Source organism: Salarias fasciatus, chromosome 12, assembly GCF_902148845.1.
Source record: "Salarias fasciatus chromosome 12, fSalaFa1.1, whole genome shotgun sequence".
Taxonomy (NCBI): domain Eukaryota; kingdom Metazoa; phylum Chordata; class Actinopteri; order Blenniiformes; family Blenniidae; genus Salarias; species Salarias fasciatus.
The window spans coordinates 10,858,287-10,919,234 of record NC_043756.1 but is presented as its reverse complement, the minus strand read 5'-3'; the positions used below and the strand labels follow the sequence as shown (position 1 = coordinate 10,919,234).

Sequence of the window (60,948 nt, the reverse complement as noted above, 5' to 3'; positions counted from 1 at the left end):
AAGCTTAATACTAACGCTTACTTGTCTAAATTGGAAGAATCAAAAAGCTGTGCTATTAATTATTGTGTATCGACCTCCTGGTCCTTACTCTGACTTTTTAACTGAGTTCTCAGAGTTTTTAAGCAATATAGTATTGGCTCATAACAAGATTCTTATAATAGGTGACTTTAACATGATTCTGGTGACAGTTTGAGTAATGCGTTTATTGCAGTATTAGATAGTATCGGTTTAACTCAAAATGTTGATGAATCCACTCATAGTCACAAGCACACACTGGGTCTGGTCTTAACATATGGGATAGAGGTCAGTGACCTAAATGTTCTCCCTCAGAACCCCATACTCTCAGACCGTTTTTTGATTACTTTTCACGTTTTGATTGAAGACTACTTTGCTCAAAAAGATAAAATTCAGCTGATACGGACATTATCTGAAAAATCTGTGGCTCGGTACAAAGAATTGATCCAGCCTGCATTTGCTGCATTATCTTGTGAACTCACAAAAATGAGCTTACTGACTAGTGGTGATAACAGTGATCAGTTTGTTGACAGTGCTATGCACTCACTAAAATCTGCCCTTGACATAGTGACTCCGTTGAAGCAGAAAACTAATCGACCCAGGTGCGTTGCTCCATGGTTTAATTCTGAAACCCGTGTTCTCAAACAAAAAACTCGGCAATTAGAAAGACTGGCATAAATCTAAATCGGAAGAATCTCTGAAGGCTTGGAAATGTAGCTTGTTAAGCTATAAACAAACTCTTTTCAAAGCCAAGACATTATATTACTCTTGTTTAATAGAAATAAACAAAAAAAACCCTCGGTTTCTGTTCAACACTGTAGCCAGACTGACAAACAGTCATACTGCAGTGGAACCAGTAATCCCAGAATCTTTAAGCTGCCATGACTTTCTTAAAGCAACACTAAGGAACTTTCAGTTTTCGTTGATTTTGGCGGCGCCAGTGGACAAAAGCGGTTGTGTTTTGCTTGAAGGAATACTATAGTTCCCATGAGGCCTAGCGCGTGGCGTCGTAAAATGCTGCTCCTGATGGCATGCTGTTGGACTGAACTCGCCTTCATTTGTTTCCAGTGGCTGTGTGAAGGACGGATAGCGACGAGGTAATGGATCTAATGGTGGCTAAACAATGTTATATCATGATGTGACGCATGCCGTAAAGCAATCCGCACATTTGGAGTTTTTTAGTGTGCAGGGTTCCTACCACCCTCCTCACAGTTGCTTAGTCCAAGTGAAAGCAATACTGACGCCCTCAGCCCGTGACAGAGGGGTCATTCAACCAGTTGTAAGTCGATGTATCATCACAAAAGATATTAAAATGTTTTATTAAGGTTGAAAAGTTCCTTAGTGTCGGTTTAAATTCTTTAATGATAAAATCATAACCATCAGAGGTAAAATCAGTGAAGAGCTTTCCTCAGATCAAGCTCAGGGAATCCAGCCACTGCCTCCACCTGAAATACTAGATAGTTTCTCATCAGTAGATGGGGCTGACATTACTTCGATTGTAATGTTTTCTAAAACTTCGACCTGTCTCCTAGATCCAATTCCAACTAATCTTTTCAAAGATATTCTTCCAGTTATTTTAAATACGATCATAATGATAATAAATACGCCTCTAGAAAATGGCTATGTGCCACAGTCATTTAAATTTGCAGTAATCAAACCACTGCTGAAAAAACCTAATCTTGATCCTGATATTCTAGCCAACTACAGACCGATATCAAATCTGCCTTTTATTTCAAAAGTTCTGGAAAAAGTCGTGGTTAAACAGCTTCGCCGCCACCTACAGGACAATATTTTATTTGAGAAATTTCAGTCAGGATATAGAGCTTATCACAGCACTGAGACTGCATTAGTTAAAGTCACTAATGACTTGCTATTGGCGGCTGACGCAGGTCTAGTCTCAATCCTGGTTCTCTTAGACCTCAGTGCAGCTTTTGATACAATCGACCACAATATTCTCCTGCAGAGGTGAGAATGTGAGGGCATCAGAGGAAAAGCCCTCTGCTGGTTCAAATCCTATTTATCTAATAGGTACCAATTTCTTCACGTTAACCAACAGTCCTCACCGTGCTCGCAGGTCAGTTATGGAGTTCCTCAAGGGTCCGTGCTCGGGCCAATTTTATTTCTGTTGTATATGCTTCCTTTAGGGAACATAATTAGAAGTCACGATATCAATTTTCATTGCGATGCAGATGACACACAAATGTATTTATCTATGAAACCTGATCAAACTAATCAAATAGACAGACTCAGTGACTGTATCAGAGAAATTAAAACCTGGATGACTACCAACTATCTCCGTCTTAATCCTGGCAAAACAGAGGTCTATTATACTAGGCCCCCATAAACTGAGAGAGTGCCTATCTGAACAGATTATCACCTTAGATGACGTCAGTGTATCCTCCTCTATACTGTCAGGAACCTCGGGGTCTTATTTGACCAGGATATCTCCTTTAAAGTACATATCAACCTGGCTTGTAAAACAGCATATTTCCACTTGCGCAACATAGCTAAAATAAGAAACATTCTACCTAAAAGCGATGCAGAAAAACTCATCCATGCATTTGTTTCTACAAGACTGGACTACTGCAACTCCCTTCTTGCAGCCTGCCCAAAAAGTGCATTAAAAAACTTTCAGTTGGTTCAAAATGTGGCCGCCAGATTATTAACTGGAACTAGAAGAGGCAAACACATTACTCCTGTTCTAAAATCTCTTCACTGGCTTCCTTTCGAGTTTAGAGTTAGATTTAAAATCCTTCTCCTCACTTACAAAATCCTAAATGGGATGGCTCCGACCTATCTCCAAGATGCTTTAACGCCTTATCAACCAATCAGAGCACTTCGCTCACAAAATGCAGGGTTACTGGTGACTCCTAGGGTTTCTAAATGGACATTAGGTGGAAGAGCCTTTAGCTATCAGGCACCGTTTTTATGGAACCAGCTTCCAAGTGGTGTCAAAAAGGCAGACACAGTCTCCACATTTAAGGCTCAAGATGTTTCTCTTCGATGCAGCCTAAGATCAGGTCAGCTAGGGACTCTAAACCATCATTATTAAAAGCTGCCCTAGGAGCTAGAATGCTGTGGGAAGTACGGTGCACTGAGCCCTAACCTTCTGGTTCTTTCCACTACCTTCTAATGTCTGAATGTTATTTGGTTCAGTCTGTGTTTTCACTTTAGTCCATTCATTGCTTTTCACCTGTTGCCCCCCCCTTCCAGGGGGAGTCTTCTTGAGTTTCAGCTGCTGACTCCATTATTACGAGGGCCTACGAACAAGCTCTGGATGGACCAGGAGGACACTCCTGTCGGTGCTGTGCCCGTGGACTGGCTTCGGTTCTACTTCTGGGATCCGTGGTTCTTGTGCTGGACTGTACTCAACATAGTCCTAAGCTTTACTTCTTATTGTCTCATGCTAGCTGTTGCCAAAGCTGTCCGTCCCTGGGAGTGGGATCCCTCCATACTGTGGTTCTCCCCAAGATTTCTTCTTTTCCCACTGGATTTTTGGAGTTTTTTCTTGCCGGATGTGAGGGTCTAAGGCGGTGGTTGCTTCGGTTTGTCTCGTTACAGTGAATTTGACATATTAACATTATGCTTATTCACTGTTTTTATTGTTTTAACATTATAACATTACTTAGTTCAGTCATTGACGAGCTATTGTGGACTGTTCATGCCGCTATGTTTATTGGTCTGATGTCAACGTTCTCACTCTGTTCTGTCTGTGGACTGTTTATATAGACACGACGCTGTGATTCATTGTTATTATCAAAGTCATTTTCAATCTTTGAAATTTTTACCAATCAATGTAACATCTTGAAGCCCTCTGAGGCAACTGTTGTTGTGATACTGGGCTATACAAAAATAAATTGATTGATTGATTGATGATGTTTATTACAAGAATCTGCAGAGCAAAGCCACCAGCTGTAATAGTGAACATTGAAACAATTGTAGCATCTTCAGTTTGAAGATTTTAAACAAGCAACTCACATCATGTGACTGATCAAAAGCCAATTTAATATGAATTTAATTTGATAAAACCCACTGACTTGAAAAATTAAGGAATTATCTCATGATGCACTCATGAGCAACTGAGAGGAGGGAAAGTTCCCACTTCTTACTGGGATAAATATAGTAATGCCACATTAGGGAGATCAAATTGGAAACTTCATTTGAAAAGATGGAACAGGTTCACTTTAGTAGTATTTTCTTAATCCTCCAAGCGTCTGTATTGTTTTTGTGCTGCAGTTAGATGTTCATTGCATGGTTTCTATATCTTTGTTTTATACATTTGTCCTATTGTACGTAAGTCACTTTAGTAAAAGACATTAAAAAAAAAAGTTTTTGGAGAGGCTCAATTTCATTCAACATGGAAAGATGAGAAGTGTAAAGTTGGCAGCACAGACATGTGAAACTCATCCTGTGTTTGCTTGTAGTTATTGACATAGCATTCGAGACCACAAAAAAATCCCACCTCAGGGCAGGAAACAGTTTGTGGTTCTTTCCGTTTTGACACAACAGCATGTGGGAGGCATCAACACTCCATGAAGCTTCTGTTTTGACCATCCATCATAGAGACACATGAACAGAGGGATGGAGAATTCCTTCTTTAAGAATAGAAATCCACTTTTCTGTACTTGTAACTGTACTTTTGCCACTGAAACAGTGCTTTGATCATTTATGACAGGTTCTCAGCTTCACAGGGGACCACCAATTTATCCCAAAGCAAACACAGAGACTTGCAAGCTTGCATGAACAAAAAACAAACTGTGAAGAAGTGGAAGTTCAAAAGCAATAACCATTCAGAGTTTGTCACCATCGATTACAAAAAACACCCCACTTAATATGATATATGATTGAATGCTGAGTGGGATCTGTGACTGGGTACAGAGGGCTTGAAGTTGCTGTCACTTGGAGCTCCTGCAGGATCAGATGTGCCCCACTTCCTCATTGAGCTGAGCATGGACAAGGTTCGACGGAACAACAAGGAGCGGAAACACCACCTCTGGATCAAAAGCAAAGCTGACGTCCAAATACACCTGAGTAACAGAGATAGAATGAGAAAAAAAAGGCAGTCAGAATCCACATACATTAATGAAGCCATAAACTTATTTTGTTACATGATTATTTTAATGAATAAAGATGATTTCTAACAGTCATTACTCTAAGTGAAAAGCCATTTCATTGCGTTATTTATCGACATCTATTGATTGATTTTGTACATTCCATCATGCAATTTAGGGGCTGGAGCCAATCATAGTTGAGAGTGAGTCAAAGAAAAGGTATAACAAATCAAAGATGGTGAGATTCAAACAAATAGCAATGTTTCAAAACAGGAATGTATTCATTATATGTCTCACTACATACCTTGAGGTAATATTCAACCGAGATGATTTGACAGTTATGGAGAGTGTAGACAGCATCAACAGGAATCTTCACTGCACAGGGAACCGTCACCTCTGACCTTGGAGTGATTGGGTCTCCAACCATTTTAAATATGACTTTATCACTGGTCTTGGTGTGCTTTTTGACTCTGTACACAATCTTGCGGTGCAAACTGAATTTGGGCTTCACGTTTTTTGAAGAAGAGTTGCAGATTCTGGCATACGCAGACAACGTTTCACCTGATGGAGACAAAACATGAAGCCCAGATGTGCAAATAAGTTGCTGTTTATTTTGAATAATTATGAAATGCCTTTATGCATTTTCATGGGTAACCGTTGAACATCCTCTCATACAGCAAAGAAATAATGTATAAGGCAGTAAAGGCAGGTTCTTCTCTGTTTAAGGCAGTTTGTCACACTCTCTGTACCTGGAAAGCAAACTCCTCGGTTAACCGAAGCAGTCATTTGGAGCTGTCCTTTGGAGAAAGTTCCCAACTCTTTATCCACAGAACCATTTAATGGACGCTGTATGACATAATCAAAACAGACATTTTCCCCAGTCAACTTACAGCCTCCAATCATCAGAAATCAAATTCTGGAAGAAAATTACTGTATATTTTGTTCCAGTTGAGCTTTGAGTTACGAAATATTGTGAAGGTGAAAAACATAAAAGTGAAATTTAAAAGCTTGACTTTTATATTTAGATACATTTTACTGCTGTGATGCTGGGATTTCTTCAATGAATTATTAATTTTGATGAACAAATGTGTTCATTAACTGTTTTCAAGTGTTTTCAAATTCTTAACACGATTTTGGGATATTCACCATGGCTTGTTGAATTGGTGGAAAAGACTTTGAATCAAACTTGATCTCTGTTGTTACTGATGAAGGCCATCGCCAGCTTCTGGAAATTTTTGCTTCAACCATGTACACAATTTTTCCATTTTTCTTTTTGAAGGAGGATGGCATTTTCCTGCAACACAGAACCAGAACAGAGTAGTGAATTAAACAATTCTCTCTCTCTCTCTCTCTCTCGGTGCATGCTGGGAGTGGACGGCGGCTGGAGTGTGTGAGAGCGTGTTGTGTGTCGTGTGGCATTTAGCTTGTTTTTTCTGTTTGTTTAAATTGTTAATGTTCACATTCACCGTAGTTTATTAATCACAGAGCACATTTATTAGTTTATATCGTTTATTTGGGTTCTTGGTGGGTTTTGCGGTCTGTTTGGGGGAGGTCTGGCTGCTGCCATGACCAACCTCAGACAGCTCACCCGCAAACACGGGGTCCGGGTGGTGGCCCAGTTCCCCTGCAGCGTGGAGGACGTGGCCCTGGCTGTGGGGGAGAAAGTGGGCTACTACAATGTTAGGTCGGTCGCGAGGATGAACAGCGCCGTGGTGATCTTCCTGGACCGGGTGGAGCAGGCTAACGCTGTGGTGGAGTCGGGCATTACCGTCGCGTACAGGTTCGTCCCGGTCCAGCCGCTGTCTCAGCCTGCTGTCCGGGTCGTCCTGTCCAACGTCCCTCCCTTCGTGCCAGATGAGCTTCTGATCCGCGAGCTGTCCAGATTTGGAAAGGTGGTGTCCTCAGTGAAGGACATCCTGTCTGGATGTAAGTCTCAGCTGCTGAAGAACGCCGTGTGCCACAGAAGACACGTATTTATGATACTCAACAACCGGAGCGAGGAGCTGAATCTCCGATTCCGCGTGAGAGTAAATGATTATGATTACGTTGTTTTCGCGAGCTCAGCTGGCATGAAGTGCTTCGGCTGTGGACAGGAGGGACACACCATCAGGGCCTGGCCGGCCGCGTCTGCTCCATCTGGTTCAGCAGGATCCAGCTCTGCGGGGTCCGGCTCTGCTCAGTCCGGCTCGGCGGAGGCGGGCCTGGCGGGACCGGATTCCGCGGAGCCCGGCGCTGCCGCCCCGGCCCCGGCGCCGCGGGCCAACGCCTGGGGGGTTCCCCCCCCCCAGCGGCGGCTCCGCACTCCGGGCTCCCGGGGGACGCGGCGGCCCCGGCTCAGTCCGAGCGGCCGACTGCGGCTCCTCGGACCTTCCCAAGGAGGCGATCTGTCGTGGCCCCACAGGAGAGCACCGAGCACGGGGTGAGTAGTGTAAATACACCGGGTGAAGCAGCGGGTGGCGGCAGGGGAGAGGAGAGCGAGTCTGCCGGGTGGAGGGACACCGACAATAATGTAAATAACACTGCGGAGGTGGAGGGGAAAAAAGATAAAAGACAAGAAAAAAAAGTAGGTGAGGGAGGGGAGGAGAAGCAAGGTGAGGTGGAGGGACAGGTGGAGCGGGATCAGGGTGGGACAGTGGTAGAGGAACAGTTGGAGGAGGGACAGGTGGAGGAGGATCAGGGGGAGAAAGTAGTGGAGGAGGAGCAGGTGGAAAGGGAGAAAGGAGGAGAAGCAGGCAGGAGCGCCTCCTGGGCTGAACAGGTGGAGGAGGAGGAGATGGAGGAGGACAGAGTGGACAGGGTGAAACCAGGGAAAAGAAAGAAAAAAGGCAACAATGCAGAAGCAAAGAAAAGCTGTGTGGAGGGGCGAGTGTCAGACAGTGACAGTGAGTGTGTGTCAGACAGCAGCGATATTTCTTTTAGCAGCTCACAGAGAAACAGGTCTTCATACAGCGCAGACAAAATAAAAATGTTCTTACACCAGACCAAAAACCAGCACAGGGTGAAGGTGGGGGATCATTTCCCTGATTTGAATGGTTTTATTTTATCGGCCAGGCTCCATATGAGTAACAGATTGGAGTCTGGCCTCACTGAGCAAGAATGTTATCGTTTAAAAAAACTGGTACCAAAAGCCAAAAAACAATTAAATGATGAAGGTGGCAGCCAAGTGTTTTTTAATTAATTTATTTGTTCTTATCCTGGTTTTAGACATCTCATTTACTATGGATGTTTTTAAGCTGGGTGTTTTAAACATAAATGGAGCCAGACATCTGAGAAAGAGACAGTCAGTTTATGAGACAGCCACACTTAAGAAGATCGACGTCTTGTTCCTTCAGGAAACTCATAAGTGATTTTAACATTGAAGCTGAATGGAGGAGGGAATGGAGGGGGGAGGCCATCTTAAGCCACCTTACTCCTCTCAGTGGAGGAGTGGGCCTCCTCTTCTCCAGGGCTTTTAATCCCAACTCCCTGGAGGTCCAGCATTGTGTACAGGGGAGGCTGCTTTTAGTCAAAGCTCAGTTCCACCATTTTAAACTTGTATTTATTAACATTTATGCTCCAACAGCCGGTGCAGAGGGGAAGCAGTTTTTCGTCAAACTGTCTGAGGTGGTAAGTGGGTGTGGGTCGGAGGACTATTTGTTTGTGGGTGGGGATTTTAACTGCACGGAAGACGCGACTTTGGATGCAGAGCCTCATCCAGCCTCTCAGCATGTCTTGAAGCAGCTGGTCCACTCTCAGGGCGTTGTGGACGTTTGGAGAAGGATGCATCCTGACTGTCGGCAGTACACCTGGTCCCACTGTAGAGAGAGCAGGGTCTCCTCAGCCAGGCTGGATCGTATTTATTGTTTTAAGCATCATTTTAATGTTTTTAGAAGGTGTGATATTTTACCGATGGTTTTTGGTTTTACTGATCATTGTCTACTTTTAAGCAGTATTTTTATCAGGGATGTGTGGCCAGGGAGCGCTTACTGGCATTTTAACTCTGTTTTAACATTTGATAGAAGTTTTAGGGAGGCTTTAATGTTTTTTTGGGAGGGTTTTAGACAGAGGAAGGGAGATTTTAGCAGTCTTAGGCAGTGGTGGGACCACGGTAAGACGCAGATCAAACTCCTGTGTCAGCAGCACACCCTCAATGTCACAAGTGATATCACCAGATCTATGAAGGATCTAGAGACCGAGATAGTGGAACTGGAACATTTAAGTGAGTCCACAGGAAATCGAGGTGATTTTGAAAACCTCAAAAGGAAAAAAATGGCTTTAGCCGACCTGCTGAACGTTAAAGTGCAGGGCGCACTGGTTCGGTCCCGGTACCAGACCATCACAGGGATGGATGCTCCCTCTAGCTTCTTCTTTAGCCTGGAGAAAAAGGCCGGACAGGGGAGAGTGATCCACACACTGCTCTCGGACACGGGGGAGGAGATCACCGAACCATGCCAGATACGGAGGACGGCGGTGGGCTTCTACTCCTCCCTGTACGGGAGTGAGTTCACGGAGGAGCAGGAGCTCCTGGAGGGGTTCCTGAGGGGACTGCCTCATGTCTCTGAGGAGACCAACACAGAACTGGAGGCCTGCCTGGACATGCAGGAGCTGCGGGCAGCGCTGCAGGCGATGCCAACGGGCAGATCTCCTGGGATCGACGGGCTCACCGCCGAGTTCTACAAGGCGTTCTGGGACATCCTGGGTAGGGATGTCCTGGACGTCCACAACGAGTGTCTGGCCTCTGGTTCCTTGCCAGTGTCCTGCAGGAGAGCAGTCCTCACGCTGCTTCCCAAGAAGGGGAACCTGCAGGACATCAAGAACTGGCGCCCCGTGTCCTTGCTCTGTGTGGATTACAAACTCCTGTCCAAGGTCTTGGCCTCCAGGCTGGGGAGGGCTATGGAGCAGGTCATCCACCGGGATCAGACCTACTGTGTCCCCGGCAGGTCCATGGTGGACAACGTCCACCTGATTCGGGACGTTTTGGAAGTCTCTAGTTCTTTGGACATCGATGCTGGTCTGATTTCAGTAGACCAGGAAAAGGCTTTTGACCGAGTTGAACACAGCTTCCTTTGGAGGGTCATGGAAAGTTTTGGGTTCAGCGCTGGTTTCATAGCTAAGATCCAGGTGCTGTACAGGGACATTGAGAGTGTGCTGAAGATCAACGGCAGTCTGTGTGCTCCTTTTAGGGTGTGCAGAGGTGTCAGGCAGGGCTGTGCTCTGTCTGGGGTGCTCTATGCGCTCTCCCTGGAGCCCCTCCTCTCTAAGCTACGTTCCAGTCTGCAGGGTCTGCTTTTACCGGGTTTTAGTGAAAGCATGATTTTATCGGCCTATGCAGACGATCTTATTGTTTTTGTAAGGAATCAAGGGGACGTAGATATTTTAGTTAATATTATTAAAGATTTTAATGTGGCATCCGCAGCAAGGGTCAACTGGGGGAAGAGCGAGGCCCTTGCTGTCGGCAATTGGCATGGCGGTCTTCCAGTTCTTCCCCAAAATTTAACATGGAGGAGGGAGGGCCTCAAATATCTGGGCATTTATGTCGGCAAGGAACATTTTGTTCAGAAGAACTGGGAGACCGTCATGGAAAAGGTGGAGGCTAAGCTCTCCAAGTGGAGGTGGCTCCTCCTGAAAATGTCACTTCGGGGCAGAGTCTTGGTTTTAAATAATCTGGTTGCATCCCAGCTGTGGCATCGGCTCACCAGTGCGGACCCTCCTCCAGGTCTCCTGGCTCAAATTCAAAGGAAAATGATAGATTTCTTCTGGGATGGTCTGCACTGGGTGCAACAGGGGGTGCTGTTTTTAGACAGAGAGGAGGGGGGCCAGGGCCTGGTCCACTTGGCCAGCCGGACCGCCACTTTTAGACTCCAGTTCCTGCAGAGGTACCTCGCAGGACCGGCGGATCTGGTGTGGAGAGGCGTGGCCAGCTGCATCCTGAGGCGTGCCAATAAGTTGGGGTTGGATAATGTTCTGTTTTTGACTGATCCCAAATTTCTAAATCTCAAGGGGCTGCCTCCGTTTTACCAGAGTTTATTTAAATGCTGGGCCTTGTTTTCACGCAGAAGGTGCCTGAAAGCCGACTCTCTGCACTGGCTGTTGAAAGAACCCCTGATCCACGGATCCAGACTGGACATCAGCGGAGCCTCGACCCCCGGCCTGACCGGAAGGCTGATCCAGTCTGGGACCCTCACCGTGGGTCAGCTTGTGGATGCTGTGGGGCCGGACCTGAGTGATGCCCAGGCTCTGGGCTCGCTGCTGGGGATGCAGTCCATCCGGGTGTCCCAGGGGCTCCTGGAGAAGTGGAGGAGTGCGCTAACGCCCAGGGACAGGAGCCTGCTGAGGAGGTACAGCCGAAGAGAACTCTCCCCGGATGCTGACGACCCCTTCCCCGAGGTCCTGCTGAGCCTGGAGCTGGGGGACCTGTCCGGCCCCCTCCTGAAGACCACACAGCCTGAGAGACTTTCTTTGCACAGAGCAGACAAAAAGATTTTTTACAGGAACTGTGTGAAGAGCATCCACAAGGGTGGACTGAGCAACAGGCCCCCCACTGTGTGGTCACAGAGACTGGGACAGGCTGGACCTGGACCCGGCCCACAGTGGAGGATTTTATATAAGCCCCCCTTAAGAAAACGGACTGGAGACCTCCAGTGGAGGATTTTACATGGTGCCATCGCCTCCAATGCTTTTATCTCTGTCCTCAACCCTGCTGTTTTAAACACGTGCCCTTACTGCCATCAGAGAGAGACTGTCTACCACGTTTTTACCGAGTGCAAGAGGCTCGCAGGCTTCTTCACTCTTTTAACGGCGGTTTTTAGTCTTTTTAGTGTTGCTTTTACTGAGAGAACTTTTATCATGGGAGCTGGCTACAGACAAAAAGAGAAAAACAAGTGGCAGCTCCTCAATTTTATTTCAGGGGAAGCCAAGATGGCGATTTACATCAGCAGGAGGAACAAGGTTGAGGGCAGAGAAGGACAGGACGTCAGAGAAGTGTGGCAGGTCAACGTCAAATCCAGACTCTGGCTCGAATACCGGTTTTTTTAAGCATAACAATGATTTAAACGCTTTTAAAGAGGTCTGGTGTTTTAAGGACATTCTGTGCTGTTTGGAAAACAATCAACTTCATTTTGCACATTTTTTAATTTGAAATTATGAATTGTTTTTAAGAGTCTGACACACACTATCACTGTACACTGTGTAAATAAAAGTGTGGTTTAAAAATCAAATCTCTCTCTCTCTCTCTCTCTCTCTGCTGCAGTCCAACCCCTGTCGTCCCCACCCTGTTCCTTTAGAAGAAAGAGGTTTTGTTTTTTTTCTCCATTTAAAGGGAGTCACTTAAGATTGCTCATGTGGAACTATTGTATCTGTAAAAGTTCCTCGAAATGACTGTGTTGTACTGAACTGAACTGAATGCTGAGTTGTGTTTTACATGTTACAATATCATAATTATTTCAATGAAAGTGCATAATGTGAAATAATGACAATTTTTACTTTAAATGCTTAAGAATTCAATTGAGTATGATGCACCATATTGTGTTTTGTAAAATAAAAATTTCACTTTAAATCTGATGCATTGTTGCCAACCAAGGAAAGTTCTAAATGATGACATCATCTAATTTGCATGGCTGCTCATTTGCATATCTCGGTCAAATTAGATGATGATGTCACTTAAAATTGAAACATTGTTTCCAACTCCTCTGTTTTGGTGCAAAGTGTGTCACGTGATGTGACAGTCATAGAGAGCCCTCAGAGTACAGTATGATCATTCAAAGGCAGCTTTTAAATGGAAGTACAGACATCTACTGACATAGAAACGCTATCTGCAGTTACAAATCACATTTTATTGGTGTCTTGTATTATTTTACCACACAGCCATATTTAAATAATTTAGATTATTGTGTAATTCAGTGTTTGCCTTTTATTCTGTTGAGTGTTCATTTATTATCATTAATCACATACTCAATGTTATAATAAATAATTGAAAATGCATCTTAAAGTTTCATTAAGAGGGAATACAATTTTTTTAACATATTTGAACACACTTTTTTAAAGTCATCCAATAGTTACTTTGCCTACTAATTAGTTACTTTTGAAATATTGAAAAACAGTTCTTTTTTTTAAAGATGAAAATAGTGACTACAACTAATTACTTTTTAAAAGTAACTTGCCCAACACTGGTTTGAAGGCTAAAACCTTCCAATTATGATAAGAAAAGCAATGCATGGCAAGGTGGCTTTATTCACATAACACATTTCAGCAGTGAGACAGTTCAAGTGCTGTACATTCAGAAAAATGTACAGCTGGCAGTGGAAAGGAGGATGACAATCAGTAAAAGCGTAAGGAAATCTAAAATATTAAAACAATTAAAAGAACAAAAGTAAACATAGCAGTGTAACACTGAAATCAGCTTCTGCTTGCTTACTTGCAAAACATAACATTACAGAAGATCTTAGATGTATATATACCTAAACCTTTCAGGATTTTGAAGACCAGCAGTAATATTTTAAAACCCTTTCTTTCAATGACAGCAATTCAGAGCAAAGGTCTAAGAACTGGACTGATGTGATTTACTTGTTGACAAACTTGATGTTTGTCATGATTGGAGCAGCAGCGTTTTGAATCAGCTGTAAAACAGAGTTTTTAGGAAGACCAGTGATGACAGTGTGACAGTCGTGAAGTCGACTGAAGACAAATGAGTGACAGATTAACCTCTCTAAATCCCGCTGAGATATCAGTCTTTTAAACCCTGCAATATTTTACATCTGACAATGAGCTGCTCTTATGAGAGGAGTTGTGTCAAAAACACCAGCAGGGGTCACAAGAGCATAACTTCTTCTGTCTCATCAGGAGTATCAGTGGAGTTTCTGCAGTTGGTGAAAACACTCTTTTGTTTTACTGTGCATGTGGATGATTCAAACACAAAAAGAAGAGTTATCAAATAAAGTTGAAAAGCTCTGTGTTATTTATGTTTGATTATGAGTTTAAGGTTAAATTCACTCTCAGATGAAGGATGACTTTGTTGCACAGAAAATAACAACCCGAATAAGGACACAGAAATAAAGGTCAAAGTTTCTCACTTACCCCTGAGGGATTTTAAGTGTGAAATTGATATTATGGGCCCCTCGGGGAAGAACAGTGCCTGGAAAAAAAAAAAAGAGAATGATGAACATTTCTTGTGATATTACATGTATGCACACATGTACATATTAACCCATTTGTTTTTTAACCTTGAACTTGATATTTCTTGTTTTTGTTTTGAAAAAAGATGAAAAATAATGAAAAAGTGAATGACAAAAGAACTTGGTATTGACCCTTTTGTGTGTATGTGTGTGTATTTTGTCTCTGTGTTTCATCATTTCAAGAATTTTTCTTCAGGCAATGAGCTGAATCTGGTCGTGACTGTGGGTGGAGGAAACCAAATTTTTCATTCAGAAGAACCCGAAAGCTCTCAATAAGTGATATGCAATATTTTTAACCTTAAATTAAAAGTCATCACGTCAAGGATTGAAATCTTTCATATTATCATGAGTATTTTGAACAATTACTCTCGACAAAAACGGTGCAGTCAAGATACTGTGACGCTTTATTCCTGGAACTGCAAGAATAATGCAAATATGCACAAAAGTGCACGTTCAAACTACTGTGACTTCCTAAAACAACAGTACCTATGTCCAAATTACGTGTCTTCAGTCTGTTCAATCACAGTCACACAGTTTAAACTTGAACACTTACCTCCAGGATTTTTTGCAACCAAGTCCTCTTTGATTTTAAAATATCTCTCGTGCGCAGAGTAGGTCTCATCATCTTCCGTCCAAAGCACGTTGGCATCCCCTTTGGCCTTCACTGAAATGCTCTTCACTTTGGTGTCACTCTTCAGAGAGAAAGAAAGAGTGCCTATAACAGTATCTCCTTCGGAATAAGTGCCCTCTTGGTTCAGCACTTCCAAAGCCAATTTCAAGTCCTTAAAGGGAGACATGCTGTCTTTAAGCCTTTGTTCACTTCACAGAAGGAGCTGAAAGGGAAGTTGCTTCTCTGTCAATAGGATATCCTATTTGACAAGCCTCCAGGAAATATTTCATCATATTGTAGAGACTTGCCTCAGTAACACACAGCCAGTCATTGAGAACATGTTGTAAACATTGGAGGCAGGAAATCTGGAAGAGGTGTGGTCGGGATTGTGTAAACTATCAGAAATTTCCTTAAAGGGATGGTCGGTTGTCACTTCCTACAACACTGTGTTGAAAGTCCTCTTGCTGTCCTTCACACACACACAAAAAAAAGGATTCTGAATCATTGGCGTTTGCTCATATATTTGCCAAGATATCACGTGACCCGCTTCTAACATCCTATCAGAGAGAGAAAGTTTCTGAGAGAAATCTTTGGTTTGCCGACAACAGGCGGTCATCCCTTTAACATAGAAAGCCACAGCTGTTGCCGCCTGTCAAATGTGGGCAAAATAAGATTCTTTTTTTTTTTTTTTTTTCCCTGTTATGCTGATCACTCGGCCTGGTTGTCAAGAGATTGTCAGTGCATTACATTGTATCCATTCCTTAATTTTCTGTAATTTATCTCAGCATTCAATGCCCCATAAAGACAGAGGCTGTGAGGCAACTTAAGGCCGTGAACCCCTAACCAAGGTCAAGCTCAGCGTCACATGGCTGAAAGCATTTGAATCATTTCACCTGCACAGCAAGCCTTTCTTTTAATCACAACAGACATTTCCACCAGCAACAGAAAGTACCCAAATTCCTCTTCACTGTTCTGGACTGTTGACTCTACAAGCAAAATAAATTAGGATCTGGATAAAATCACAGTCCTGTTCACTTTTGGATTTGACAACTCTTCCTTAGGTGAAAATCATGAAAACAAGTCATCTATGTTATATTTACACAACATACTACTGTAATACACAAACACAATATTAGCTTAGTTTCACATGCATGTTGAATTTTACTCAAACTTACTTCGATCTCTGAAGAGCTCAGTTTTTGAGCTGCGCAACAAAATATTCATTTAATCCTTATTTGTCCTTGTAAAAAGTACAACAAAAAAAAATAAATTGTAATTCAATCTGTACACCATTCATTAAAACCACTAATAGTACTTAAAAGAAACACCAGCAGACACCCATCAATCACAGTCAAGCATGCATTCTGTCATTATGTCACTGCAGTGATCGCTTATAAAACATACTGAACGTCAAATGTCTTTTTTGATTTAGGAAGAGGATTAGAGCCATTGAAAAAAGTCAGAACTCCAGATTTTTCTTTTTTTCCAGTTTCCCTAATCCTCTTCCATACTTATAATACCATACAAAAATATATTTTTTTGATACTTTAGTTTTCTCACTTATTCCTTTATTCCATTTATTGTTGTCTAACACTGTATAACAGAAGTCATCTTGACTCTGATCCTGACCCTTTGCAAGAAGCTCTGAGCTGAAAGGTCCAACCTTGATCATACTGTACATCTCTCATCCCCTCCAGCTGTTCCTAGTCCTCATTTTCCCTCTCAGCCCTCACTATAGATGAGCTCTCTCAGCGCTTACTAATGTGTCATTCCGCTGTTCTCCTCTCTGATCAGACGATAAGGAGACCATTGCTGGTGTTGCCAATACCACAGGCCTTCATGTAGGTTTGACTATAAAAAGTAATAAACAGTAATGACTCACTGGCTCAGGATATTGGGTATTGTGCAAAGTCTCCAGCTGTAATAGTGGAACAGCCACTGTTGCTTAATTCAAAGTATGATGGTGATGTTTATTACAAGAATCTGCAGAGCAAAGTCATAAAAACTCGAGTTTTGTGTCCCTTTCCCTGTATCTAGAAACAAAGTGTCTAGGAATAATTCTTGATAACAATTTGAAATTTCAAAGTCAGGTATCTTCTGTGTGTAAGAAAGTCAAATCTAATTTGAATTGTTTTCGTTTTATCAGAAGGGAGCTGTCCCATCAGGCTGCCCTGGTGTATATGCATGCAATGATATTTTCGCATCTGTCCTATTGTATCACATCTTGGTCACAAACCTGAAACTCTGTACTCCAACCAGTCATTTCATTGTATAAGCAGGCAATTAAGGTATTCGACAGAAAGCCAGTGAGATGGCATCATCGTAAAATCATTCAAAAGCATGATCTTTTTACATTTGAGAATTTTGTTAATTTTAGCACATTGAAACTGGTTTTTAAGTGTCTGAACAATCATGTGTCGCCACCCTTTTCTGCTCTTGTCAGAAGACAGGCCTCTCTAAGAGCAAACACCAGAGCAGCCGACAGTGGAGACTGTGCACTTCCATATCTTAAATCGAAGTTTGGAAGGTCTTGCTTCTTCCATAACGGAACAACACTGTGGCTCTGCCCACTGGCTTAAAACTTCAGACTGACTTGAACACCTTCAACAGAGGTTTGAAACAGTGGCTGAAGTCAGGCCAAAGCTGCACACATGACAATGTATGAAATGCACATGATTTTTATTCAACGTGGACTTATTCTTATGTATGTAATTATGTTTAATTTGTCAAAAGCCTCCAATGGACTGGTGCTGACAATTAGCAGTCCTGCTATAACACTGAAAGCAATGCATCTGGTCTGTCCAATGCCTTTGTGAAGTCCATATCAAATAAATAAATAAATAAATAAAAATTTGCTATGACAACACCACCCCTGTCAAGCCGGTACTATGTATGATGGAAAACGACCGGGGCCAAGGCTGGCCAAAGCGAACCGTGCAGAGTTGGGCCAAGCGAGGAGATGTCGTGTTCAGCACTGTCAGTGTGCTGCAAAAACACCTGAAATTGAAATTTGGCCTAAATCATCTTAGTGTGGAGTTTGCACATTCTTGTGGTTCTTGTGTGACTTTAGGCTGATTAATTATTTCAACTGTTTCTGTAAATCAGTGTTTTTCATTCCTGGTCCTGGAGAGATGCTGCACTGGATGTTTGTTGGTATCAGCACACCTGATGGAAGGATTATCATGCTTTCCAAACCACTGGTGTAGTATAATTCAGGGGTGTGAATAGCAAACCATGCACCATACCTTAGAGCCCAGCTGACATCGGGTGAACATGCACACACTCAAACCCAGATCGTCTCGTTGTGATCAGTGCCATCCCGCCAGAATGAATATATTTAAAAATATGTCTTTGAATGGCTAAATGAGATTATAAAAGTGAAACTGGCCAAGAGTTGTGTGACAAGAGTGGGTGTAACACGTTCCACATACATGCAATAATTCAGAGAGATATTCAGCAGATCTTTAATGAAGTCTGTTAGTCACAAAGCATCAGGAAATTGAAATTTCTTTTTTTTTAGTGGAAGAGATTCAAACATATTGAGTATATACGCACTTAAAGAAAAAATGTATAAGTAAAGAAAGTAAAACTCATCAGTCTTTGTATATTTTTTAGATGCATCCAAAGCTTTTTGACAGGGTAAATCACAAAAAGCTGTTTATAAATTACATGCAAAAGGTGTACCCAGCTATATAGTACGCTTGCTGGTATATTGGTACGAGCAACAAACAATCCAAGTAAAATGGGGAAACAATCTGTCTACCCTCTTCAATGTTAGCAATGGTATCGGACAGGGGGGGAATTCTGTCCCCAGTGCTATTCATTTTATATCTCCATGAACTGTCATCTAAGCTAAGAGCTTGCATTACTGGCTGTGTTACTGGAAACATTGTTATGAATCATTTAATGTATGCAGACAATATAGTATTATTTTGTCCGAGTACAGCTGGTCTACAGCAGCTACTCAATATATGTTCCGCCTGTGGCCTGGTACATGATATCAAATTTAATACTGCCAAGAGTGTAGTTATGATTTGTAAAACTAAGGAGGACAAGTATATGCTGTTTCCTGAATTTCATCTGTCTGATGATGTTTTGACTGTTGTTGAAAAATTCAAGTACCTTGGGCACATCATCACTGAGGATTTGTCAGATGATGAGGACATTTACAGACAATGCAGAGTATTATATGCTCAGGCTAATACTCTGGCGAGGAAGTTTAGCTTGTGCACTGAACTCTGATGTATAATTTTATTTGTAGACTCAACAGGTCTGAGAATGAAATAATTGTTTGTCGGACAAATGTCACTTTGAGCCTTACACGTTTCCAGTCTGACTTTCGGAGACACTGGTATGCATGTCTTTTTAACATGCCAATTTAATTGTTTGGGGTTTTTTTTGTTTTTTTTGTTTTTTTTTTACATTGTCCATTTTTTGTTTCTTTTTTATTGGACTGAGAGTCCAGAATTAAGATGAATTGAAATTGAATGACCAATTTGCCCATCTCTTCTCCATTGGTGATTCTTTTAATCTCAGTCTGTGAGTCATTTTCTCCATTAGAAAAATATGTTCAATTGTAGCTGTCCATTGATCTTCTGTTGATACGCTGGCCTTCCCTCATTTCCTTGTTATACATTTTTTTAGCTGCAATTAACAAAATCTTTAACAAATACTCATCAGTCTTTTGATTAGCGCCATCTCGGAAATTACATAGGTCAAGGAGTTCAGGTTTCAAAGGAACTGCGCAACCCAAAATTTTACACAGGACATTGTAGCTATGTGTTTTTCCAAAATTCTTCAAGTTTTGAACATTTCCAAAATATATGAGAATGGTCTACATCTACTTTCCCACATTCACGCCAACATATCTGTTGTATCTGTAATTGCTTACTTTTAACTTTGGGTGTAACAAAAAAATCTGCTTAAATTTTTCCAGGCAAATTCCCTCCATACTCGAGAACCAGTGGTTGTCTGGTGACATTTCCACATCTTGCCAATCATCATCATCAATTTCAATATTCAATTCCTTTTCACATTTTTCCTTAACTTTTTGAGTTATATGCGTTATCACACCAGTTTGACCTTCATAAAGCTTTGAAGTTATTCTGATATCACTGCCTTTATGTGCTTTAACTATCGTTTGAATGAGTGAATTCTCTTCTGTGGGGGGATTTGCCTGGATTTCACTTTTATAATAATCTCTTATTTGAAGGTACAGGGAAAAAATAAATCATAATTTTCAAAATGGTATTTTTGTTTCAGTTTTTGGAAACTCTCCAGCTGGCCATTATTTTCCAGAAGACACTAATGCTGTAACTCCTTTTGTTGCCTAATGTTTGTAAGTTTTGCTAAATTTAGCTAGCAAAAAAATTCACATTATAGGCAACCCATTTTCATTTTGTAGCATGTTTTTGAGCTTTACAAGTCCATAGTATCTTGTGCCAAATAATAGGTGTATGTTTAGTGTATTTAAAGAATTTTTATTTTGCTCGTAGATACCATTGTCTCCCAAGGTTTTTTTCTTCAGTCAGCTGGAGAGTTCCATATTTTACCATTGGTCTTTTGCCATCCTAAATAAACCTTGAAATTATTTTGTCCCATAATTGGAATTGAATTTGTGTAACCTCTATCAGCAGGGCTTGAAATAAATACAGAAATCTAGGTAGAATGTTCTTTTTTTATGACATTAACCCTGGAACTAAAATCTAAAGCTAGAATGGCCCATCTTTCCATATCTCTCTGTATATTCTCTTGAACTTGTCAATAATTTCTTTTGAGATCTACCAAATCGTGTGTTACCTCTACTCCCAAATATTTGATTGATTTTGATGACCCGTTAAATTTATAAGCTTTTCAAATATTTTTAGATGACGTACAGTTACATTTTGAAATTTGGGTTTTTGTGATGTTTATTTTGTGTCCCGATACATACATACAGAAACTTTTCCAATAGCTCCATGAGTTTAGGTAGTGATGTATGAGGTTGTTCGAGGAATGCTATAACATCAGCAAAAAGGCCAATATTATATTCAGCCCCCTTTATTGTTACTCCTTTAATTTGCTGATGTTGTCTTACTGCTTGCACTAGAGGTTCTAATATTGAGAAAAACATGGGTGAAAGCCCACATCCTTGATCTTTGTAAGCTAATTTTATCTGTAAGACTTCCATTTATTTTTATTCTGACTGTTAATTGACTGTACAGTGTTTTTATAATTCCTACTGCTTTACTGTTGAAGCCCATTTTACCCAAAATCAAATACAAAAAATTCCAATTAACGCAATCGAAGACCTTTTCGGCATCTATACTTAACAGAACTATGCTTCTTTTTTCTCTCTGTGCCCCCTGTGTTACATGTAGAGTTTTTCTAATGTGAATGAAACCTGATCTTCGTCTATAAGTTCTGACACAAAAGTATTTGTTCTTCTGAAAATATGGATGTGTATATCACATAATCAATATTTAGTTCTGATATTGGTTTATAATTGCAACAGTATTCTTCGATTTTTCCTGGTTTAGGGAGGACTCAAATTATTGCTTCAGACCATGAAGCTGGCATTTTTTTCTCTCTTAAGGTCCAATTTAGACATTTGTGGAGGATTGTTATTAATTCGTGTTTAAAGGTTTTGCACCATTCGGCTGGGAAGTCATCACTTCCTGGCGATTTACCATTTTTAAGTGAAGTAATAGCTTTTAATATCTCTTCTTTTCAGATTTCAGCTGTTAGTGCATCGTTTTGTATAGTACCAATAGTTGGGAGGTCTCGCCGTTGTAAAAAATGTTCCCGCTCCTCTTCGGTTGCAGAGGGAGGTTGTGTGTTCAGTTTTTAATAGAAATTTTTAAAGATCTTTTCAATTTCTTCTGGATTGTCTGTTACTTCATTGGAGCATGGATTATTAATATTTTCAATTGTATTTAATGCTTGTTGCTTCCTTAACCTTATAGCTGAAAGCTTTGTTGATCTTGGTCCCATCTAGTAATAACTCGTCTAAAATAAACATACTTTTTTTCAATTTCTTGCTCCCAAAATGTTATTGACACATTTTTTTTTTTTTTAAGTGTCTAAAATCTGCTGATGAAGTCCAACAGTTTTGGCTTTTTGGTACTGTTGTTCTAAATTTCTAAGTTTGTCAGAACAATCCTCATAGGCTTTCATTTTTATTTTTTTCAACCACGCCGATTTCGAAATTAATTTTCCTTCTCATCACGGCCTTAAGGGGATCGCAGACCACCGAAGGGTTTACCTCATTATTATCATTTTGCACAATATTATGTTTGATTTCTTCTCTTATTTCTTGCACTATTCCTTCGTTGTTCAAAATACCAACATTTAATTTCCACGTTGTCTGTCTTTTCCTGCTGGACATCTTCATTTTTATATGAAAAGCATTATGGTCCAATATATGGTCCGATTCTCTCTTATGGCCATCTGACTCGTTTATAAAGATTAATAGTCAATCCTTGAGAGTACCTTATGACTGGGGGAATAATGAGTGTACCGTAATCTATCTTGACGGGATTTAGAGTTCTCCATATACTGACCATTCCCAATTCTTACAAGGACAGTTTTACAAAACTGGCCAAAGCCATTTTATTTTTGTTCGTGCTTGAAGTATCTAGTTTGTGGTTCAGAATTATATTTAGGTCTCCTCCACATATTAATGTGCCCTCTGCATCAATCGCAATTGTATTAAACATTGACTTGAAGAAATGTTTGTTGATTTCAGGAGGAGCGTAAACATTCATTACAGTAATAGGTTCATTCTCTATTCTTCCCTTTACTATAATGTATCGGCCTTCTTTTTCTTTGATTTCTTTATCCAAAACAAACTTTGTAGAGTTTTGATACAAGAATTGCCACTCCACGTTTACGGCCCTGCTTATATGAACTGTAATATGTAGATCTAAAACCAAGTTTTTTTGTTTTTGTTTTTCATTTTTTCATCTTCCTCCTCCGGTAAATGTGTTTCTTACAATAAAACAAATGGTATTTTTCCTTTTTTATTTTTTTGTAGTACCGTCTCTCTCTTCTTTGGTGTTGTCTCTGATGAGTCTCTGAAATCCTCGTAGCTTATCTCTAGCGCGCTGTGCTGTATCCGGCGTCAGTCCGATTCCTCCCTCGCTGACGCACTGCCATCCTTCCGCGGTTTGGACCCAGTCAGCTCCTTCACTGCGCTCCTCTGGTAGATCCACGTTGAGGCCCCTGGCTCTCAGATCCTGCGCAGCTTCTAAGGGGTTGTTCTAAAGCCAGGTTTACACTTGCACGATTCTGTGGCACGCATTGCCACGAATCGAGTCGCAAACGGTCGCAAACCACTCGTAAAGTGGTGTGAAGTGTGCGTAAAACCGTCGGGACTGCGTGCCATGTCGGGAAGACAATTTTGAAAAGTTCAAAATTTTGGTCACGACAAAATATTGCGAACCGGCCGTGAACTATGCGCAAACTGTCCGTGAATTCCTTGTGAACGCGTCGGGACAATGCGGGAGAATGCGTGCCAGTCGTGGCCACCGGCGAGTACCCGGAAAAGGGCCCCATGCGGGGGATTTTCGACCCAATGTCGTTGCAGCATCAAGTGTAGCTCCTTGAATTTGTCATTGAAATTGACTGATGTCAGCCGTCCGTCGGGGCCCCCTTCACCTCGGGGCCCGAGGCGGCGCCTTTTCTGCTGCTCTTCAACACAGAGCAGCTGCAGGTACAGGATCTTCTCTTCTCCGCAGTGATGGAGTCTCTGGCATTCAGCATGTTGTCTGTTCCACAGCAAATCCAAAAATGACCCGGGGTTGGGGAAGCCCCCTTTACTCGTATATGACGCGCGTAATTGCGCGCGCAACCACGTCGTGCCGGTGCGGGAAGCTCGTAAACTATGCGCAAACTATGCGTGAATTTGCCGTGAATGCGTCGTGTCAGTTCGCGACACTGACGGGCGCATTCGTGAACTGTCCGTGAACTGTGCGCCAACTGTCCGTGAACTGTTCATGAACTGTGCGTGAACTCGTCGTGAATAGTGCGGGAGTCTGCCGGTTCGTGACTCCAGATTGGCACGCCTTGCCACGACAACATCGTGGCAAAAAGTCGTGTAAGTGTAAACCTGGCTTAACTCCGGATGCCACCGCTCCAAAGAATGCGCATTCTGATGAATGGGGTTTGGAAACAAATGCCTTTCTCTTTCGGCTCTTTCTTCACGTCAAGGTATGAGCACCTTTTTTGGACAATCTCAGGCGGATAATCGTAGTCGAACTGAATCAGTTTCTCACCAACCCGTACTTCTTTTTTTTTCCCAGGCTTTTTTGAGAATCATTTCTTTTGCCGGGAGACCGAATAAGCGCAGGTTATTCCTCCGGGCTCTTGCTTCAAGATCAGTTATCTTGTCTTGAATTCCTCGTGTGTGGGTCAGCACGCGCTGCAGCGACACATTAGCTTCGGTGTTCCACTCCTCTATTTCTGTAATACGGGTCTGGGCCTCAGCCAAGCTAGCTTTTTGCTCTGCCATCTCGTTGCCGCTTTCTTTAAGCTTCTGCTCCATTTCTTGGCAAAGAGAAGTTATCTCGTCTAAGCTCATCTTTGAACAATGTCAAATCACTTCGCATGGCAGTTTGAAAGTCTTGAATGTCCTTGCTGAGCGAGGCTAGCCCCTCAACCATTAGCTTAGCATGATCCGTGTCCTCCTCTGTGCTTTCCTCGTGCACGTCTTCGTGGTCGCTCTCTTCATATTCAATGTTGTCAGACATGACTCTGGGGTGTCTGCGGCCTCTTCCTTTTCCTCTTCCACTCATCTTGTAGTTATAGATATTTTGATGCGAGTCTTGTGAGTTTAGTGGAGTTCTTGTTCACCGACTACCAAGAACTATTTACTATGCGTCTGTAACATTCGCCATCTTGGAGGAAGGCCCAATTTCATTCAACATGCAGCAGTTAAAGATGAGAAATGTAAAGTTCGCTGCACAGACATATCAAAGTCATCCTGTTTTGCTTGTAGTTATTGACATAGCATTCGAGGGCAAAACAAATCCCACCTCAGGGCAGGAAACAGTTTGTGCTCCTGTCTGTTTAGAGACAACAGCATGTGGGAGGCATCAACACTCCATGCAGCTTCTGTTTGACCATCCATCACAGAGACACATGAACAGAGGGACGAGGAATTCCTTCTCTGAGGACAGAAATCCACTTTTCTGTAGTTATAACTATACTTTTGCCACTGAAACAGTGCTTTGATGATTTATGACAGGTTCTCGGCTTCACAGGGTACCACCAGTTCATCCCAAAGCAAACACAGAGAAACACACTCACATTCACACCGACTTAAAAATTTTGAAGTTACTTGCAAGCTTGCATGAAACAAAAAAAAAAAAAAAAAACTGTGAAGAAGTGGAAGTTCAAAAGCAATAACCATTCAGAGTTTGTCGCCATTGATTTAAAAAAAAAAAAAAAACACTTGATGTGATTATATGCTGATTGGGAACTGTGACTGGGTACAGAGGGCTTGAAGTTGCTGTCACTTGGAGCTCCTGCAGGATCAGATGTGCTCCACTTCCTCATTGAGCCGAGCATGGACAAGGTCCGACGGAACAATGAGGAGCAGAAACATCACCTCTGGATTGAAAGCAAAGTTGACGTCCAAATACACCTGAGTAACAGAGATAGAATGAGAAAAAAAAGGCAGTCAGAATCCACATACATTAATGAGGACATAAATTTATTGTATTACATGATTATTTTAATCAATAAACATGATTTCTAACGGTCATTACTTTAAATGAAAATCCATTTCATTGCATTGTCTAGCTACATTTATTGATTCATATTGTATATCCCATCGTGCAATTTTGGGGCTGGAGCTAATCAAAGCTGACAGTGAGAAAAAGAAAAGGTACAACAAATCAAGGATTTGATTCCAAACAAATAGTCGTGTTTCAAAACAGGAATGTATTCATTATATGTCTCACTACATACCTTGAGGTAATGTTCAACAGAAATGATTTGACAGTTGTGGAGAGTGCAGACAGCATCAACAGGAATCTTCACTTCACAGGGAACCGTCACCTCTGACCTGGGTTTGATTGTGCCTCCAACCCTTTTAAATATGACTTTATCACTGACCTTGGTGTGCTGTTTGACACTGTACACTACCCTCTGGTGCAAACTGAATTTGGGCTTCACAGATTTTGAAGAGGAGTTGCGGATTGTGGCAGAGGCAGACAATGTGCCACCTATTGGAGACAAAACATGATTTTCAGATGTGCAAATCACTGACTGCATATTTTGAATATGCGTTTAAGGCCTGTACAGACTCTGTGATTTTAACCATCTTCTAAACTCAAATCTTGTCACTTTATACGACATGCATCTAAAAATCTTTCCTGCAATGTGAAGGAAAGATTCCTTCACTTTTTAAAGCACATTGTCTTTAAAAATCTGGATTTCTTTTTTCCGTTCTGTCTCTCATAGTTGGGGTATACCTAAGATGAACATTACAGGCCTCTCTCATCTTTTCAAGTGGGACAACTTGCATAATTGGTGGCTGACGAAATACTGTTTTCCCCACTGTACGATATGGCCACTATTCTCTCACTATCGTTATCTTCCGTCTGGGACTACTGATAATCGCACAGTCTGTACAGGCCAGTAAAGGCAGGTTCTTCTCTTGTTTATTTTAGTGAATCACACACTGTACCTGGAAAGCAAACTCCTCGGTTAACTGAAGCAGTCATCTGGAGCTGTCCTTTGGAGAAAATCCCCACCTCTTTATCCACTGAACGAGATAATGGACGCTGTAAACATATTCAAAACAGACATTTTCCCCAGTCAACTTACAGCCTCCAATCATCAGAAATCAAATTCTATAAGAAATACTGTTTTGTTCCAGGTGAGCTTTGACTTAAGCAATATTGCTAAAGTGAAAGCCATAAAAATGAACTGTAAAAGCTCAAACGGTTTATGTTTAGATACATTTTACTGCTGTAATGTGGGAATTTCTTCCCTGAATTCATCATTTTGATAAACCAATATTTTAACTGTTGACACTGTTACTGTTTGCACATTCTTGACACTATTTTGGAATATTCACCATGGCTCGATGAATTGCTGGAAAATCCTTTGAAAGAAAATTGATCTCTCTTTTCACCGATGAAGGCCACCGCCAACTTCTGGAAATTTTTGCTTCAACCATGTACACAATTTCTCCATTTTTCCCTTTGAAGGATGATGGGATTCCCCTGCAACAGAGAACCAGAACAGAGTAGCAAATTAAAAAGTTAGATTACAAGGTGAGTGATGTGTTTCAATGCTTAAACATTCCAATTATTATAACAGAAGGCAGCATAAGGCAAGGTGACTTTATTTGCATAGCACATTTCAACAACGACACAATTCAAAGTGCTTCACATGAACAAAAATGTACAGCAGGCAATGAAAAAGAAAAAGCATAATAAATCTAAAATTAAATAAAAAATTAAAGAACTCTTTCAGTATTTTGACGACCAGCAGTAATATTTTGAAATCCATTTTTTTATGACAGAAATCCAGTGTTGCAAAGATCTGATAACCGGACTCATGTGATCCACTTCTTGCTGTTTGTCAGGATGGGAGCAGCAGCGTTGTGAAGTCAACCAAATTAATTTCTCTAAATCCTGCTGAGATGTCAGTCTTCTAACCCTCGTTTCATTTTTCACGAGCTGTCTTTTTGGTTGTTTGATGTTCCTAGTCAGACTCAGGTCAGAGTTCATGATCACATCAAAATTTCTGGTTCTGTCACTGTTTTTTAATCTGTGACACTGAAGAAGAGCACCAACCAGTAATCTCCCCTCTTTAGATCCAAAAAACTTTTGGAATATCCAAAGGTTGACTTGCTCAGTGTTCCCACTCAGTGTTTTTATTGGACCACAGACACCTGATCAGAGAGGCCGAAATCTGTCTGTCATCTGTGTTGTGACGATTCCACACTTTGTTGTTGAATAAAATCTGAGCCAATGGGATTATCAGATCTCAAACAGAAGTGGGTACAAAATAAAGATGTCATGCTTTCTTTATTGTCAGACAACATAGTTGAAAAAAAAAATTCTCAGGAAGAAAAATAAGCTTGTATCAAATTTATCTGCACATCTATGCCTTAGTAAATTGCCATTATCTTCTATCTCATAATTTAGAGTATAGTTGTATCAAAAATACCAGAAAGTGTCACAAGAGCAGAACGTCTTCATGTCTCATCAGGAGTATCAGTGGAGTTTCTGTAGTTGGTGAAAACACTCTTTTGTTTTACTGTGCATGTTGATGGTTCAAACATAAAAAGCACTGTTAAGGTCAATGTCGAGTTTCACAGTTATGTTTGATTATGAATTCAAGGCTCATTTCACTCTCACATGAAGCTTGACCTTTAATCTGTATGTATTAAACGAAATATAGAAAAAGAAACAAAAGTAAAAGCTTCTCACTTACCTCGGAATTTGGAATGAGAACGGGAAATTATGGGGCCCTCGGCGAAGCACAGTGTCTGCAAAAAAATGAGAATGAGAAGGAACACAGCCTCTACTCTCACAAACTGTTCATTAAGACTTCCACAGGCGAAGCGACCAGTTCTTTCAGCCTGCAAGCAGGATCTCTGGCCTCCAGCCATAAGCACAAAGCATCACTGGACCGACCAAGCCAAACTTCACCAGCCAGCCCCAGCGTCTGACTGCCTCCCGGACCCATGATCCACTGTTCCAGCCCATGAAAAGGACACCACGGAAGAACCATGGCAGGAACGGTTCTTCAGTTCTTCAACACATCCACCTTCTCCCGCTGCACAGCAACAGACAACGTTAGCAAGGACCTGCTAACAGCAGTGACGAGCAGTCAGGGTAGGCAGGGTAGGCACTGCCTACCCTGGGCTGATAGGAAAAAATGAAATCATTCCATTTTAATAATTAGTTTTTCAAATTTTTTTCAATTGCTTTATTATTATTATTTTATATAGAATTTTTCAAATTTTAATTTCCGATATAGTACTATTTATAGTACCTGTCGGTTGAAAGTGACAGCATTTAGTGCTTTTCACAGCCCAGTAAAAATGACTCAACACAGACTCCTCCTGGCCAAGCAGAGAAGCTGCACAAGTAACTTCCCCTTGCGCTGTATTACAGTGAAGGACACGCCCTCTCCTGAAGGCACAGCGCTGCTCTGCCTTTATCTGTCTTATCGTCGCAATGATTTGGGTTCGTGCAGGCGCAGTCGGTTTCATCATCTAGAAATCATGTACGCAAAAAGGCAGATCGCTACGCTGCCTTTTTTACGTTACTCTGCTATGCCAATGCTCTACGTACGTTCACGGAGAATTCGTGAATCGGTCCTTTTCAGGTGACGTCACTCTGTTGCATTGTGGGATTGAATCGCCATTTCGCAGGCCACGGTCTCACTCTGTGATTCACGCGCGTGTGCAGCATTATTTCTCAGAAATGGGAAGATCGTGTTGCGTGTTGCGTGATAGGATGCCATAATAAGTCGCATCGACGGAATGGGAGCAGGACAGAAGGCAAGCTCCGTTTTTTCCAGTTTCCCACCTGGAAAAGAAATTACAGGGAGCAGACTAAGGAAATGAGGAAGAGGCGTCAGACGGCGGGGGTCGCAGCGGTGACATGAAAGAGCATCACTTTCCACTCCATATCTGCCAACATGGTTGTTTGCTCTTGACATTTTCATAAAGGCAAGTAAGCGAGTTTATTTGTTTTAAAGCAGTTTTACTGAAAATGTGGTTTCTCTCTGAATGAAGTCACGTTAGCCGCTAACAGTTAGTGCACCTGCGAACTAGCTTCACCAGCTGTGAGCCAACTTCACTTGTGAAATCCAGTCAGCGGAGAAGGGCAGTGGAGAATCACTTCATGCTAAGTCTGCTAAATCTTAACTTTGATGACTTTGTGAATGGCATGAATTAGGGGCAAGAGGAGCGGCACATATGTGCAGTCGAGCTTTGAGCATGTTGTTTTGGTTGTTGCTTTCAGGTGTTCTTTCATTAAATGTGTGTTGGGGTGTGGACCCTGTAGAGAGAGAGACGTTTCAGCACGGCAGGCAGCTCCGCGTCCGAATTGTCATTTTCTCACTCATTTTGCATCTCGATCACAAACACGGAATGCGCTGTGTGGGCATGAGATATAAAGTTAATTGGGAGAGTCTTGGGACTGCTATTAAGTCATTGTTTAAGCTTTTTTAACGGTGTTATACAATCTTGATTTTGTTAGAGTAAGCTGGCACTTACTTGCCTACACATGTAAATTGTCATTGGTGTGTCCGCCACAATTTGCGACTGCCTGCCTACCTAACCCTGGAGCTCACGGCACGTGCCTGACTAACAGGGAACAAAGAGCAACCACCTGGCTAGCACCAAGCAGCTGGCAACTCCAGAGCGACTCTTCCTCCAAAGACAATGGAACGTGGTCACAATCTGGGCTTTAGCATAAACAGGTTTTGCCAAGCGTAGAACTGTTTATTTCCATGATGTGATTGAGATTGTTTTCCAGTTTTGATGAGCTGAGGAGAAGTTTACAGTCTGTTAGCTAATGATCACTTCGCTTGCAAGTTAATGTTTGATACTGAACTGTAATGCTTCAGCCTCCAGCATCACACCAAAACATCACATGGTTAATCCAACATCTTCCACCTGGTCTGAGGTGATGAACAACACAGATCATGTAGACTCATTTTGAATTGGCTTTTACAAAGTTGCACTTGTGAGAGGAAACAGGCCTCACCCCCTCTCAAGCTCTCTTTTGTTACCGAGCACATGTGCCAAGCGCATCCCTCTGATCCTCCATTTTAACTTTAGTCTTTGTTTGGCCGCCATTTTGATCTGTAGCTCCATCCCTCAGCCCTCCATCTCACCTCACAAACAATCTCTCTCGCTCACACACACACACACACACACACACACACACACACACACGTTCATACAAACATGACTTGTATAGACACCTATATAGAATTGTGTGTTTGGTTTTGCTTTATTGTTAATAAACATAATTTTTGGAATCATTTGTGTCGTTAATGTTTCACAGTTATGAGTGGAATGTCGATCTGTTCTGTCCAAGAACTCCAGAATCCTTTTAGGTTTTACTGTTATAATTTGGTAATTGTTAATTATGTAATTATTAATCCAAATTCCATATTAATATTTTAATCAAGTTTATGAGACTGATTACAACGAATTGACTATCCTTTCCCACTTAAATATAGATGGTGCCCCGAGGTTATCTGGTGAAGATCAGATCCCAAATTCTTTTATTAATAGTTATGTTTGATAATCATTAATTATTACTGATAGCCAAATTCATTAAGTTGAAATCCCAACATTATTGGTGCGGCCCATGTGAGCCAGAAGAACATTAATGGTGTGAACCCCACATAAAACAAATGTATTTTATTAAATGTATTTACTTGTTGCACGGCTGCTTATGCAGTCACAAACAGGAGCACAAAAGTAGAATGAAGGTGCAATTTGAAATTATTCTATATCTCACAGGAGTTCCAGAGACATGACTTGAAGGTTCGTTGTGTAGCTGTTAAAGCACTGAAACTGTGTGAATAGTGGTGCAGAACCCACAAACCCACAAAAGTACAGTCAAACTACTGTGAATTTTTTTTCCAAGAAAGAATTGTAAGAATAATGCAAATTTGCAAAGCAGCACACATTCAAACTACTGTGGATTGATAAAACAACAATACGTATGTCCAAAGTGTCTTCAAAGTATGGGGTAAATCACAGTCACACAGTTAACACTTGTAACTTGAGGACTTACCTCCAAAATCTGTTGCAACCAGGTACTGTTTCATTTCGAAATATCTCATGTATGCCACGTAGTCCACCCAGAAAACTCCAAAGTCATTTCTCCACTCCACCTTTGCATCCCCTTTAGCCTTCACTGAAATACTCTTCACTGTAGTGTCACTGTTCAGATAGAAAGAAAGAGTGCCTCGAACTTCGGGATAACTGCCCTCTTGGTTTAGCGCTTCAAAAACCAATTTTAAAGCAACACTAAGGAACTTTCAGTTTTCGTTGATTTTGGCGGCGCCAGTGGACAAAAGTGGTAGTGTTTTGCCTGACTGAATACTACAGTTCCCATGAGGACTAGCGCGTGGCGTCGTAAATTGCTGCTCCCGGTGGCGTGCTGTCGGACTGAACTCGCCTTCATTTGTTTCCAGGGGCTGTGTGAAGGACGGATAGCGACGAGGTAATGAATCTAAATGAATCTAATGGTGGCTAAACAATGTTATATCAAGATGTGACGCATGCCGTAAAGCAGTCCACACATTTGGAGCTTTTTAGTGTGCAGGGTTCCTACCACCCTCCTCACAGTTGCTTAGTCCAAGTGAAAGCAATACTGACGCCCTCAGCCCGTGACAGAGGGGTCATTCAACCAGTTGTAAGTCGATGTATCATCACAAAAGATATTAAAATGTTTTATTAAGGTTGAAAAGTTCCTTAGTGTCGGTTTAAATTCTTTAATGATAAAATCATAACCATCAGAGGTAAAATCAGTGAAGAGCTTTCCTCAGATCAAGCTCAGGGAATCCAGCCACTGCCTCCACCTGAAATACTAGATAGTTTCTCATCAGTAGATGGGGCTGACATTACTTCGATTGTAATGTTTTCTAAAACTTCGACCTGTCTCCTAGATCCAATTCCAACTAATCTTTCAAAGATATTCTTCCAGTTATTTTAAATACGATCATAATGATAATAAATACGCCTCTAGAAAATGGCTATGTGCCACAGTCATTTAAATTTGCAGTAATCAAACCACTGCTGAAAAAACCTAATCTTGATCCTGATATTCTAGCCAACTACAGACCGATATCAAATCTGCCTTTTATTTCAAAAGTTCTGGAAAAAGTCGTGGTTAAACAGCTTCGCCGCCACCTACAGGACAATATTTTATTTGAGAAATTTCAGTCAGGATATAGAGCTTATCACAGCACTGAGACTGCATTAGTTAAAGTCACTAATGACTTGCTATTGGCGGCTGACGCAGGTCTAGTCTCAATCCTGGTTCTCTTAGACCTCAGTGCAGCTTTTGATACAATCGACCACAATATTCTCCTGCAGAGGTGAGAATGTGAGGGCATCAGAGGAAAAGCCCTCTGCTGGTTCAAATCCTATTTATCTAATAGGTACCAATTTCTTCACGTTAACCAACAGTCCTCACCGTGCTCGCAGGTCAGTTATGGAGTTCCTCAAGGGTCCGTGCTCGGGCCAATTTTATTTCTGTTGTATATGCTTCCTTTAGGGAACATAATTAGAAGTCACGATATCAATTTTCATTGCGATGCAGATGACACACAAATGTATTTATCTATGAAACCTGATCAAACTAATCAAATAGACAGACTCAGTGACTGTATCAGAGAAATTAAAACCTGGATGACTACCAACTATCTCCGTCTTAATCCTGGCAAAACAGAGGTCTATTATACTAGGCCCCCATAAACTGAGAGAGTGCCTATCTGAACAGATTATCACCTTAGATGACGTCAGTGTATCCTCCTCTATACTGTCAGGAACCTCGGGGTCTTATTTGACCAGGATATCTCCTTTAAAGTACATATCAACCTGGCTTGTAAAACAGCATATTTCCACTTGCGCAACATAGCTAAAATAAGAAACATTCTACCTAAAAGCGATGCAGAAAAACTCATCCATGCATTTGTTTCTACAAGACTGGACTACTGCAACTCCCTTCTTGCAGCCTGCCCAAAAAGTGCATTAAAAAACTTTCAGTTGGTTCAAAATGTGGCCGCCAGATTATTAACTGGAACTAGAAGAGGCAAACACATTACTCCTGTTCTAAAATCTCTTCACTGGCTTCCTTTCGAGTTTAGAGTTAGATTTAAAATCCTTCTCCTCACTTACAAAATCCTAAATGGGATGGCTCCGACCTATCTCCAAGATGCTTTAACGCCTTATCAACCAATCAGAGCACTTCGCTCACAAAATGCAGGGTTACTGGTGACTCCTAGGGTTTCTAAATGGACATTAGGTGGAAGAGCCTTTAGCTATCAGGCACCGTTTTTATGGAACCAGCTTCCAAGTGGTGTCAAAAAGGCAGACACAGTCTCCACATTTAAGGCTCAAGATGTTTCTCTTCGATGCAGCCTAAGATCAGGTCAGCTAGGGACTCTAAACCATCATTATTAAAAGCTGCCCTAGGAGCTAGAATGCTGTGGGAAGTACGGTGCACTGAGCCCTAACCTTCTGGTTCTTTCCACTACCTTCTAATGTCTGAATGTTATTTGGTTCAGTCTGTGTTTTCACTTTAGTCCATTCATTGCTTTTCACCTGTTGCCCCCCCCTTCCAGGGGGAGTCTTCTTGAGTTTCAGCTGCTGACTCCATTATTACGAGGGCCTACGAACAAGCTCTGGATGGACCAGGAGGACACTCCTGTCGGTGCTGTGCCCGTGGACTGGCTTCGGTTCTACTTCTGGGATCCGTGGTTCTTGTGCTGGACTGTACTCAACATAGTCCTAAGCTTTACTTCTTATTGTCTCATGCTAGCTGTTGCCAAAGCTGTCCGTCCCTGGGAGTGGGATCCCTCCATACTGTGGTTCTCCCCAAGATTTCTTCTTTTCCCACTGGATTTTTGGAGTTTTTTCTTGCCGGATGTGAGGGTCTAAGGCGGTGGTTGCTTCGGTTTGTCTCGTTACAGTGAATTTGACATATTAACATTATGCTTATTCACTGTTTTTATTGTTTTAACATTATAACATTACTTAGTTCAGTCATTGACGAGCTATTGTGGACTGTTCATGCCGCTATGTTTATTGGTCTGATGTCAACGTTCTCACTCTGTTCTGTCTGTGGACTGTTTATATAGACACGACGCTGTGATTCATTGTTATTATCAAAGTCATTTTCAATCTTTGAAATTTTTACCAATCAATGTAACATCTTGAAGCCCTCTGAGGCAACTGTTGTTGTGATACTGGGCTATACAAAAATAAATTGATTGATTGATTGATGATGTTTATTACAAGAATCTGCAGAGCAAAGCCACCAGCTGTAATAGTGAACATTGAAACAATTGTAGCATCTTCAGTTTGAAGATTTTAAACAAGCAACTCACATCATGTGACTGATCAAAAGCCAATTTAATATGAATTTAATTTGATAAAACCCACTGACTTGAAAAATTAAGGAATTATCTCATGATGCACTCATGAGCAACTGAGAGGAGGGAAAGTTCCCACTTCCTACTGGGATAAATATAGTAATGCCACATTAGGGAGATCAAATTGGAAACTTCATTTGAAAAGATGGAACAGGTTCACTTTAGTAGTATTTTCTTAATCCTCCAAGCGTCTGTATTGTTTTTGCGCTGCAGTTAGATGTTCATTGCATGGTTTCTATATCTTTGTTTTATACATTTGTCCTATTGTACGTAAGTCACTTTAGTAAAAGACATTAAAAAAAAAAAGTTTTTGGAGAGGCTCAGTTTCATTCAACATGGAAAGATGAGAAATGTAAAGTTCGCAGCACAGACATGTTAAACCCATCCTGTGTTTGCTTGTAGTTATTGACATAGCATTAGAGACCACAAAAAAAATCCCACCTCAGGGCAGGAGACAGTTTGTGCTCCTGTCTGTTTAGAGACAACAGCATGTGGGAGGCACCAACACTCCATGAAGCTTCTGCTTGACCATCCATCATAGAGACACATGAACAGAGGGATGGAGAATTCCTTCTTTGAGGATAGAAATCCACTTTTCTGTACTTATAACTGTACTTTTGCCACTGAAACAGTGCTTTGATCATTTATGACAGGTTCTCAGCTTCACAGGGGACCACCAATTTATCCCAAAGCAAACACAGAGACTTGCAAGCTTGCATGAACAAAAAACAAACTGTGAAGAAGTGGAAGTTCAAAAGCAATAACCATTCAGAGTTTGTCACCATCGATTACAAAAAACACCCCACTTAATATGATATATGATTGAATGCTGAGTGGGATCTGTGACTAGGTACAGAGGGCTTGAAGTTGCTGTCACTTGGAGCTCCTGCAGGATCAGATGTGCCCCACTTCCTCATTGAGCCGAGCATGGACAAGGTTCGACGGAACAACAAGGAGCGGAAACACCACCTCTGGATCGAAAGCAAAGCTGACGTCCAAATACACCTGAGTAACAGAGATACAATGAGAAAAAAAAGGCAGTCAGAATCCACATACTTTAGTGAAGCCATAAACTTATTTTGTTACATGATTATTTTAATGAATAAAGATGATTTCTAACGGTCATTACTCTAAGTGAAAAGCCATTTCATTGCATTATCTATCTACATCTATTTATTCATTTTGTACATTCCTTCCTGCAATTTTGGGGCTGGAGCCAATCATAGTTGACAGTGAGATAAAGAAAAGGTGCAACAAACCAAAGATGTTGAGACTCCAAAACAAGTAGCAATGTTTCAAAACAGGAATGTATTCATTATATGTCTCACTACATACCTTGAGGTAATATTCAACTGAGATGATTTGACAGTTATGGAGAGTGTAGACAGCATCAACAGGAATCTTCACTTCACAGGGAACCGTCACCTCTGACCTTGGTGTGATTGGGTCTCCAACCATTTTAAATATGACTTTATCACTGGTCTCGGTGTTACCGCTGGCTCTGTACACAGTCTTCATATGTAAACTGAATTTGGGCTTCACGTTTTTTGAAGAGGAGTTGCAGATTCGGGCATAAGCAGACAACGTTTCACCTGATGGAGACAAAACATGTGCAAAACCCAGATGTGCAAATCAGTTGCTGCATATTTTGAATAATTACAAAATGCCTTTATGAATTGTCATGGGTAACCATTGAACATCCTCTCATACAGCAAAGAAATAATGTATAACGCAGTTCTTCTCTTTTTTATTTTAGTGAATAACACACTGTACCTGGAAAGCAAACTCCTCGGTTAACTGAAGCAGTCATTTGGAGCTGTCCTTTGGAGAAAGTTCCCAACTCTTTATCCACTGAACCAGTTAATGGATGCTGTAAACATATTCAAAACAGACATTTTCCCCAGTCACCTTACTGCCTCCAATCATCAGAAATCAAATTATGGAAGAAAATTACTGTATATTTTGTTCCAGTTGAGCTCTGAGTTACGCAATATTGTGAAGGTGGAAACCATAAAAGTGAACTTTAAAAACTTGACTTTTTTATATTTAGATCCATTTTACTGCTGTGATGCTGGGATTTCTTCATTGAACTAATAATTTTGATGAGCAAATGTGTTCATCAACTGTTTTCAAGTGTTTTCAAATTCTTAACACGATTTTGGGATATTCACCATGGCTTGATGAATTGATGGAAAAGACTTTGAAACAAACTTGATCTCTGTTGTTACTGATGAAGGCCATCGCCAGCTTCTGGAAATTTTTGCTTCAACCATGTACACAATTTTTCCATTTTCCCCTTTGAAGGACGATGGCATTTCCCTGCAACACAGAACCAGAACAGAGTAGTGAATTAAACAATTAAATGTGGAGTAAGTGGTATGTTTTATGTTTTGCATGTGTCTCTCTTCAAGACTGTGCTCTCTCTCTCTCTCTCTCTCTCTCTCTCTCTCGCGCTCTCTCTCTCTCTCTCTCTCTCTCTTGCTCGCTCGCTCGCTCTCTCTCTGCTGCAGTCCCACCTACCAACCCCTGTAGTCCCCACCCCCTTCCTGGAGAAGGAAGGGTTTTTTTTTCCATTTGAAGGGAGTCACTGATGCTTGCTCATGTGGAACTGTTGGGTTTGTATCCGTAAAAGTGCCAACAAATGACTGTGTTGTACTTGTCAATATATAAATAAAGCTGAACTGAACTGAATGCTGAATTGTGTTTTACGTGTTACAATATCATAATGATTTAAATGACAGTGCATTATGTGAAATAATGATTGTGTTTTGTAAAAAAAATAAAATCTGATACATTGTTGCCAACTCCTCCATCAGGAAAGTTTTAAATGATGGCATCATCTAATTTGCATGTAGGTCATAATAGATGATGACATCATCTAAAACTGATACATTGCTTCCAACTCCTCTGTTTCGGTGCAAAGTGTGTCACGTGATGTGACAGTCATAAAGAGACCTCAGAGTACAGTATTGTGGTGATTTTGACAAGCGGTGGGGACAGCGAAGGAGAGTCAGGGCTCTAATTTCGTAGACTGCGCCCGGTCTATGCGCGGTCTAGGCGGGCTGTCAGTGGGCTGTCAGCGCAAGAAGTCAACGGGGTGTGTCCAGAACATTTTGCTATATTCGTGAACAGCGCAGAGCAGCGCAGTCACTCCTCTGTCCTGCCCACCGGCGCAGGTGGCGCAAAGAGGGAGAAGAGAAAGTGGGTTTAACACAGCTGAGCAAAATTTGGCCAATCAAATGATACCTCTCCTTGTTTTCAAATGCACTGCAGCAAAGCTCACTGCTAACTTGATTAAATACATTTTGTTTCCTGGCTGCTCTTCCACATCAAAGACTGTCTGAGGGGAATTAAGCTTATTTCTGCTTCTTTGTGTCACAATTCAGGTTCAGATGCACATAATAAATGAAAAACTATCCTACATTCAGAGGCTGATAATCCTTTCTCAGTGACTAAACGCCCTACATATTCCATGAGAAGATTCAGCTAGATGACAGCAAGAAGAAAGTTCTCCTGCTACATTTCATCCTCCAGAAGGATTTATGATTGAAGCTTGCATTTGAAATATTAGCAGATGAAGAAAAGAGGAGTCCAGTCTCCTGGTTCAAGGAATTCACAACTTCGTCGGTCTTTATTCAGGTATTGGTGATCAATTAATCTCCTGTCCATGTATAAAATAAATAGAAATAAGCTCATTTTTGCTCTGCAAAAGCTGTAAAAGTTTATTGTTTTTATGCCCACAAGCAAGGCAGGTTGCGCAATGGTAAACAGATCAGAGAGGTGCAGATTTGACAGCAAGATCTTCATCTGTTTTTCTGTTGTTCTTTTATTATTAAATATTTTATTTTTCCTCTATATTTAGCCAGTAATTTTTATCCCCAATTTTTTTCAGTTTTTTTCCAGTTTATAAATGTGGATTTCATTTTTACAATGAAGAAATTCTTATATATTTCAATTTTAACAAGATTTTCCGTTCCTGCTTTGACCATCAAATCATCAGGAATAAAGACGCCTTTTGTTTTATTGATCCATCCATCTATAGATCCAGTCGCAGCTGAAGGAGAAGCTCTTTAACAGGCAAGGCATTGAAAATGATTTGATCATGATCTGTACAGATCTGCACCACCTACCAGATACATCCACCAAAACCTGCCACGAAGTTTGGTTCGTGGCAAGGTGGAGGAGCCAGAGGGTGGAGGAACCAGCAACCTCCAGGACCAAAGAGAGATCGTCAGACCGAGCATCAGCAGCCCTGGCACAAGAAATGATTTTCTTTAGATTTCCAGACTCCTCCAGGACTTACTGCGGTCAAGTGAGCCTACACTTCTTAGCCCGCAGTCAAATGAGCTGCACGTTCACTGGCTGTGCGCAAATACACCGAGCATTACGGTAACACCGTTCCAAAACCCATTTAAAAAAAAGTGGAGCACTACGGAACACAGCTCACTGCATGTAATACATTATATATTGATGATTATATATTACTGCACTTCATAAATTATATATTAATTTCATAAACACTATGAAGTATGAATACTGTGTACTTTTACTCTCATTTGTTGCCAAAGTACATAGTAAGACAAGCCATTGTTATCTGACTTTGAAGTGCATTAAAATCCTGTTTTTCAATAAGTAGTCCACGAAATCAGTACTGCTGGACTTAATACATTACAAATTACTTGCACAAGTACTATGAAGTACTATTACTGTGTACTTTTCCTCTAATTTGTCGCCAAAGTTCAACGTTGTTGTACTAACGTGCAGCTCATTTGACTGCGGGCTAAGAAGTGTAGGCTCACTTGACCGCAGTCAGGACTTGAGCCTGGCAGGAGGGAATTATCAGGCGTAATTAATTAATTTTTAAAATCAAGAATCCAACAGAAATATGTGAGTAATTTCTGCCATGCCTTTTAAAAAACCTTTAATTAGAAATATATATATATTTTAAAATTCTGGTTCATCATTTTTTGGAGAGATGTGAGGACTTTGCAAGTTGTTGTTGTTTTTCTCGGGGATATGAAGTGTTTGTGGTATCTTGGCAATATATAATGAAGCCATTATGTTTGAAAACATCGTTATCAAAGTCATGAAATCATCCTTTGAAAACGTGTTCGCTTCATTCATTAAATAAAATCAGTTTAAAACACAATCTGAGTCCAGAATAATTTTCAATGTATAAATAACCAAAAGAGGCAGTTCTCCATTGAATATTAGCAATATTTTTGTTGGATTAAAAAGTGGTACAGGTAATGTAAACATGTACGAGTTAGAAAACTGTAAAGATGAATTCAGCTGATTTTATTAGTGATTGTTGGAAAACTGCTTTCTGCTCCATTTAATAAATCACGGTCTCTTCATGGCTCCACTTTGGCACCAGTCTGCTAAAAAAAACACTTTTAGGATTGCTATATTTTTTCAGATTTGCCCCTTTTCCCGTGTCTTTCCTTTTACCATCCCTTATTATTTTATTTTACCGAGAATTCGATTTAGGCCATGGTAGAAAATAAAGGAGAATTGACCGTGGGTCGCTGCAGCGCTGTCAGCGCAAAGTACAGCGGACTTTTGTCTGCAGCGCGACCCGCTGCTCCAGGCACAGCGCGGCCGGTCCTGGGAGCCTGGAGTCAGCTGGGAGCCTGTCACTACCACATCAGAAACACACACACACACAAATTTAAAAAAAAAAAAAAAAACTTTGAAGAGTCCGCGCCTTCAGAGTGGGCAGACTTTCCTATAATCAAAGCAAAACGTGTAAAATTCTGGTCTAAACTATCTATCTAATCTGTGGACAAAAATAATGATTTAAGACATTTAGTAGCTTTTTCGACACAGACTGTAACTTACTGTTCTACTCTGGTATCAAAAGTAAAAAAACAAAAACAAAACAAACAAACAAAAAACTACATGTGAATAAGCTGAATGATTATCAAATGCTAAAATTGTAAATTATATTTCATTCTTCTGTACTGTAGTACCATTTAAATTTTCTGACACTCCTCACAGTTTGTGCTGCGTCCAGAGCACAGGCCTAATTTACGTAGGGTTGGTGGGTTATGAAAACCCATGGGCCCTCTTGTGGTGAAATCCTGTCCCACCACCACACTGCCGACGATTTTTGTGTTTGTTTTTTGTTTGTTTGATTCCAAGGCAGAATGAACGCAGCATCTGCCTTCTCTCCGGCCAGAGGCGCCGCTACACAAAGAACAAAAGTGAGCATAGCAGTATAACACTGAAAGCAGCTTCTGCATACTGGCATGCATAACATTACAGAAGATCTTAGATGTATTATTATATGCCTAAAACTTTTGAAGACCAGCAGTAATATTTTAAAACCCTTTCTTTCAATGACAGCAATTCAGAGCAAAGGACTGAGAAATGGACTGATGTGATTTACTTGGTGACAAACTTGATGTTTGTCATGATTGGAGCAGCAGCGTTTCGAATCAGCTGTAAAACAGAGTTTTTAGGAAGACCAGTGATGACAGTGTGACAGTCGTGAAGTTGACTGAAGACAAATGGATGGATTAACCTCCCTAAATCCCGCTGAGATATCAGTCTTTTAAACCCTGCAATATTTTACATCTGACAATGAGCTGCTCTAATGAGAGGAGTTGTGACAAAAACACCAGCAGGTGTCACAAGAGCATAACTTCTTTGTGTCTCATCAGGAGCATCCAGTGAAGCTTCTGCAGTTGATGAAAACACTCTTTTTGTTTTACTGTGTATGTGGATGGTTCAAACACAAAAAGCAGAGTTAACAAAGAAAGCTGATAAGGTCTGTGTTATTTTATGTTTGATTATGAGTTTAAGATTAAATTCACTCTCAGATGAAGGATGACGTTGTTGCACAGAATATAACAAACCAAATAAGGACACAGAAATAAAGGTAAAAGTTTATCACTTACCCCTGAGGGATTTTAAATGTGAAATTGATATTATGGGCCCCTTGGGGAAGCACAGTGCCTGGAAAAAAAGAGAGAATGATGAACATTTCTAGTGATATTACATGTATGCACACATGTACATATTAACCCATTTGTTTTTCAACCTTGAACTTTGTATAGACCCTTTTGTGTGTATGTGTGTGTATTTTGTTTCTGTTTGTGTTTCATTATTTCAAGAATTTGCCTTCAGGCAATGAGCTGAATGTGGTCGTGACCAATGACGTATATATATATATATATATATATATATATATATATATATATATATATATATATATATATATATATATATATATATATATATATATTAGGGGTGGGACTCGATTAAAAAAATTAATCTAATTAATTAGGGCCTTTGTAATTAATTAATCTCAATTAATCGCATATCGATATTTGACCCGAGATCAGTGAGAACCTTTTTTTTTCAAATGGATTTTGGTATAGTGAATCAATATAGTGATACATGAGCTTAAGCAACAAAACACTGTTCATTTTTTCAGCAAGGAAGGAGGAATTTAACCAAGACAAATAAACCAATACACACTGATTAGTGCAACTTTTGTTGGGCTGGGCGAGGGTCCTTGAAGTAGTCGGAGTGACGTCCTCTTCAACTCTAGCTGTATGCCAGGCTTGCGTGTTGGTCGCTGCTGCGACATGCTTAGCATTCAGTTGATATAGCAGGCTCGATGTGCTGCGATGGTATGCAAATTCTTTGCTGCACAATGTGCATACAGCTTTGGTTTTATCCACGCTGCCATCCGCTGGCTTTTTAAATCTAAATTTTCTGTGCATGAGACCAAGTAGTGCGCTGTCGTCAGGAGCAGTGTTGCCAACTCCCCAGTAAGGAAAGTCACTATTGGCTGTCCTAAAAGTCGCCAGAAGTCAGATGAGGTCGTTACCTAATATGCAATTTGCATGTAATTGTAATGGACGCTGTAGGAGAGAGGAATAACGTCATGGGAGAAGCAAAATGTGAGTTAAAAAAACACCCTAAATATGTTTAGAACTGCAAATGAATTTTCTTCTGTTTATTCTTGGTTTGTCAGCAAGTGAGCAGTGGCGTATTTGCGCACACGCGATTCATTTGAAGTGTGGAGGAGTGGTGTGGGTCTCCTCTCTGCTCTGCCTGCAGCAGGGGGCGCTGCGTGAGACTGGCCGCCTGTGAGTGCTTTGGGACGGGGGAGGGGCTCACGCAGCACCGCAGCTCATTGAGGACAGCAGCTGCAGAACGAGACGTCCTGCCACGTCTCCAGAGCACCAGAAAAAGTCGCTAAATTTGTTGCTAGTCGCTTTTGACAAAAAAAAAGTCGCCAGGAGGCTTTGAAAAGTCACCAGATTTAACGAGAAACTCACCAAGTCGGGAGCTGTTCCGTTGTTGTGTCACAGCGAAATATGTCCGGGTGAAACTCGTCCGGTGACAAACGTTCCGCGACAATTTGCGATAATTTTTTTATCGCGTTAAAATTTCTGTAATTAATTAATCGTAACTAACGCGTTAAAGTCACAGCCTTAATATATATATATATATATATATATGTGTGTGTGTATACGTATCTATATACGTCATTGGTCGTGGCAGTGTGGGTGGAGGCAGGCCCGCCGACAGGGGGAGGACAAATGGGTTTGTTGTCCAGGGTCCAGGGTTGGGGGTGGGGGGTGGGGGCATAATTAAAGGTGGGGGGGGCTCATCCAGCACCTTACCCCCCACTCCCGACGTAGTATGGAGGCACCGCGCTGCCCCCCCCCCCCCCCCCCCCCCCCCCCCCCCCCGACACCATGCCAGCTCACACTCTGGCAATATGCAAAAAAGTGCACGTTCAAACTCTGTGACTTCCTAATACAAAAGTGTCTTCAGTCTGTTAAATCACAGTCACACAGTTAACACTCTCAACTTTAACATTTACCTCCAGGATTTTTTGCAACCGAGTACTCTTTGATTTTAAAATATCTCACGTGGGCAGAGTAGGTCTCCGCATCTTCTCCAATTCCTTCCGTCCAAAGCACGTTTGCGTCCCCTTTAGCCTTCACTGAAATGCTCTTCACTTTGGTGTCACTCTTCAGAGAGAAAGAAAGAGTGCCTATAACAGTATCTCCTTCGGAGTAACTGCCCTCTTGGTTCAGCACTTCCAAAACCAATTTCAAGTCCTTAAAGGGAGACATGCTGTCTTTAAGCCTTTGTTCACTTCACAGCAGGAACTAAAAGGGAAGTTGCTTCTCTATTAACAGGATGTCCTACTTGACAAGCCTCCAGGAAATACTTCATCATATTGTTTCAGACGTCCCTCAGCAGCACACAGGAAGTCGCTGCACTGACTTCAACAGAGAAAATGTTGTAGGCTTTGAAAGCATCGAAAGCTGAAAGAGGTGTGGTGAGGATCATGCAAACGCTCATAAATTTCCTTTATCAGATGAACAGTTCCTCTTCACTGTTCTCCACTGTCGACTCTACAAGCAAAACAAATTAGGATCTTGATAAAACACATTCCTGTTCACTTTTGGACTGAATTGTTCTAAAAACACTCTGCAATTTTAAAAGCACTTCTTAAAAGCATGAGAAACACCGACACCCATCACTCATAAGTTTGCACTCTGTCATGATGTCACTGCAGCAATCCCTTGCAAACCATATTGAACATCAAATGTGTTTTTGTGTGATGAGTGAGGTGATTGCTGTTGGGTCGAGACTTCTCTTCAATGTGGTTGTTCTTGTTTTTAATGCTCTGTGTCGTCTGCCTGATGGCAGCAGGTCAAACAAAGTGTCCAGGATGTGAGTTGTCTTTTATGATGTTGTTTGCATTTTTGACAACCTCAGTTCCTCAAACTTGGGACATTCAAGGTTCCCATGTTCTGTGGATTTAAGCTGACTGGCTTTCTAACTGTGGACACAAAGATCACAACCCAACAACAATAACCTGGCTGTGTGTGATGTTATTGATACAGTGAGTCCAACTGGTTCCTCTCCTGAGCTGTAAACCCCAGTGAACCATGCAGCCACGGACAATGACCTTAACATACATAGTTTTATGTATGTCGCACTTGCTAAAAATGTGAAAGAAAGCGATAATGTAGTTAGTTTTGAAGAGAAAAAGTGATGTTTTCAGAAAAGTTAGTTTTTTTTTTGAAAGACTACAGAGATGAAGGAAGATTGGTTTTCTCAGGCTACTCATTCCAAAACAATTAACCTCACAGAAATGATACTGATGACAGTAAAAAGAAATGCAGATTCCACATATTGTGAACCCTGGTGAATAAAAAGTGTACTTTATTGTATTTTAACACTGACTTTATCCTTGAGTTGAGAACAGTCAACAATGTATGGCTATTCCACAATGGTCACATTTTTTAAAACATATTTTTAAGAGCTCACTGAAAACGTTTATTGTAAAATTTACAGAAGTTAAATGTGTGGTGTTGTGATTCTTCATGTCAAGATTTATCATCCCACAATCTCACAATGAAAAGGTCATCTTACCATTCTTACATACATTTTTAATCCAGATCAGCAATACATTTAAACCAAATAGTTCATCAGACACCGTGCATCAGACTGTATTTTGAATCCAGTACTTCCACTCATGGACTCCATTCTCTGCGATGTATGTTGTATAAAACAAACAGAACAAGTCTCTAAAAACTAGAGACCCACCAGGTAGTTCACAGCAAATAAGATGCTTTGACAAAATGTCAACAAGGTGAATTGATGAAAGTCAGGATACTGAAATGATAATCATTTTTATGCAGTTGCTTTTTCAAGTGTGACGCTGTTGATACTTTTTTTCCCCACTTTGATTCTATCTCACAGATTAAAAAGAAACATTCAATTAAAAAAACAAAAAAACAAAACAAAACTGTAAATTGTTTTCAAGTTCCTCATGAAGTGGGTTTCCCATACATTTCTTTTTTCTTTTTTTTTTGCATACAAAGCACTATGTGGTAAAGGAAGAGTGCTTCATTTTAGAGGAAGTAATCACTTCCTCCTATTTGGATACTTCATGGCTGAATTAGATTCAACAGTGCTTCGATGTCTGCTCCCTTTGTTTGTGAACACAATAGATCTGCTCACAATGCAGCCTGTAGGGAATCACAAATCTTTAGGAAATTAAGAAATCATTCTCTGGCTCGCCTGTTGCATTTTTGATGAAAAGTAGTGTTGGACATAGAATTATTTTTTGTCCACCTCCTTCACTTTGACACTTCCAATCAAAATAAAAGATTACGTTCCTCAAACAGAATCTTCTGGGAGAATCTGACTCACACAGGCTCAACCTACACACAAAACATCTGAAAAGAACAGCAACTGTTGCTTCATTCCAAGTAGTGATGATGTTTATTACAAGAATCTGCAGAGCAAAGCCATCAGCTGTAATAGTGGAACTTTGAAACAATTATGGCATCTTCAGTTTGAAGATTTTAAACAAGCAGCACACATTGTGTGGCTGATCTGACTGATTAGCACGATGAAAAACAAGCCAATTCAATATGAATTTAATTAGATAAAACCCACTGACATGAAAAATTAAGGAATTATCTCATGATGCACTCATGAGCAACTGAGAGGAGGGAAAGTTCCCACTTCTTACTGGGATAAATATAATAATGCCACATTGGGGAGATCAAATTGGAAACTTCACTTGAAAAGATGGAACAGGTTCACTTTCGTAGTATTTTCTTCATCTTCCAAGAGTCTGTATTGTATTTTTGCTGCAGTTAGATGTTCATTGCATGGTTTCTACATACATTTGTCCTATTTTACGTAAGTCACTTTAGTTAAAAGACATTTAAAAAAAAAAGTTTTTGGAGAGGCTCAATTTCATTCAACATGGAACGATGAGAAATGTAAAGTTCGCTGCACAGACATGTTAAACTCATCCTGTGTTTGCTTGTAGTTATTGACATAGCATTAGAGACCACAAAAAAATCCCACCTCAGGGCAGGAAACAGTTTGTGGTTCTTTCCGTTTCGACACAACAGCATGTGGGAGGCACCAACACTTCATACAGCTTCTGCTTGACCATCCATCATAGAGACACATGAACAGAGGGATGGGGAATTCCTTCTTTAAGGACAGAAATCCACTTTTCTGTACTTGTAACTGTACTTTTGCCACTGAAACAGTGCTTTGATCATTTATGACAGGTTCTCAGCTTCACAGGGGACCACCAATTCATCCCAAAGCAAACACAGAGACTTGCAAGCGTGCATGAACAAAAAACAAACTGTGAAGAAGTGGAAGTTCAAAAGCAATAACCATTCAGAGTTTGTCACCATCGATTACAAAAAACACCCCACTTAATATGATATATGATTGAATGCTGAGTGGGATCTGTGACTGGGTACAGAGGGCTTGAAGTTGCTGTCACTTGGAGCTCCTGCAGGATCAGATGTGCCCCACTTCCTCATTGAGCCGAGCATGGACAAGGTTCGACGGAACAACAAGGAGCGGAAACACCACCTCTGGATCGAAAGCAAAGCTGACGTCCAAATACACCTGAGTAACAGAGATAGAATGAGAAAAAAAAGACAGTCAGAATCCACATACTTTAATGAAGACATAAACTTATTTTGTTACATGATTATTTTAACGAATAAAGGTGATTTCTAACAGTCATTACTCTAAGTGAAAAGCCATTTCATTGCGTTATTTATCTACATCTATTGATTCATTTTGTACATCCCATCATGCAATTTAGGGGCTGGAGCCAATCATAGTTGACAGTGAGACAAAGAAAAGGTATAACAAATCAAAAATGTTGAGACTCCAAAACAAGTAGCAATGTTTCAAAACAGGAATGTATTCATTGTATGTCTCACTACCTACCTTGAGGTAATATTCAACTGAGATGATTTGACAGTTATGGAGAGTGTAGACAGCATCGCCAGGAATCTTCACTGCACAGGGAACCGTCACCTCTGACCTTGGAGTGATTGGGTCTCCAACCATTTTAAATATGACTTTATCACTGGTCATGGTGGCCTTTTTGACTCTGTACACAATCTTGTGGTGCAAACTGAATTTGGGCTTCACAGATTTTGAAGAGGAGTTGCAGATTCTGGCATAAGCAGACAACGTTTCACCTGATGGAGACAAAACATGAAGCCCAGATGTGCAAATCAGTTGCTGCATATTTTGAATAATTACAAAATGCCTTTACGTATTGTCATGGGTAACCGTAGAACATCCTCTCATACAGCAAAGAAATAATGTATAAGGCAGTAAAGGCAGGTTCTTCTCTGTTTAAGGCAGTAAGTCACACTCTCCGTACCTGGAAAGCAAACTCCTCGGCTAACCGAAGCAGTCATTTGGAGCTGTCCTTTGGAGAAAGTTCCCAACTCTTTATCCACAGAACCATTTAATGGATGCTGTATAACAAAATCAAAACAGACATTTTCCCCCGTCAACGTACAGCCTCCAATCATCAGAAATCAAATTCTGGAAGAAAATTGCTTTGTTCCAGTTGAGCTTTGAGTTACGCAATATTGTAAGGTGGAAACCATAAAAGTGAACTTTAAAAGCTTGACTTTTTTATATTTAGATCCATTTTACGTCTGTGATGCTGGGATTTCTTCATTGAATTAATAATTTTGATGAGCAAATGTGTTCATCAACTGTTTTCAAGTGTTTTCAAATTCTTCACACTATTTTGGGATATTCACCATGGCTTGATGAATTGGTGGAAAAGACTTTGAATCAAACTTGATCTCTGTTGTAACTGATGAAGGCCATCGCCAGCTCCTGGAAATTTTTGCTTCCACCATGTAAACAATTTTTCCATTTTTCCCTTTGAAGGACGATGGCATTCCCCTGCAACACAGAACCAGAACAGAGTAGTGAATTAAACAGTTAGATGTGGGTTGAGTTGAATGTTTTATGTTTTGCATGTGTCTTTCTTCAAGACTGTGCTCGCTCTCTCTCTCTCTCTCTCTCTCTCTCTGCTGCAGTCCCACCCACCAACCCCTGTAGTCCCCTGTTCCTTTAGAAGAAAGAGGTTTTTTTTTTTTTCTCCATTGAAAGGGAGTCACTGGCCCAGTTTACATGGGTGTTTTTTTCAATCGGATTGTAAACAATCGTATTAAACGGAGTGTATTCATGAAGTGATCCACGATGAATCCTCGTTTACAAGGACCCTGGGTGAAGCGGATTATACAGCGTCCTGTGACATGCGCACAAAGTCTCACGAGGAACTTGCAGGTCTTTAGCTCCGCAGCAGCAGTCCTCAGCGCCGAGCAGAGAGTTTTTATCTGCTGATATCTGCTCAAATAATGTCCCAAAAGTCCATGATACGCTGCTGGAGGAGCGGCTGCAGCACCGCTGCACCGAGCGGCACGTCTCGTTGTGAGCGCTGCTCCGCGTGTCGATGTTTCGAATTAACTGGTGCCCGTGTTAACTTGTGACCAATACATGATTGAAAAATGTAGTCGTTCTTGCGAACGTCGGTTATCGACAGTTACAGTGAGTGTATATGTTTAAAGTCATTTGTGAGTCTTACTTTAACAACTGCTGTAATCAAAATGTGTTTACACAGACCTCCGCCGTCATTCGTTAACACGGGAACCAGTTAATCCATAACACCAGCCGGCGCTCGCTTGTATTCTGCTATAGAGCTCTTTATACAACTCGCTATTGCGCGATTTGGTTCCATCTCGCCTCTCCAATGTTTTTTCTGTCGGGTTTTCTTACTAAAAAGGTGTTTTTCAACCACCGTGGCGTTCTCTGCTGGTTTTTTGACTGTGCTGCTTCCCGTTTACTGGCACGTCACACGTCACTACACGCATGCGCAGAACAAACACTCCCCCAGTACAATCCGCTCCGCTGTCAGACTCGTTTATAAGGGACACGGAGCGGATTGTCGATCGGCGTAGACCACCTCATACAATCGGCTCCAAATTACAATCCCCTCTGAGTGAAGCGGATCCACTTGGTCGTTTACATGACACATTTTACAATCAGCTCCACGTACAATCCGCTTATACGTGGTCCATGTAAACGTGCCCACTGATGCTTGCTCATGTGGAACTGTTGGGTTTGTATCTGTAAACGTTCCTAGAAATGACTGTGTTGTACTTGACCTGAACTGAATGCTGAGTTGTGTTTTACATGTTACAATATCATCATGATTTCAATGAAAGTGCACTTTGTGAAATAATGACAATTTTTACTTTAAATGCTTAAGAATTCAATTGAATATGATGCACCATATTGTGTTTTGTAAAATAAAATTTTTACTTTAAATCTGATACATTGTTGCCAACCAAGGAAAGTTCTAAATGATGACATCGTCTAATTTGCATGACTGCTCATTTGCATATCAAGGTCAAATTAGATGATGACATCATCTAAAACTGATACATTGTTTCCAACTCCTCTGTTTTGGTGCAAAGTGTTTCATGTGATGTGACAGCCATAGAGAGACCTCAGAGTACAGTATGATCATTCAAAGGCAGCTTTTAAATGGAAGTACAGACATCTACAGTTACAAATCACATTTTATTGGTGTCTTGTCTTGTATTACCACACGGCAATGTTTGAATAATTTAGATTAGTGTGTTATTCAGTGTTTGTTCTTTATTCTGTTGAGTGTTCATTTATTATCATTAATCACATATTCAATGTTATAATAAATAACTGAACATGCATCTTAAAGTTTCATTAAGAGGGAATCCAATTTTTTTTACATATTTGAACACACTTTTTTAAAGTCATCCAATAGTTACGTTGCCTACTAATTAGTTACTTTTAAAATATTGAAAAGTAGTTCTTTTTTAAAGATGACAATAGTGACGACAACTAATTACTTTTTAAAAGTAACTTTGCCCAAAACTGGTTTGAAGGCTAAAACCTTCCAATTATGATAAGAAAAGCAATGCATGGCAAGGTGGCTTTATTCGCATAACACATTTCAGCAGTGAGGCAGTTCAAGTGATGTACATTCAGAAAAATGTACAGCTGGCAACGAAAAGGAGGATGACAATAAGTAAAAGCGAAAGGAAATCTAAAATATTAAAACAATTAAAAGAACAAAAGTAAACATATAGTATAACACTGAAAGCAGCTTTTGCATGCTTGCTTGCATAACATAACATTACAGAAGATCTTAGATGTATTATTATATGCCTAAAACTTTTGAAGACCAGCAGTAATATTTTAAAACACTTTCTTTCAATGACAGCAATTCAGAGCAAATGTCTGAGGACTGGACTCATGTGATTTACTTGGTGACAAACTTGGTGTTTGTCATGATTGGAGCAGCAGCGTTTTGAATCAGTTGTAAAACAGAGTTTTTAGGAAGACCAGTGATGACAGTGTGACAGTCGTGAAGTCGACTGAAGACAAATGAGTGACAGATTAACCTCTCTAAATCCCGCTGAGATATCAGTCTTTTAAACCCTGCAATATTTTACATATGTCAATGAGCTGCTCTAATGAGAGGAGTTGTGACAAAAACACCAGCAGGTGTCACAAGAGCATAACTTCTTCTGTCTCATCAGGAGCATCAGTGGAGTTTCTGCAGTTGGTGAAAACACTCTCTTGTTTTACTGTGCATGTGGATGGTTCAAACACAAAAAGCAGAGTTAACAAAGAAAGTTGATAAGGTCTGTGTTATTTATGTTTGATTATGAGTTTAAGGGTCATTTCGCTCTCAGATGAAGGATGACTTTGTTGCACAGAAAATACTAAACCGAGTAAGGACACAGAAATAAAAGTAAAAGTTTCTCACTTACCCCTGAGGGATTTTAAGTGTGAAATTGATATTATGGGCCCCTTGGGGGAGCACAGTGCCTGGAAAAAAAAAGAAGAGAGAATAATGAACATTTCTTGTGATATTACATGTATGCACACATGTACATATTAACCCATTTGTTTTTTTAACCTTGAACTTGGTATTTCTTGTTTTTGTTTTGAAAAAAGAACTTGGTATTGACCCTTTTGTGTGTATGTGTGTATTTTGTCTCTGTTTGTGTTTCATCATTTCAAGAATTTGTCTTCAGGCAATGAGCTGAATCTGGTCGTGGCAGTGTGGGTGGAGGAAACCAAATTTGTCATTCATAAGAACCCGAAAACTCTCAAAAAGTGACATGCAATATTTTTAACCTTCAGAAATTAAAAGTCATCACGTCAAGGATTGAAATCTTTAATATTATCATGAGTATTTCGAATAATTACTCTCTACAAAAAAAGGTGCAGTCAAGATACTGTGACGCTTTATTCCTGGAACTGCAAGAATAATGCAAATATGTAAAAAAAAAAAAAGTGCAGATTCAAACTACTGTGACTTCCTAAAGCAACAGTACCTATGTCCAAATAAAGTTTCTTCAATCTTTTAAATCACAGTCACACAGTTTAAACTTGAACACTTACCTCCAGGACTTTTTGCAACCAAGTACTCTTTGATTTTAAAATATCTCTCGTGCGCAGAGTAGGTCTCCTCATCTTCCCCAATTCCTTCCGTCCAATGCACGTTGGCATCCCCTTTAGCCTTCACTGAAATGCTCTTCACTTTGGTGTCACTCTTCAGAGAGAAAGAAAGAGTGCCTATAACAGTATCTCCTTCGGAATAAGTGCCCTCTTGGTTCAGCACTTCCAAAGCCAATTTCAAGTCCTTAAAGGGAGACATGCTGTCTTTCAGCCTTTGTTCACTTCACAGCAGGAGCTAAAAGGGAAGTTGCTTCTCTATTCAACAGGATATCCTACTTAACAAGCCTCCAGGAAATACTTCATCATATTGTTGAGACTTGCCTCAGTAACACACAGCCAGTCACTGAGAAAATATTGTAAACATTTAAGACAGCAAAGCTGGAAGAGGTGTGGTCGGGATTGTGTAAACTATCAGGAATTTCCTTAAAGGGATGGGCGGTTGTCACTTCCTACAACACTGTGTTGAAAGTCCTCTTGCGGTCCTTCACAAAAAAAAAAGAAAAAAAAAGATTCTGATTCATTACTGTTTGCTCATATGTTTGCCAGGATGTCACGTGCCCAACTGTTAAGATCACATCAGAGAGAGATAGAGAGAGAAATGTTTCTGAGAGAAATCTTTGGTTTGCCGACATCAGGCGGTCATCCCTTTAACATAGAAAGCCACAGCTGTTGCCGTGCCTTTCAAATGTGGGCAAAATAAGATTTTTTTTTTCCTGTTATGCTGATCACTAGGCCGGATTTTCAAGAGATTGTCAGTGCATTACATTGTATCCATTCCTTAATTTTCTATAATTTATCTCAGCATTAGATTCCCCATAAAGACAGAGGCTGTGAGGCAACTTAAGGCCGTGAACCCCTAACCAAGGTCAAGCTCAGCATCACATGGCTGAAAGCATTTGAATCGTTTCACCTGCACAGCAAGCCTTTCTTTTAATCACAGCAGACATTTCCACCAACAACAGAAAGTACCCAAATTCCTCTTCACTGTTCTGGACTGTTGACTCTACAAGCAAAGTAAATTAGGATCTGGATAAAAACACAGTCCTGTTCACTTTTGGATTTGACAACTCTTCCTTAGCTGAAAATCATGAAAACAAGTCATCTATGTTATATTTACGCAACATACTACTGTAATACACAAACACAATATTAGCTTAGTTTCATGTGCATGTTGAATTTTACTCAAACTTACTTCGATCTCTGAAGAGCTCCGTTTTTGAGCTGCGCAACAAAATATTCATTTAATCCTTATTTGTCGTTGTAAAAAGTACAACAAAAAAAATTGAAAAGATTGTAATTCAATCTGTGCACCATTCATTAAAACCACTAATAGTACTTAAAAGAAACACCAGCAGACACCCATCAATCACAGTCAAGCATGCATTCTGTCATTATGTCACTGCAGTGATCTCTTATAAAACATACTGAACGTCAAATGTCTTTTTTGACTAAGGAAGAGGATTAGCCACTGAAAAAAAGTCAGAACTCCAGATTTTTCTTTTTTTCCAGTTTCCCTAATCCTATGCCATACTTATAGTACCATACAAAAATATTTTTTTTGATACTTTAGTTTTCTCACTTATTCCTTTATTCCATTTATTGTTGTCTAACACTGTATAACAGGAGTCATCTTGACTCTGATCCTGACCCTTTGCAAGAAGCTCTGAGCTGAAAGGTCCAACCTTGATCATACTGTATATCTCTCATCCCCTCCAGCTGTTCCTGGTCCTCATTGTCCTTCTCAGCCCTCACTGTAGATGAGCTCTCTCAGCGCTCACTAATGTGTCCTTCCGCTGTTCTCCTCTCTGATCAGACGATAAGGAGACCATTGCTGGTGTTGCCAATACCACAGGCCTTCATATACACTGAAAAAAGAAAATTGTTGGACCAACTTAAACAAATTGTTTCAATTGGTAACACCTAAATAAATTAAGTTATTTGAAATTAAGTTAATGAGCTAAAGTAACACAAATGGTTTCAGTCACATTGACTTAATATTTTAATTTGTCTCAAATCAACACTTTGCATTAATCCAACTTAAAACTGCAGCAAGTCAACTTAAAGTTTATAGTTTTTCCAACTCAATAATTTTCATATCTCGAAAGTGAAATAATGGTCTTTCCTAACAACACAATTTGACTTCATGTAAACTACTTTTTGTAGTAACATTAAAATTAAATTTTAGTTTTTTCCAATCACTGAAATTACAATTTTAAGTTGGCTGAAAATACATTAACAACAACCTCAAAATCAGTTATCTTTTAAAACTTTATTGTAAAACTGCCCAAAATTATTAACTTAACGGCCACTAACAGCATTTCGGCCCACACAAACATTCACAAAACACTTAAGCCAATACTGACAAAATTACTGATGCCACTAACAAAGTGCAAAATATTGGAAGAAAGTGCAAAAAGGTTTGCTGAACCTCAAAACATGCAGTGTTCTCACATTTGAAAGCGCTAAGACTATAGAAGATAAACTTACAGTCAATCAAGTGAAATTGAACAATCGAGATAAAAACTGTGAACACTTTTTACATACCTAAAATCACACCATTTAGAACTGTTGGGGAAATTAACACATGAAAAGTACAATACCAGCTTGACTTTAAACAGAAGTCAACATGACAGAGGAACCAACTTCTGCACAACACATTACAAAATTAAACATTTTTTAAATTGGGGTCAGAGAACTTTTGTCAAGTCTGTTCGGCATTAAAAAAAAAGGCACATCATCTGAAAAAATGCTTTAAATTGAAATGTTCAAACATTGTTCTTGTGTTTTCCTTAAGATGAACTTATGCATCATTGTTCGTATGGCACTGGGCCATCTGTTGGCTCAGAGGAGGGCATCATACTGCAAGCTTTGAAGTTTGCTGTGCAGATTGTGGACTTTGGGGGACATCTTGTGCTGATCAAGCTGCATGATGATTTTTTGGAGGACTTCAAAAGTGAAGCGAAGGGGTTTTGGATAAGCCAGGTTGAGTGCATAAATCAAACCTAGCAGCAGGGCACAAGCTGAGGCAACTGAAGTCAGATGATGCAACAACTCTATGCCCTCAGTGACGATGCCAATGTCTTCAGGTGGCTCCTGTAGTCCGTCCCCCTCCTTCCGAATGACAAACACTGCGATGGTGAGCTGCTCCAGGTTCTTCTGAGCCTCATCTGCATCAGAGTCCTAAAGGGGGGTACAGGGCACAAACACAAATCAGCATTTGCTTCACTTCTTAAGTTAGGTTTTTGGATGAACAACAGTATCTGTTATATGCTGGGTGATTTCCTGGCTGTGTGCCATCACACACCACAACCTGAAAAGATAGGTGAATTAATCTAGCCATCTAACAAATAGGGGTAATAACTACAATAGTTTCCAGGATGCATCGACACCGGGGAAAACACAATGAATCATAATGTTGTATTGAACGGAGTGTTTATGGTCACCAGAAATGACATATAGTTTGCAGCTGCAGTTTCATCTTTTTGAGTATGTGAGTCAAGCAGATGGCATTATTCCACTCACTGTTCTGTTGACACCCATAGTACCACGTTTATGACAAAGTGAGTTATTTGTTTCCTTGATGTTGTGCTGCATATATGGTGAACTAGTTTGGTGTACTGGGGAACTTATCTTACATGACCTTCCAGTACGACTCACACAGTCATAATAAAAGGGTGTTGTGATTTATTTTCTCCAGAAAGTGTCATCTGAGACAATCTTTGGGTACAGCCCCCCCCCCCCCCCCCCCCCCCCCCCCCACCCCCCCCACCCCCCCCTTGGACATGAACTTCTCTTCAAGAGGAACTGCCATGAGCCTTTGGAACTCTGTATTAAGCTAAAAAAAAAAAAAACACTCACAAATGAAAGTAGATATTGTATTATGGAGAAAATAAACTGCTCTCATCTGTATACAAATAAAGAACACACAAAATTAGATGTAAACTCTGTCAGTAAGCTCAGTGCTATACAATCTCAACCACATTATAAGTAATTCATTAATGTTCACAATAATTAAAGAAGCATACAGACTTTGGTCACTTCAGTTCCATTTTTACCTCTTTCTGTGTGAAGAGAGCAGGCCACCTGTCCTTTAAGTCCTGAATGCTTTGTTCTTGATTTACCACTTCATTTCGTCTGTAGGCAAAGGTGTTTGCCATTTTGTCTGCGATGACCTTTTCGTTCTTCCTTATCCAAAGTTTGCAAGGCTGTCTCAAAGTAAAACCTAAATGCACGCATTATTTGTATCAGGATAAACATAAAATGAGACACCGTGGGCAAACCTACCTGAATTGTTGAAGTGAAAGTGCTGCCTGGCACACCTTCACACCAGAATGTCCCTCTTGTGGTAGTAGTCAGATGAGAATACAGCAGGCCAGCTGAGGGGAGCAGTCACAATGGCCGGCGCGCCACCCGCTCCATCCGGGCGCCACCGGAGGCATGCCGGGCGAATAGACAGAGCGTGCAGCCCCACGCTACGCCGTGGTAACGGCCAGCATAACGTCGGCCTACGCAACACATACTGCAGCCCTGCTGCTGCCAGAGGTGCAAAGGGAGGCTGACAAGCTCTCCAGCACCAGACGTAGATCCGAGGTGGGTGCCCGTGGCCCCCAGGGGGTGTAAGCCTCAGAGCCCCCCTGAGTAAAGCCCACACCAGAGTGTGGTCCCCAATCGCGCCACCTGCAACCATGCATGGCGGGCTGGCCCGCCGCCACATACACCCCCAGGGTGAACGGGGACTGGGCTACGTCCAAAGACTGCCAAAGTCCAGGACCGCGGGGACTGGGCAGGGCACCGGGTTGCCCCCATGGCTGTTGCACCACCGTGCAACCAACCTCCACCACTAACAGACAGCCGCCAGTAGAGGGCATCCTAGCATCCGAGGCGGCTCGCCCAACAGGCTTCAAACAGCTGCTGAGCAGCGAGTCGGGCCCCTCAGTCGCCAGGCGCAAGACAGAGACGGTGAGGATGGGGGTGCCCCACCCGGCCATCGCGCCGAGACAGCAGAACCCTCCTGCTGAGAAGGCGCCATGGGCTGCCGCAGAACAACCGGCGAAGCAGAGGAAACCAAGCCCGTGCCGGCCAGCAGGGGGCCACCAGCAGCACTATGTGCGTGTGAGCCCCTCTGAAGCACCCTGATGGGCGTCGACCAAGAAGAGGGGCCGGCGGGAATGTCCACCGAAGGACTTGCGGCCAAGAGTGCACGAGCGCCTCGTGGCCCAGAGGCCAGCGGCTCTCGTGGGGTTAGGAGGAAAGTGGCCACCTCCTAAGCACCCCCCAGTGCACATATCCCCCATGGAGGCACCACCCCCCTGGTGTAGGATCCCAACAGGAGAGGGAGTCCATCAGCGCGTCGAGGCCCCTGCAGGCACATGACCTGCAGGCCGGCCAGACAGGACGCCAACCGGCCACAACGCCACTGGGAGGCCTGCCATACCAGACGGGCCTGCCAACGAAGCCTGGCTGATGCTAGGCCCAGTAGGGGAATGGACCCCCCGGCGGGCACCGCGGCCACCGCCCTAAGCTGGCCATGTAACACCACAAGCAGGGTCCGTACAAGCCTAGGAAAAGGCGACACACGGCCATCACCTGCTAGAGGCTCCAGGCCGACACCAGGAGCGCGGCTCAGTAGGACAAGACAGGGCCAGGGCGATAAGCTGCAGGAAGGAAGCGCACGCCACCCGCACAGCCGATGCAACATCACCGCGTCAGCAAAGCAGCGGAGCCACATCCGGGAGAGGGAGCGGCCACATGGCGGCCCCCACTCCCCTCCGTCTCACAAGACAGCACCTGCTGGGAATGAGGCAGGGGCGGATACAGCCGAACCGACCCCCACAGTGTCGGTCAGAGGGTCAGGAGATAAGGTTAGTGCAATACGCTGAAGAAGGGGGCATATGCCGCCTATACAGCCAGTGCACGACGGCAAGGCCAACAAGGGGTAGCCGCCCTACGCTCAGGGGAGGGAACAGTGGCACGGCAGTGGCCCCTCGCTCCCGCCCCATCGCCAGAGGTGCCCTGCTCCAAAGCAGGCACCCCTAAGCCGGAAGAACACAACAGTGCTTCCACTGGCAGCGCCCAACCAACACTCACCGCGTGGCGACTGCCACCGTGGGGTCCTACAGCAGGGGAAGCAGCACCTGCGATCCATAACTGAGAGCCAGCCAACGTTAGTCCTACCGCAATCAGCAAAGATCATGCCGACAAGCCAAGCGAGGCGCGCACAAACAGAGCTCCGTCCAGGAGGGGGACCAGCTGCCCAGCAGCCCCCTCCTTCATCAGCCCCCACAGTAGCGCCACCCACCAGAGTGGGGGCGCAGCACAAATCACCGGGTCAGCAGCTCAGAGAGCTAACCCAGGTGGAGTTCTCAGCGGCCGCCTGCACCGTCTGCCTGCCCCGCGGTGCCACCCACCGGCAATGGTGGGTGCACGCAACAAGTCGATATAACGGCAGTGTGACATGCTGGGGGAGGGGCGGACGCCGCCCGCACAGCGGACGCCCCGTGATCAAGCCCCGGAAAGCCAGCTGAGGCCGTACGTGGGAGAAGGGACAGCTGCACAGCGGCACCACTGTTGCTGTGCTGTCGGAGCAGTACCAGGCCAGAAGAAACAGCAGGATACAAGAAGCAGAGAGAGGAGGAGTGTGTCACCTGCACAGTCAACCTCAATCACCGGCCAGCAAGCTGGCAGAAACACACCCTGGAGAGGGACGGCTGCCCCCGGCAGCCCCCCTCCATCAGCTGCCACTTGGTCCACCGCCAGGGGCGAGGTGGGGGGCTGTGCAAACAGCACCCAGAAGGCAGTAGGACAACAACGATGCAGTAAGCTGAAGGAAGGCAGCCCACACCGCCTGCACAGCAAACGCTAACCACCGGCCAGGGTCCCAGCTAAAGCCACGTCGAGGAGAGGGAACGGCTGCCCAGCAGCTCCCTCATTCAAAAGCCTCCAAAGTGGCACCACCCAACAGCAGCGGGGCGTGTATTGCACACCCACCACCAATAGTGAAGGGGGCGTATGCCGTCAGCGAAGCAACGCAGAACACCAGGCCATCCAGGAAGGGAAGCTCGACAGCGTCCTTCCACCGTTTGCCACTGCGCCACCCGACAGCCAGGGTGGGTGCGTGCAATAGGCCAGCACAATGGTAGCGAGATCAGCTGAGGGACGCTATAGCCGGCCCCACATCTGGCATATGCTCCAGGCCAGCCGCAGCCGCGCCAGGCACAGCACCCAGAGTACACCCCCCGGCCCTCAGAAGGGGGGAGGGCGGGGGGCACCCCCAGCAGCAGAAGAGACCAGCGCCAGGCAGCCGGCCCGCTGCGCCCAGGGCATGTAGCCACTGGCCATGCACAGGTCGTACAACAGCGCCTCCGTGAGGTGAACAGGACCAAGACAACTGGAACAGTGGTCGTGGCCATCATCCGCCTGTAGGGGGGGGGCTCCCCAGGCAACATCGTGGTGAGAGCCGTCCGTCGTCAAGCACGCAGCTCTCCCACCTCATATCATATCCTGTCCATGGAGGTGGAGGGAAGCGGGCGCACGCCGCCTGCACAACCAAACCAGACACCATCCACGACCAGCAGAGAGAGCGGCCACCAGGCGACTGCTCTCTCTCCTCCTGCCTGACCGCACTGCCGCGCGCACGCAGCCGGTCAGAATTATAGCAGCGCAGAAGCCGAGGGAAGGGGGCATACGCCGCCTGCACAGCAACTGCAGCTGAGCCCGTCGGAGGACCGGGCGCCCGGAGTAGGAGATGCTAGCGCGATAAGCCGAGGGAAGGGGGCATACGCCGCCTGCACGGCAAACGCAGAGTGTCAAGCTAGCAGCCGGGCAGCACCACAATGGAAAAAAAACAGTCGACCAGGGACACCTGCTCCTCACTGCTCCGCAGTGGTGCCATTAGTCAGAGTATCAGGTGCCCGGGACGGTGGTGCGGTAAGCCGAGGGAAGGGGCTTATACGCAGCCTGCACGGCAAACCAAGTGGGTGCGGGGGGGGGAAACAATCGCCCCGCTGCTCCCGCAGGAGCGGCTCCACACACCGAGCAACAGGTGCGGGAAAAAGGACAGGGCGGCTGGCTGGACGCCGGCTGCCCAGCAACGTCCGCTACTTAGCATTCCAAGAACAGAAGGCTATACCGCCGCTCGCGCAGAACACGGAGCGGTCCACTGCACAAAGAGTGCAGACAGTGCAATAGCCTAACACCGCACCAGCGGAGGCGCTGCAACTGGTGGAGACACCGCAATCCGGGGGAACACCGTAACCTGGCGTCGCGGAAACAATGCAACCTGGCATTGTGGAAACACAGTAGCCCGGCGTTGCAGAAACACCGCAACCTGGCGTTGCGGAAACACCGCAACCTGGTGGAAACGCCATAACCTGGTGTTGCGGAAACACCGCAACCTGGTGGAAACGCCGTAACCTGGCGTTGCGGAAGCGCCGCAACCGCGGAACACCGCAACCAGCGTAAGCGCCGCAACAGCGGAAACACCGCAACCAGCGTAAGCGCCGCAACAGCGGAAACACCGCAACCAGCGTAAGCGCCGCAACAGCGGAAACACCGCAACCAGCGTAAGCGCCGCAACAGCGGAAATACCGCAACCAGCGTAAGCGCGGCAACAGCAGAACACCGCAACCAGCACAACACA

General features: G+C 42.3%; 4 protein-coding genes across 4 annotated transcripts; all 4 read right to left on the bottom strand.

Moving 5' to 3' along the window:
- Positions 1-3,839: 3,839 nt before the first annotated feature.
- LOC115397829 (arrestin domain-containing protein 3-like) lies at positions 3,840-15,178 on the bottom strand. Its single transcript, XM_030104307.1, has 6 exons — positions 14,769-15,178; positions 14,118-14,175; positions 6,213-6,360; positions 5,816-5,912; positions 5,371-5,627; positions 3,840-5,042 (listed from the first exon to the last, which is right to left on the bottom strand). Exons 1-6 carry the CDS (start codon positions 15,010-15,012, stop codon positions 4,932-4,934), a joined length of 915 nt encoding a protein of 304 aa, XP_029960167.1. The 5' UTR covers positions 15,013-15,178; the 3' UTR covers positions 3,840-4,931.
- An 8,513-nt stretch (positions 15,179-23,691) lies between these two features.
- LOC115397831 (arrestin domain-containing protein 2-like) lies at positions 23,692-28,594 on the bottom strand. Its single transcript, XM_030104309.1, has 6 exons — positions 28,460-28,594; positions 28,257-28,311; positions 26,890-27,037; positions 26,497-26,593; positions 25,776-26,032; positions 23,692-25,449 (listed from the first exon to the last, which is right to left on the bottom strand). Exons 1-6 carry the CDS (start codon positions 28,554-28,556, stop codon positions 25,339-25,341), a joined length of 765 nt encoding a protein of 254 aa, XP_029960169.1. The 5' UTR covers positions 28,557-28,594; the 3' UTR covers positions 23,692-25,338.
- A 6,162-nt stretch (positions 28,595-34,756) lies between these two features.
- LOC115397826 (arrestin domain-containing protein 3-like) lies at positions 34,757-44,073 on the bottom strand. Its single transcript, XM_030104304.1, has 6 exons — positions 43,801-44,073; positions 41,858-41,915; positions 37,127-37,274; positions 36,729-36,825; positions 36,291-36,547; positions 34,757-35,960 (listed from the first exon to the last, which is right to left on the bottom strand). Exons 1-6 carry the CDS (start codon positions 44,054-44,056, stop codon positions 35,850-35,852), a joined length of 927 nt encoding a protein of 308 aa, XP_029960164.1. The 5' UTR covers positions 44,057-44,073; the 3' UTR covers positions 34,757-35,849.
- A 1,062-nt stretch (positions 44,074-45,135) lies between these two features.
- LOC115397825 (arrestin domain-containing protein 3-like) lies at positions 45,136-52,593 on the bottom strand. Its single transcript, XM_030104303.1, has 6 exons — positions 52,254-52,593; positions 51,617-51,674; positions 48,551-48,698; positions 48,160-48,256; positions 47,715-47,971; positions 45,136-47,384 (listed from the first exon to the last, which is right to left on the bottom strand). The coding sequence occupies exons 1-6, from the start codon at positions 52,507-52,509 to the stop codon at positions 47,274-47,276; spliced, it is 927 nt and encodes a 308-aa protein (XP_029960163.1). The 5' UTR covers positions 52,510-52,593; the 3' UTR covers positions 45,136-47,273.
- Positions 52,594-60,948: the final 8,355 nt, after the last annotated feature.

Bases quoted from the DNA above. Each gene is read 5' to 3' on its own strand.
- LOC115397829 (XM_030104307.1), bottom strand. From the start codon at position 15,012: ATGTCTCCCTTTAAGGACTTGAAATTGGCTTTGGAAGTGCTGAACCAA. The intron at 5,913-6,212 runs GTGAATATCCCA...TATGTCATACAG, and splicing joins CACCAATTCAACAAGCCATG to CGTCCATTAAATGGTTCTGT. The intron at 5,628-5,815 runs GTACAGAGAGTG...TGTCTCCATCAG, and splicing joins CCGAGGAGTTTGCTTTCCAG to GTGAAACGTTGTCTGCGTAT.
- LOC115397831 (XM_030104309.1), bottom strand. From the start codon at position 28,556: ATGGTTCTTCCGTGGTGTCCTTTTCATGGGCTGGAACAGTGGATCATG. The intron at 26,033-26,496 runs GTACAGTGTGTG...TGTCTCCAATAG, and splicing joins CCGAGGAGTTTGCTTTCCAG to GTGGCACATTGTCTGCCTCT. The intron at 25,450-25,775 runs GTATGTAGTGAG...TCTGTTACTCAG, and splicing joins CTGTTGAACATTACCTCAAG to GTGTATTTGGACGTCAACTT.
- LOC115397826 (XM_030104304.1), bottom strand. From the start codon at position 44,056: ATGTCTCCCTTTAAGGACTTGAAATTGGTTTTGGAAGTGCTGAACCAA. The intron at 41,916-43,800 runs GTAAATGTTAAA...CTTTTTTTCCAG, and splicing joins GGTTGCAAAAAATCCTGGAG to GCACTGTGCTTCCCCAAGGG. The intron at 36,548-36,728 runs GTACAGTGTGTT...TGTCTCCATCAG, and splicing joins CCGAGGAGTTTGCTTTCCAG to GTGAAACGTTGTCTGCTTAT.
- LOC115397825 (XM_030104303.1), bottom strand. From the start codon at position 52,509: ATGTCTCCCTTTAAGGACTTGAAATTGGCTTTGGAAGTGCTGAACCAA. The intron at 47,972-48,159 runs GTACGGAGAGTG...TGTCTCCATCAG, and splicing joins CCGAGGAGTTTGCTTTCCAG to GTGAAACGTTGTCTGCTTAT. The intron at 47,385-47,714 runs GTAGGTAGTGAG...TCTGTTACTCAG, and splicing joins CAGTTGAATATTACCTCAAG to GTGTATTTGGACGTCAGCTT.